This window comes from Aedes aegypti, chromosome 3, assembly GCF_002204515.2.
Source record: "Aedes aegypti strain LVP_AGWG chromosome 3, AaegL5.0 Primary Assembly, whole genome shotgun sequence".
Classification (NCBI taxonomy): domain Eukaryota; kingdom Metazoa; phylum Arthropoda; class Insecta; order Diptera; family Culicidae; genus Aedes; species Aedes aegypti.
The window spans coordinates 231,611,021-231,683,109 of NC_035109.1; the positions used below are offsets into that span (position 1 = coordinate 231,611,021).

At 38.0% G+C, this 72,089-nt stretch overlaps 1 protein-coding gene across 1 annotated transcript; it reads left to right on the plus strand.

Annotated features, from left to right (window-relative positions):
* The first annotated feature begins 15,394 nt into the window (after nucleotides 1-15,394).
* LOC5567950 (V-type proton ATPase 116 kDa subunit a) lies at nucleotides 15,395-40,531 on the plus strand. Its single transcript, XM_001657703.2, has 7 exons — nucleotides 15,395-15,650; nucleotides 15,714-16,007; nucleotides 16,073-16,279; nucleotides 17,413-17,495; nucleotides 38,615-40,059; nucleotides 40,125-40,296; nucleotides 40,355-40,531. The coding sequence occupies exons 1-7, from the start codon at nucleotides 15,534-15,536 to the stop codon at nucleotides 40,449-40,451; spliced, it is 2,415 nt and encodes an 804-aa protein (XP_001657753.1). The 5' UTR covers nucleotides 15,395-15,533; the 3' UTR covers nucleotides 40,452-40,531.
* Nucleotides 40,532-72,089: the final 31,558 nt, after the last annotated feature.

The window sequence follows — 72,089 nt, forward strand, 5'->3', positions numbered from 1 at the left end:
TCAATGCCAATTCAGTTTAAACTGATGGATTTCTATTCTACTGCATTTCTTCAAAGCAAGACTTACATTCAATTCCAATGCCATCAATGACAGACACCACCAAATCTTCTCACAACTGCGAATCCGGATCAGAAGCAGATTGATTGAATACTCTCCCGAATCAATTCCGTTCCTTAATTCTCCAAGTTGTTCATCTCCTCCAATAGATACGTAAACTTGTTCTGGAACTCGGTGCTGTTTCCCTACAACCATCCCTATTTCACCATCTTTGCACCGGGGGACTTTCTCATTCTTGTCAATCTCTCTAACCTTATCATACGTGAATTCCTTCTGAAACGTGAAACACGGATTGTGTTTGATTAGATTCGAACCGAATCCCACATGTGACGGAATCGAATCCTCTTTCTCTCCACACAATGCAGCGTTTATGTTGGTGTGCCCACTTCAGGAGGGGTGTCAACGTTTTCATACTTAGTGACGAAAAGGTAAAATCCACAGTCACACTTCTTCCAACTAGAAGCCTAGTAGATCTACGACCATCACCATCCCTACCCGAAATAGCAAACATATGCGTCCCAATGCGACAGAGATAACGAAAATGAAGACAGCTTTCAATCCAATTCTCCAGTGTCCTATGTCGCTGGACCGTCCCGCATTGTACCGAGAGACGACGAAATGAAGACGTATTTCACGGTATCGAAACTGGTCTGATTGATTAAAACCAGCATATCGACTGATTCGGGAGCAGAATAGTGCTTGTGTGGAAGAAAATTATGTCAGTTGGCTACACTCTATGGCACTGCCGTGAACGCCATTACCCCGAATAGGTCATTTACCCGAACGTTCCGTTGGAACGGAACAAAGCGATACGGAATGCCATGAAACGAAACGCAGAATCAAAACAGAATTAACAAAAAGGTTACCAGACACATGTGTACCTACAGTTCATAGTTTCGTATAAGGTACCCCGGGGCAAGTGAGAATCCGGGGTAAGTGGGGCGTTTCGTGATAGCTCAACTAGGAAAAGTTTTTCATGGGGGTATTCTTCTTGAATGTTGAAGATACAATGACAAAGAATGTATTTAGTACTAAACATATTGTTATTTTTATTACCATGTGGTTCATGTAACAGTTGTCAGTTCAGCGCCATTTTCAACTTGCATGACAAATTGGGGACTCTAATCAGTGCTGTGCACGATAGTCCTCCGGCGAGACAGGGGGTTGTTGCAGGCATTACAAGCCAGCCGTAAAAAAATCATCAGTATAGGAAGCATACAATGTAAATTAGCACCGGATCAATCAGCAAAGACCCAGGTATCGAAAACGGACTAACGATTGGACACTCGGACCATGGAACTGTAGGTCTTTCAATTTCTTGGGAAGTTCCCGCAATTATTAAGTTCAACATCGTAGCGCTGAAGGAGGTTTGCTGGAAAGGGTCGACGGTACATACATAAAGAGATGGTTATAAGATCTATCAGAGCCGTGGCAACAGACATGAGCTGGGCACAGCTTTTATCGTGATAGGCATGCAAAGGCGCGTGATTGGATGGTGGCCAATCGACAACAGAATGTGCAATAGACTGATGCAAATTTTGAAGTTTTGCTTCCCCATGCTTAAACGATGTCAATTATGATGAAAATGATCCTCTCAAAATTTGAAGAGATTCGGAAGAAATTTGATTGTGCACACGCTGTTTGAAGTTTATATGGAGATTACTATGGAAAACTCCAATCTTTTGTGTTCAGCCCTCTATATCTTCGTCATAACATTTTATGAAAAAGTGAACACATTCATCTCATGTGTAAACTTCCCAGCTACAACTTTGCTGAAGACCACATTTTGATGCGACGTAAGGATAATTTGCTATTCTTGATTCCAAAGTCTAAACCATGCTTAGATGATCATTCAATTACTTTCAGAGCAACACTGCTTTTTGGCTATAGAACATAGTAGCCTGGATTACTTTGATCTATTCTTCCCGCCAGGAGCACCACTGTTGCCTGCCGAATAGTTGGTGAAGCTTTCTGAAGGCAAATCAACTTTATGATTATGAATAACAATTTATCCAGACGTCCAATCAAAAAGTGGTCTTCGGCAAAGTTGTAGCTGGGAAGTTTTCACATGAGATGAGTGTGTTCACTTTTTCATAAAATGTTATGACGAAGAGATAGAGGGCTGAACACAAAAGATTGGCGTTTTCCATAGTAATCTCCATATAAACTTCAAATGGCGTGTGCACAGTCAAATTTCTTCCGAATCACTTCAAACTTTGGGAAGAAGCTATTTACCATAATTAAAATCGTTTTAGCATAGGGGAGCTCAAATTTCAAAATTTGCATCACTCTAATGTGCAAGTTATGGATCAAAGTTCATTTCTTCAATATCAGCATAATCAATGTGCACCCTCACCTAGCAAGTAACGATGAGCTGGAACGTGAATACGACAGCTGCCCAAGCCAATCGTTATCCGAGACCTCAACGCTCAGGTTGGCCAGGAGGAGGAATTCAGACCAATTTTCGAGAAGTTCAGCGCTCACCAGCTTACGAACGAAAACGGCCTTAGACTGATTGATTTCGCCGGCTCCAAGAACATGGCCATACGTAGTACCTACTTCCAGCACAGTATACCGTAACGGTACGCCTTGAGATCACCCCAACAGACTGAATCGCAAATCAGCCACGTTTTGATTGCTGGAAGACACTTCCCGAACATTATCGACGTCAGAACCAATCGCGGCGCGAACATTGATTCGGACCACTACCTTGTGATGGTTGAAGGGCGCCAAAGATTTTCCGTTGTGAACAACACTCGGTACCGACGCCCTCCACGGTACAATCTGGAACGACCCAAGCTACCCGAAGTCGCAACTGACTACGCGCAAAGCCTTGAAGCAGCGTTGCCGGAAGAGGGTTAGCTCACCGAAGCCCCTCTTGAGGACTGTTGGAGTAGTGTCAAAACAGCCATCGACAACGCAGCGGAAGGTGGCAACCCAGGAACGTGGAAGGAAATCGACGGAACGGTTGGTCCGACGAGGAGTGTCAGACGGTTTTGACCGAGAAGAATACAGCGCGGACGATTGTGCTGCAGTAAGGCACCCGTCAAAACGTGGAACGATACAAACAGAAGCGAAGAAAGCAAACCCATCTATTCCGGGATATAAAGCGCCGCCTAGAAGAACTGGAGTGGCTTTGTGCCGCGAACCGAAATGTGCCAGGATAAAGATGGAGGTATTTTAACGAACGAACGTGAACTGTTTAAAAGGTAGAAGCAGCACTACGATGAACACCTGAATGGAGTAGAGGAGGAAGACCAAGGCAGCAGGAGAAATGGCATCATCAGTACGGCGGATGAGGGAGACGTGCCAACTCCCACAATAGGTGAAGTCAAGGATTCTATCAAACAACTCAAGAACAACAAAGCAGCTGGAAAGGATGGAATTGGAGCGGAACTTATTAAAATGGGCCCGGACAGTTTGGCTACTTGTCAGCACCAATTGATAGCCAAGATCTGGGGTACAAAACAGCTACCGGAGGAGTGGAAGGAGGGAGTTATATACCCGATATATAAAATGGGTGACAAGTTAGAATGTGGAAACTATCGAGCGATAAACATTCGCAACGCAGTCTATAAAGCGCTTTCCCAGATCATCTTCCGCCGCCAATCGCCGCTAGCAAGCAGGTTTGTGGGATGTTATCAAGCCGGTTTTGTGGACGAGCGGTCGACAACGGACCAAATCTTTATGTTGTCGAGAATATCAAGTCCCTACGCACCATCTATTCATCGATTTCAAAGCGGCCTGTGATACCAACGACCACGAAGAGCTATGGAAACTAATGGACGATAATGGTTTTCCCGGGAAACTGATTAGACTGATCAAGAATAGCGTACAGTGTTGTGTAAAGATATCGGGTGCGTTATCGGACTCGTTTGAAACACGCAAAGGACTTCGACAAGGCTATAGTCTCTCCTGCCTCCTGTTCAATATTGCGCTAGAACGTGTTACAAAACGGACGGGCTTCTACATGCGGGGCACAATCTTAAATAAATCCAGCCAATTAATCTGTTTCGCTGAGGACGTGAACATTGTCGGAAGAACGTTCCAGGTGGTTGCTGAACAGTATACCAGGCTGAAACGAAAAGCAGACCGGGTTGGATTGGCGGTAAATACGTCGAAGACGAAATATATGCCGACTGGAGGAACCAAAAGCGATAGAGCTCGCATTTGCAGACGTGTGATAATCGACGGAGATGAATTCGAGGTGGTGGACAAAATAGTCTATCAATTAACGTCGGATAACAACTGCAGCAGAGAAATTCGAAGACGTATCATTGCCGGAAGTCGTGCTCCACAAGAGCTTGTGGTCCAGTAAACTTTACTTCCGTACTAAGTGTACGCTGATAAAACCGGTAGTCTCCTACGGGCATGAGACGTGGACAATGGTCAAGACGAACCTGCAAGCGCTAGAAGTTTTTGAACGACGTGTGTTTAGGACGATCTTTGGCGGAGTAAGTGAGAACGGCGTATGGAGGAGAAGAATGAACCACGAGCTTGCGCAACTCTACGGTGAACCCAGTATCCAGAAAGTCGCCAAAGCTGGAAGGGTACGATGGGCGGGGCATATTGTGAGAATGCCGGAAAACAATCCCGCAAAAATGATGTTCCCCTCAAATCCGGCCGGTACAAGACGAAGGGGAGCGCAACGAGCTAGGTGGTTTGACCAAGTGGAGCAGGATCTTGGAAGTGTGGGACGATCGAGGAACTGGAGGCTAGCAGCCATGGAACGAGTTAGTTGGCGTAACATTGTGGCTCAGGTCATGTCTTGAAGGTCGTAGAGCCAAGTAAAGTAAGTCGTCCTTTTTGTTACCTGTTGGAGCCTGTTTCGCAAGACGAGTGTCCACGCATCTTGACGGAGGTAGATTTCTACACGAAATTTTGGGTAAATTTAGACAGGTTTTCTACGACGGACAATGGTTTGATAAATGCAGTTTTGCAGGCAATTAGAGCAAACGCCTGCAAAATGCCTAGATAGAGTACAAAATATGAAATGGACTATAAGGATTTCTCCGGAGGTCATTCCTGGGTTATTGCTGTGGCCGCAAATGTTCATACTGGTCATGCACTCATTGTTGTGTAAGATGAGTCAAATGCTCAAGTAAACAGAAAGATTGAGCCATCGAATGCCTAGTTTAAAAAGAAAAATATAAATAACCCATTATATGGATTTCTCCGGTGGTCATTTCTAGGTTATTTCGGTGGCTACAATGAGACAGAGTGCTCATGCATTCATTATTGTGAGAGATTGGTCAAATGCTCAAAAAAAAAAAAAGATTGAGGCGTTGAATGCCTAGTTTTGGTACAAAAACTATAATGTCTCTTTATACGGGTTTCAGCAGTGGTCATTCCTGGTTTATTACGGTGGTCAATAATAACCAAAGTGGTCATTTATCTATACTTGAACAAAAAAAAAAGTCATATGTATTCAAAATCATGAAGATTGAGCGGTTGCATGCCTAGTTTTGTAGTTGAAACTTAGTGGTTCCATAATACGGGTTTTCCGGTGGCCATTCCAGAAGAAGCATAATAACTATTCATTCATCCTTTTGGCAAAGAGATCCAAACATAAAAAAAAACATTCATTGGGTTTTGAAGCATAAACCAGATAAATCAAGCGTGAGCTAGAATAAGGGCGTAAGTTGCATGATCGATTTCTCTTCATCGATCCTCTCTTCTGTGAATAAAGGTGACAAGAAATGGGTTTGTTCGCATTTTTTTTTCCCTTCAGAACGTTAGGCAGCAATGCAATCTTGCATCCTGAGGTGAAAAAATGCTGACAAATCCGCATCTTGTCACCTTTATTTACAGAAGAGAGGATCGATGAAGGGAAATCGATTATGCAACTTACGCCCTTATTCTAGCACACACTTGAAATGTGATCGGATTGTCTAGATTGGCCAACCTCCTGGACTTCGAAGCTAGACATGTGACCGTAAGGGCCGATTCCTTCACCTTCGCTTAACCGGTAAACCACGTTTACCAATATTGTTGAACTAGGTTTAAGGCGAAGGTGAAGATATCGGCCCTAAGTGACAATTTGTAACTTTTTGTTAGGGACTAATGAAGGTTAAGAAAGTATTAATTCTCAAAATTTAACTTAAATTAAAACTTTTCTCTCAAATATGAGCTATAGTTCGCTTATAATGCACAGTAACGGCTCATTCGGGGTAATTGCGTTCGGAGTAATGGTATGGAGTCATTCGCTTTATTCGTGCACTGATAATCGCATAATCGGGGATCCGTTTCGTAGCGCTTCTCTTGAGCTGAACTGCATCTTCCAGCTGAGTTTTAATTAGCAACAAATATTGTCCACGCATATTGGATCACGTTTCTCGTGACAGGCGCATGTCGAAAATTGAAATTTAAAAGCAATGATAATTGTTATTGCTTTTGAAAATAATCAATTTTAATTATTTAATGAAATTATAATGACGCATGCACGGCTGCCTGAGCCTCATCGCTCCTGACTGCCTTATATTGAATGCTGATGTTCGGTCGAAGCAAAGCCGCATGAATGCGGGAACTAACACTCCTCGACACACGCGATATGCTTCATGCACTCAGTGTGCTAGTATGTCTCACTTAGCCTATGGCGGTAGATAATGTCACTGTGCCACAGTGTATGAATAAATTAGACGTCGAGAACTGAAATGTGACCAAGCCAAAAAAAAAAGAATGCTCTGATTAATTTTTGCAAGGTTTAATCGTAATTCGATCACAATATGCAATACAATACTATCTCAGCTTCTTATCAAGCAATAAAAAAGACCCAGACAACCAAAATGTACGTATAACGAAATCACCTGGAGGCTTTGTATGTGCAAATTTTCACTTATAAGATGTCGCGAAAAGGCCTTCTACGTACAAAAGTGGAGGCAATATGCGTGCATATATTATGTGATGGATAATAACATACAATGCGAGTGTATAAATATTCTACCGAACTTACCTGTGATATTATGCGACTTAACTTATGATAACAAATGTTGATTTGACAGCTGCTACGGATTGATTCGACTTACTTTGTACAATTGTACGAGACGAAACAAAATGTACAAATGAACTTAGAAAAAAATGTTTTATGCGAGGAAACTCATCAATCTGACGAGTTTATCCACGGTGTTTTGCGAGTTTGATGTAATTAGTATGAATAAACGAGTTATAACGTGAGCCTTCATGCGATTTCTGGTTGTCTGGGGAATTTTGAAACATTATAAATTTCTTACAAGTCATTTTTAGAATTTATTTTATGGAAGAACAGAAATGGGACTCACTTGTCCAATTAATAATCAAGATATTCACTTCAAAGGCATTCTTAATCAAGAAAACGTTTTAGAAAATTCCTGGGGAGACTGTTTTTGGAATTTTTTACATCCTCATCAAGAACTTCCAGAAAGCAGCTTACCATTCTTGGTTGATGTATTTAACAATTGTTTTCAATTGGCATATTTTCCAGACAAATGGAAATATGGCAAGGTTGTACCAATTTCAAAAACCGTACAAAAATCCTGCAGAAGCTCCCAGCCTTCGTCCAATCAGTTTGCTTTCCTCCATCAGTAAACTTTTCGGGAAGGTCGTTTTGAACAGAATGGTGGTCCACATAAATTTTTGCCAATTAACAGTTCGGATTCCAAAATGGACATTCGACCACTCATCAACTTTTACGTGTAAAAATTTTGATTCGTTCCAATAAATCTGAAGGCTATTCTATTGGTCTGCTCTTCTAGGTATAGAAAAAGCATTCGACACTGTTTGGCATGAAGCCTTGATTGTAAAATAAAAAACTTGAATTTTCCAACATACATTCAAAATTATCTGCCAAATCGTGAACTTCAGGTTAATTATCAGAATTTCAAGTCTGAAAGCCTTCCTGTAAGAGGTATTATTCCACAAGGCAGTATTTTGGGGCTAATATTATACAATATTTTCATAACTGAGTTACCGGAGCTACCTCAAGGATGTCGAAAATTTAATAGATTGGTCAAATGAAAATAAGTATCTATGACACATGCCAAATAAAAAATAACTTTGGTGTGGATGTCACATTCACAATCTTCCCCTTCCTCGATGACCGTTATTTGGTGTCTTTAATGAAAATGGTCATTAAAGTTAGTGAGCTAATCTCATGCTACATCCATTGATTCATTGTGCTTTTTCGATTGTTCTGGTCAATTATGGAATATCAACTATGAATTGTACATGATTATAGTGCAAGACGAACTTGTTTTGTTCCTCAAACTAGTGTTCCATTTGTTTACAATCATCAAACAGAGCTTATCTAATTTATTGCAATTCTTCGAAATAATTACTGTAATGAAAATTCCGTACTGGTGCTTGTTACGAGGAAAACCAATCATTGCACAATATTGCACTCATCTGATGAACAATTCAATATCGAACATTCACACATAACTAAAATACAAATGAATTAATTATTATATAAACGCAACGGCACGCGTCTCGATGAAAATGGCATCAGCTGCCGCTTTGTGTTTATGTATGATCTCTTCTTAATTAGAGCGGCGTTGCGTTGCTCATTGCTCAGCCGGGAATGCACATCCCTGGTAGGCATGGGCATAGCCAGGAGGGGGCATTGTTAATGTTGACATTTTAAGTAAACAATTTTTTTTTTTCATAATTTCCATAGACTAGTGCTGTCAAAAAAAAAGGCTTGTAAAGGGGCTAGATACAAATCATACTGAGATTCTAACGTGCTACATAATTTGTATTATTTTTCTTATGTAAAATATTATCATGAGGGAGGAGGGTTGAATTATCCCGAAAATTGCCTTACTTAGTAAATGGAGGAATGCCCCTAATGTATTGACTATAAAGTGGGAAAAGGGAGATATATTCCACAAAAATAGTGCAGAGCAGAGGTGATGTATAATGATCATATTGGGGTAAAACTCTTGAATGAACTTTTAAGGTCACTCATCCCCTGATTGAAAACCTAGCTACACCCATGCTGTCACGCACGAGTGGCTCGCTAGATAGATATGATTTGTGCCACCATCCAGTTGCGTGCGATGTATGCTCTGGTGCTGCTTCTGCTATGAGAGAACGATAATAATTAAAATGAATCTCGGATTTCGCTTAAATGATGTTTCAACCTGCGCGGGTTTACCGTACATCATAGGATTTCATTTTCGAAATGGCCTATGGATTGGAGATCGCTGTGAAATCTTAATGAGTGGAAACGAGGATTAAAATAAATTAAAGCAGCAGCAACACTCATGACTGGCCCTGTTCATAAAACCGTCACGAGGCAAATCGCGTTAGATAACCAAGCATTGTACAAATGACTCTTATCTTGTTAGTACAATCTCCATGATGGACTGATACAGCGATTGCTACTCGCAGTGTATTACAACTAATGCCTGTGAGTGGCTTTTTGGCATTAAGCAAACCACCTACTTTCGATTTTTTGTAATACCGATAAGCAACTCGTATCGCGCAGTTCCTAATCATCATCAACCATGTGAATCAAATAATTTATGTTTACGCTGGATGACTGCTTATCGTATCTTAACGAGTATTGTCAATAGAAGCTATTATCAAACATTTAAAGAATTTGGCCTTTTATCATACTTTACAGTCACAACAAAATGAGTCACTAGCGACCAGCAGAATTTAACGTTCAACGACCCGTCATCGTAGTCATCGAAACTTCAAAAGCAGTTTTTCTGTTGAAAATGTGTTTACCGTGTTTCGGTTAGAGAATAGAATACAGTGAACACATTTTCATTTAAAATTTCTCATCATTTCGTAAGGACTTATGGGAGGAGGGAGTTAGTTTAGAGTTTCTTACGCGCCATACAAATTGTTTTCAATTCAAACAATCTTACTATGGTGGGACCAAAATTGTCTCACATAAATAACACTGCGGAACACTTTTTTGTCTCCAGCATCAAAATACCTCTATTTACTTAATTAAGGGTTGCTGAATCCATTGCCGCTTACAGAAATATCATAGCACGTCTAGTCTTTGAGATATTGGTGGTTGAAAATGCAAAAATTGACTATTTTAGCCAACTTGCATGCAAGTTTGCCATCTTGTAAGGCAATTTATTTGCCTAATTTGCCACAGACTTCAAACTTTATGTGTATATCAATACTTATCATCAAAAATTATAATACTTTTGATGCGGAAAAGTTATTTTTTGATGGTTTAGAAAAGTATTGTATTTTCCCATATAAGAGAAACGAAGAATTTTGTATGAAGACTACCAGCACGTTGAAAAAGTTGGTTTAATCTACATTTAGTCGTGAAATTTCAACCAAAATATATCTAAAACGAAAGTTAAAGTCCTCTTTGGCCTACTTGGTTGATGAGATCACAAAAAAGTTTGATAAAATATACTTCAAATTTTAGGTAAACATCAATAAAACTAATGTTTTATACAACCTTGGCGACCTGTAGCAAAAAAAAAAGACGTGCTGGGAAATTTCTGAGGACGGCATCAGATTCAGCAACCCCTAATCTACTAGAGACACATAATTTGATCATTGAGACACGCTAAAATGTCATTTTTGTTGCGCTTTGTAATGGACTGCCCCCGATACTTGGATCGACACTTTATTTTTTGGGTTACTCAAACAGGCATTGCGTTAAACGCATAGACTATGCCGAGGGTGCCGGGTTAGAATCCCAAAACGAATTAAAAAAAAAAGAAGCAGCCATCTGCACAGACTGTAACTTAACACTAGACAAAGGATAGGCATGCTTCAATGGTACCGTTTTGCATCGAATTGCCGGACGCTTCGAAAGCGGGACACCTTGAATGTTTTCTTATTTTATGTAAAATTAAGGTGACACGGGAGACCGTGCTATTTTCACTCTCTTTTGTCTCACTCTAACAATTTTCATCAAAACTTTGCAGAAGTAAATCTCTAGTTTTAGTGAACCGATTGAACTGAACACTTATTGGGTTGTGCACTATATATATGTACAATAATAGTGATACAGTTTTCGCATCGATATAGGTACAGCCATTCCATGAAAAACCGATCTAGTGGATCACCGAATTCCGTGAAAATTTGCTACGTTGTTCCTAATCCGAAATAAGGATATACGTGTTTTTGTTTTTTTTATTAGGGTGATCATTGTCAAAATAAAGTGAACAAAAAAATGGTGATTTTGCAAAATTTTAAAAAAAATATAACTTTTGAACCGTTGAACCGATTTTCAATCTTTTTGAACGAAATGAAAGCTAAAGATTTAAACTTTGCAGGAAAAATATAAAATTTCACAAAAAATATTTATATTACATTAAAAAAAATAAATAAATTCCGTTTTTTCGTGTTTCGGTTGAGACCCATCGCTATGAGCCGCGGCTGGACTGCTGCTGCTTGCTGCAAGGACGCTTTCTTGCTAGCCACACCAAGCAGGTAACGGAAATCGCTGTACCTTGGCCGACTAGGGATGGGAGATCATCGTTCGTCATACGAGGCGGGCGTCGTACAGGCTTTGACTTTCTCTTCTAAAGGTTTTCCTGATAGGCCACCTCATCGCCGACAGGATAGCTTTTCGACTAATTTCTAGTGGGAATTTTGCCCTTTGAAGGAAGCACCACACTAGACAACGGACTAGCATGCAACGCTCAATGGCATACACTGACAGAGAACATTCCTCATGAAAAGTTTTCCGGCCTGAAGCGGGAATTGAACCCACACTAAGGAGTTAAATGCCTGGTGACACAAACCGCACGACTACGAAGCCCACAATAATTACCGTAGCATTGGCATTCACATTGGGTACCATCGTATTCCATGGCCAGTCGTTCATTCACAGAACTCGACCATCTTCGATTTACAGTAAGTTTTTCAGATGTTTTCGGAATGGTCAAATAAGTGTTTTCCACAGATAGATCGATCATTTTATGTTCGTAAAATGGCCTATGAGTTTTTGCATCCAATTTATTTGGAAAGTTCTAGCTCAGTAATTATTGATTTCAGAGTACGTTCTATGGAGGAGTTGTAGTGAACCGTTTGAGCTTCTAGAATAAAAATACACTTAAAATTTATTCTATTTCTTTTCACGACAAATCAAGAACTCAAATTTTCAATTACACAAAACCCCATTTTAAACATTTTTATTTTCATTTTATAATTCTACTAGGAAACATATATTTGTGACAACGTTTCATAAAATAAAGTTTTTTTTTTTAAAAAATAGTTTGTCTGAAAACAACTAATTTTCAAAATATTTGTTTTTTTTTTTTTTGTAAATAAATGCATTTGGATAAAAACAAAAATTTCTAAATCATTATGAACCATAAAGTAAGGTGGGACAAAATTCGACCTTAGTTGTATAATAAAAAGCAATTGAAAAAAAATAACAAGAAGTAAAACTTCAACATATTGGCTTTAATTTTGCACAACAAGCTTGTTTCAAAATATTAACCCATTTTAAGTTGTAGCAATTTTAAAATTCATTGTCATAAACGAACTTTTATCCCACCGGTAGGGCAAGAATTCGAATCTAGTATGGAGCAGACTTTTGCTGGCCGAAACACCAAACATCGATACTTTTATGACAGGCATGCTTTATACTAATCATAAACCTATGTTTACCGAAAAATACACACTTAATTTTCCTCAAAAATTTTCCAAAACAGGGTTAAATGTAATAAACCCAAAAATAGCAGTATTTTGTGAAATGTTGGTGATTTCATTGAACGATCAGGCAAATTAAGCTAAATTTCAATAAACCTAATATGTGGGTTTTTGACAATTTGCAAATTTTTCCACGCGATCACACTCCAGTACAAAAGTATGGATTCACCCCCTTAAACATACAAAAGTATTTTGTCAATATCTCTGTGATTACATGTTCAATTGAAACTTTCTATGAGCATTCGAAAGGCAAGGAGTTATTTTTACTTCTCAGACATTTTTACAACATTATTTTTAAAATTTTGTATGCATAATTTCTGCTTAAATTTGTAACATTTTTCAAAAAAACATGGCGAGTTTACTCAGCATTGTATTGACCAAAATTTTAAATCAATGTGTCATTAGAATAGTAAGATATTTTTAACTCGTGATTGGAAAAATCGTTCATAAATATATGTTAATAGTCAAGTTATGTCTTATGTGCATAGAAATATGCCCAAACCTAACAGAGAGCCTACCAAAGATGATAATTTTGTATGGAAAATCGAACAAGTTGCAAATGTTTTGTCCAATACTGTATTTCCTATCGATTTTTTAATATGATTTAAAAAACAGGGTTTTTGTGCAGTTTAAAAAGTATGTGCGTGAGTGAGAAGTGTTGGATCCGTTGAATCTGTTGCATGCTCCTTGTGGGCGAGCTACGGAATCCGGATCCATTGTGTCCGGTTTGCGTTTCGCGGAAGAAAAAACGAAGTGTGCCGGTGAAAAACGTAAAAAAAAACGCGTCAGTAGAGTTTGATACATTGAACCTGTTGTATGCTACTGTCGAGCGAGCAACGAAATCAGTATCGTGTCCGGTTTGCGTAGTAACCGCACTATCAGTGTCGGTCATTCGTGTATATGCTCACGTATTCATTTCGAATTATATATTTATCGTTTACCAAAACGAATCCTTTCCCATATCCAAACTCCCAGTGTTTTCTTGTGGAAGTGCAGAGGACTCCTCGGTTTCTGTAAAGCAAGTAACACGTCAACATTTCCCTCCCATTCCTAAATTGACCTGCATTCGGACGCAGTCGGTGCTGGTATTGTTTATTATAATAATGAGAGCACCAGTACTTACACATTGAGGATGCTACTGATCCCGAGTAGCGTCTGTTGGTTCCCTGTGTAAGTACAGCAGTTCTTGCAATAACGGAGTAGCAACTACGGGCGGTCAATCATGCTCGTGCTCATGCTCAGTTTAAAATGTATGTGCGTGAGTGTCCAAAGTAGCCCCGGAATCAAAACCGTTTAATGGTATGCATAAGCATAGATGACCGCACAATTCGTAGTTGCTACTCCGTGATTGTCTAGAACAATCGAAGTTACTCTGAGATTTAATGAATGGGGCTTGAGATTAGCTTATCATTCTCAATGTGCATAAATCTTAAGCTCAAAATTTAAAAGTCAATAACGGCGCCGGCCTTACGGTCCTTACGGTCATCGGAGGAGGAGCAAGCAACAAGGTCGAAAGATCAAACACTGCTCCGTTTGGCGGTATTTAATTGATGTGTGAAGTACTTCATTTTTTCCATAGAGGTGATAATGACGGATACATATACAAAGGGGGGCCCAGCTAGCCGTAGCGGTAAACGTGCAGCTATTCAGCAAGATCAAGCTGAGGGTCGTGGGTTCGAATCCCACCGGTCGAGGATCTTTTCGTAATGGAAATTTTCTAGACTTCCCAGAGCATAGAGTATCTTCGTACCTGCCACACGATATACACATGCAAAAATGGTCATTGGCAAAGTAAGCTCTCAGTTAATAACTGTGGATGTGATCATAAGAACACTAAGCTGAGAAGCATGCTCTGTCCCGATGGGGACGTAACGCCAGAAAGAAGAAGACATCGAACACTGAAACCTTCAGTATAATTTGTGTAAAGAGGTCAAAGTTTGCATTTCATTTGTATTTAACGAGGTTAATTTGATTTAGGCCAAAATATGATATATTTTTCGAATAAAAAATGTAAAGTGTTGCCTCCACCTGGGAGTAAAATGATTAATTTTTAATGCCTGATGAAAATTTAGCTAGCAATTAATGCTGCTACAATTTTTAGTGAGACACATGATAGTCATGGAAACATTTTAACAAGAAAGAGAGTTTCTGAAAGCATCACTTTGAAAACACTTAGAGGAATTGTTGGAGCAACTTTTTGAAAGAATGCCTATAAGAAGTTCCTTGAGATGTTTCTGATGGAATATGAGGCGAAAACTAGACAAGAACTTTCAAAGAAGTTACAGAGAAGTTCCTTATTTTAATTCAATTATTGAAAGTATGGTTTTCAGAACAGAAAAACGTCTTTAAAAAATCTGCAAATATTCTCATAAGCTTTCAATTATTGCAAATAAAATGTTGAGAATTATCTAATAATCAACTTAAACGTTTCAGACCCATTCTCACTGTCGACAACGGTATGTCCAAAAATATTTTATTAATAAAAACTCGAAAACAGAATGAGCACCAGACAATTTATTGCGTTATCAAATCGTTTTTGATTTTTCAATAAGAGTCTTTCACCAATGTCACCGTGCTGTGATACAGAAATACCTCATTCAACTGATAAACGTCAGCTTGATAAGCCTCATTTATCATTACCAAGTGCCATTTGAAATGAAGAAAAAAAACTGACAAGAAGATAAAACAACCTCGTTCAGCTGATGACGAGTGTCTCTTACATAGCTCGCAGTTAGTTTGCTCCGGTAACTCGCTCTGGTAGGTGAACACTCGAAAGTATCTTACCTAGTTGTGGACCACCGCCCGTTAAAGTGAATTAGTTAATCAAGCGCAAAGAAACCGATCCGGCCAAAATCATGGGGGCCATGTTCCGCAGTGAGCAGATGGACCTGGTCCAGCTGCTTATCCAACCGGAGGCTGCGTACTCGTCGCTGGCAGAGCTTGGCGAACTCGGAATTGCTCAGTTTCGTGATGTTCGTAGTGCCGTCACATGACCCAGAATCGATGAAAATTTGAAAAATTCCTGTGTTTTGCAGCTAAACACCGATATAAATGTTTTCCAACGCAAGTATACCAGCGAGATCAGAAGATGCGAGGAGATGGAACGCAAGATCGGCTACATCCGCCGTGAGTTGACCAAGGACGAGGTCGCCACGCCAGATCTTTCGGACAACATCCCTCGTACGCCCAACTCTCGGGAGATTATCGACCTGGAGGCTGCCCTCGAGAAGACCGAGAACGAGATCATCGAGCTGTCCGAGAATAGCCATGCTCTGCTGCAAAACTTCATGGAACTTACTGAGCTGCGGAGCGTACTGGAGAAAACTCAGGTGGGATGATCGGGAATTTGTAGTCTTTGATTGCCCTTTGACAACTATTCGTATCCCCACATTAGGGCTTTTTCTCCGACAAGTCAGCTGCGCAAAATCTGGAGGCCACTGGAGGCGATCCCGGCAGTGAGAACAAGCCGCTGGGATTCGTTGCTGGAGTGATCCCACGTGAGCGCATTATTGGCTTCGAGCGAATGCTTTGGCGCGTATCACGTGGTAACGTTTTCTTGCGTCAAGCACCCATTGATAAGCCATTCACCGATCCGCGCACGGTAAGTACCAAGCTGTTGGCGTTTGTGGGAGATAACGTTAAGATAACCGCGGGGGAAGGCCATTCGAAATGACGAGCAGTGTATCTTGTGATGGCTTTATGCAATGGGTTGGATTGGGAAATAGGATGCGGCTGTAATTAGGTCATGTGGTGGCTGTTTCTTTTGTACATTTGTAGATGCAAAATAAGCTGTTACAATATTTGTTGTTATACTCCAATATCCATCTTTTTAATTTCTTACAGAAAAAATATACAAACTTTTTTTTCCAATCAAACTACAGATAACACACAGGCTTCGTCTTTTTGAGGAGTCCCTGTGCTATCCGCAAACAAAGTTTTTTGACATTCCTGAGGTAACTCAGGTAATTCAGATGTGAAAACATTGTATGATATTGGTCCCGTAAGGCTGCCTTACAAGAAGTCTTTCAGACCTGGAATTCTGATAATTAACCTGAAATGTACGATTTGACAGATAACTTTGAATTATTCTAACAATGTTTGTTGAAAAATTAAAGTTTTTTAATTTTACAATCAAGCTTTCATGCCAAACACTGTCGAATGCTTTTTCTTTGTCTAGAAGAGCAAGACCAGTAGAATAGCCTTCAGATCTGTTGGAACGAATTAAATTTGTTGCACGTAAAAGTTGATGAATGGTGGAATGCCCATGTCGAAATGCGAACTGTTCATAGGCAAAATTTGAATGTTCTTCGATGTGGACTATCATTCTGTTCAAAATGACCTTTTCAAAAAATGTACTGATGGAGGAAAGCAAACTGATTGAACAATAGCTTGAAGCTTCTGCAGGATTTTTGTCTGGTTTAGGAAAAATGGTACGAAATGTGCATTTTTCCATTTGTTAGGAAAATGTACTGATATAAAACATTTATTAAACATGTCATCCAAGAATTATAGGCTAGTCTCTGGCTCAATTAGTGAGTATTAATTTGGTTATCCTCTTTTAATACCGGAATTCAGATAATTTCAAAAAAGGCTTAGAGCCAGACTGCAATTGGAAAGTTTTATTTTCTACATTTTTGTTTCTTAATTAGATAAAACGTAGTTTCTCTTTGAATGTCCTATCATAAATCTTCAATTGGTAATTGGTAATGTATTCCTTTTTCTAATGTGTTTCAGGGAGATGAGATCTACAAAATTGTTTTTGTGGCTTTCTTCCAAGGAGAGCAACTGAAGAGTCGCGTCAAGAAAATATGCAGCGGGTAAGTCATCTATATACTTCATCGAACATTTTATGCAAGTGCACATCGTACTTTCGTGCAAAATTCCGTTAGCAGTGATAATCATTCTTTGACATCGCCTCGGAAAAAAAGCTCTTAAAAAGTGTCTTCTCTGATTATGATTGCAACTATGACCCTGAATCACTGTATAAGCAACTCTCTTCCAACGACGTAAAGTTGAAACTGTAAATTAGAGAATTCATATAAACCTACGTCAAATTAAAGGAATCAAGGCTTGCACGTTTTCCCCGGATAGCTTTCAATCTATTTTTAAACATCTTGCAGAGAAGAGCCGATTTCCTCATTGATGATTACAAAACTAGGGACCTTCCTTAGCCGAGTGGTTGGCGTCCGCGGCTACAAAGCAAAGCCATGCTGAAGGTGTTCGGGTTCGATTCCCAGTCGGTCCATGATCTTTTCGTAATGGAAATTTTCTTGACTTCCCTGGGCATAGAGTATCATCGTATCTGCCACACGATATACGAACGCGTAAATGGCAATTTTGGCAAAGAAAGCTCTCAGTTAATAACTGTGGAAGTGCTCATAACAACAGTACGCTGAATAGCCGGCTCTGTCCCAGTGGGGACGTTAATGCCAAGAGTAAGAAGAAGAAGAAGATTACAAAACTTAGCGTTAATTGCTATTAAAACCATTGTGTCGTAATTCGTATAGGCCTGAGTGAAAGTAAAAATACTGAAACCCTCACCGCTCAGCGAATTCTTAACGGATTCAAATGATTTTTTGTCAGTTCACTGGCCCACATATCTAGTTTTTAGAAGTGGCCCGAGGAACTCGGGAATACTCCTGTAGCCGGTGTTATTACGGTGGGTCACTGGGCTTTAGAGTAACTCCAGGCAATCACCTGTTCGTAGATAAGAGCAAATTTTTTATCAAAGTATCACGAAGTAATAAGGTTGCGTTTTAAGCCGTTTGTACCTAGAGGAAGACGGGGTAAGAGCGCTCGCCGAGGTAAGACGGATCACCTTCTGTTTAGTGTGAAAATTTAAAAGACAATTTACACCGTCTTCAGCCGATTCTACCCCATCACCCCGAATGCCATTTCCCCGATTGCCATCACCCCGAATTCCATTACCCCGAATGTACCATTACCCCGAATTCCATCACCCCGAGTGCAATTTCCCCGAATTTACAATTATCATGACATGATGATATTGATGACATTTCCCCGCGATATTGGAATTCGGGGTAATGTCATTCGGGGTGATGGGACGTTCGGGGTTTTGGAATTCGGGGTAATGGCGTTCAGGTTAATGGCATTCGGGGTAATGGGATTCGGGGTAATGGGGTAGAATCCTTCAGCCATAGGCTGCTCAGACTGAACATAACCAACATTAAACAACGGACACACGGAACGACTAGCGGACCAGTGAAGATTTTTTCGTTTGACGAAAAATTTTCTCCGACTGGGGCGGGAATCGAACCCACACTCCGTAGCACAATACGCCTAAATGACTGACGCCGCTAACCGCACGGCTACGAAGCCCACAAAAATGGATGTTTTCTTAAAACTTCACCAAGCACTTTCCATAAACACAAGATTTTTGACATTCCGAAGCATTTTCACATATTATCATTAAATTTTTCAGAATAATTATTAAAAACGAAGTTTCCGCTCGTGGATATTGAATTTGATCTAAATTTAACAGATACTCACTGGGATCGAATCCCATCCCCGAGATAGTCACTTAAGACAAAAAGGTTACAGTGACGACTTCCTTCGGAAGGGAAGGTAAAGTAAAGCCGTTGGTACCGAGATTTGGGCCCAGGACTAAAAATCTCGTTAATAAAGATAAAAAAGATGCTCACTTAAGGATTTCGGAAGTGATTTTATTGTAAAAACATAACAAAATAAGTGAAGTTAATCAATGTAGAACTTATAAAACATTATACTTTTTAGAATAACAGGGAACTAATATATGTTTTCACAAAATTGTATACAAAAGTCGTGGTGGTCACTTTTACCCCATGAGAGGGCGGTTTTGCCGCTTGCTAAAAATAATCGTGATAAGCCATCACTCTTTTAAGTTTAAAAAACGACAAGCTGGGTCGAAAAAGGATATATTGATTTTTGATTTTGACATACGAATTAAATTGCTTAGGCGGGCGGTTTTATCCCGTCTTCTTATTCTTGGTATTAACGTCCTCACTGGGACAGAGTGTGCTTTCTCAGCTTAAGCCTGATTTGCTACTGAAAGGGAATCGCTAAAGAATTTTCTCGCCGATTCCTTGCGGTAATTTTCAACAGGAGCAATTCTCGCTGAAACCAGGCCGCCATCGGCACCCCTAGCTGAACAGTATGCGAAAACGCCCATTTTTTGATAAATCTTGGGTATTTCTTCATGGAATACACTTCGAACACATAGCAAACTTAGTGGCATCGTATAGAGAAAGGATATAGCTTTCATTTAAACTTGAAAAAAATTTGGCGGCCATTTTGAATTTGTCCGCCATCTTGAATTTTGTTAGAAAAATCGATTTTTCACCATTAGCGCACCGCTAGTTTTGAATGCTGAGATCACCATCAGAAAGCTGAGGAAAAATTGCGTAAGATAGGCTACATAAACTAGGTGAGCAAAGGTATTTACCCTATGATATGAACGATTTTCTAAATCATGTTCTACTATTTTGACGTATATGGCGAGTGCAATCAATGCACTATGGTCCAGGAATCAGTTTTACGCGGAAAGATGCATTTTGAGCTTTAGAATGAAACATTAGACAAAAACGGTCTTCTACAAAGTTGTTTGTATTAGTAAGGTCCTTTGTTTGGTGTTATTTAAAATTAGGGTGGACCACATTTTCATAGAAATTGTGTAACTTTCTTATTTGTAGAAATTATACTATACATGCTTCAGCAAAGTTGTAAACCATTCAATTTCAAGCAACTTTGCCAAAAAAAAGTTTTTTTTATATCTCTTAAATTGACCGATTTAGAGCTATTTTACTACGGTGACATAGGGTGGTCCGAACAAAATTGGTTTTCTGGCTCTAGAGTTTTCAATTCAAATTTCTTATCAAAGTAGTCTATGAAACACTTTTAGAGCTTTGAAAAATGCGTAGTTTGGTGAGTGAAGAAACTCGCTATCTCTTTCCGTTTGGGAGTTATTATTGTTTTTCTCTCAAAAACATGCCTACTTCGATTGTGAATATTTCTGATTGGGGCAAACATAAAAAATATCTTTTGAAGGCATTTAAAAGACAAAACAAAATTGTAAATTATATCAAAAAATTACAGATGTGTTATTTTTGTAACTCTAATAAAATACCTTGAAAATCAAATATTTTTTATCACAAAAACTTTAATAACTTTTGAACTAAAATAGATATCAGCAATATTTTTGCTTGAAAATTGACCAACTTTGCCAAAACAAGTTTTTCTGTAGCTCAAAATTTGACCAATCTAGAGCATTTTTTCCTAATCATCAAAGGGTGGTCCAACAAAAATCAGTTTTTCAATTCTAGTGTTTTTAATATTAGTTTCTCGTCAAAGCGGTCTATGAACGACTTTTAGAACTTAACAAAACGCAAATTTTCATGCAAAAAGATTGATGATATATTTTTAGTTCAAAAGTTATTAAAGTTTTTCTGCTTAAAATCATTTGTTTTTAAGGACATTTTATTAGAGATACAAAAATAACACATTTGTAATTTTTTGACATAATATACAATTTTATTTTGTCTTTTGAATGCTGTCAAAAGATATTTTTCATGTTTGCCCCAATCAAAAATATTCACAATCAAAGTAGGCATGTTTTTGAGAGAAAAACAACAATAACTCCCAAACGGAAAGAGATAACGAGTTTCTTCACTCACCAAACTACGCATTTTTCAAAGTTCTAAAAGTGTTACATAAACTACTTTGATGAGAAATTTGAATTGAAAACACTAGAGCCAGAAAACCAATTTTGTTCGGACCACCCTATGTCACCGTAGGAAAATAGCTCTAAATCGGTCAATTTAAGAGAAATAAAAAAACTTTTTTTGGCAAAGTTGCTTGAAATTGAATGGTCTACGACTTTGCTGAAGCATGTATAGTATAATTTCTACAAATAAGAAAGTTAGTTACACAATTTCTATGAAAATGTGGTCCACCCTAATTTTCAATAACACCAAACAAAGGACCTTACTAATACAAACAACTTTGTAGAAGACCGTTTTTGTCTAATGTTTCATTCTGAAGCTCAAAATTCATCTTTCCGCGTAAAACTGATTCCTGGACCACTGTGCAATGCAAACATATTTTTTTGTACAACAAAGAAACAAGTTTTCAATCGTTGGTGTATTGTTTGAGACAGATGAAGAATAAGAGTATTAATTTGAGTGAAAAAATCTGGTGGCCATCTTGGATTTTGACGCCATCTTGGTTTTAAGTAGTAGAATGTGTTTTCACCTTGTTAGCACTCAACATGTTGAATTTCAATGCTACCGTTACACTTATTCTTCTTCTTGTTCTTCTTTTTCCTCACGTTACGTCCCTACTGGAACAGAGCCAGCCCTTCAGCTTAACTAGTTTTAAAAACAAATTATCAAATAGGATTTTTTAACGCATATTTGCTACCTGTGTGATTCTTCTGCATATCTTCGAGTTGTAAAATAGCATTATTTCTTTCATTTATTTGGTATTAAACCATTGATACAAATGAACAATCAGTTGAACAGCTGAGATAAGATAAGAAAGATAGAATCTGATTGATTTTTTTAACGGAGGCCTTATAATTCAACATGTTGAGCACTGAGATGGTAAAAATCATGCAACTGCTAAATACCAAGATGGCGTCAAAAACCAAGATTGCCGCCAGTTTTTCTAATCTCGAAATTATACACCTGCCTTTTGGCATTACATCCACATTAGAACAAAACCTGCTTCTCATTATTCAATTTCGCTATTTTTCACATGCATGTTGGGCGGTACTAAAAACGATACCTTATGACTTAGAAAATCAAGGATGTTTTTTGCTTCAAAATTTAAGACTTTCATTATAACTTAATTTACGTTAGAACTACAAATATTACCACAAGGCTTACTAATGTCCCGACACGCAATCTATAAACTGCATACAATGAACAACAATGCATAGGGTAAAAAAATGTTTGTTTTATACCTACAATAAATGTTTTTTGACGGTTTTCGTTTATTGAATTTATTTATTCTTTATTACTGAATTCAAAGATATGTCGAAGAATTATCCTGTTGTCAGAAATCGCATTAAAAAAGAAAATTCCTGTTTAATAACCTGGATTTATAACTATTTATAGCTGAGTATCAGGCTCGGTTCCAGTAGGGACGTAACGTCAGTAAAATGAATAATAATAAGAAGAAGAGTATACGTAACCTTCTTTTATTGGTAGCCTCTAGATTCGACATGCTGAGTGCTATCAAGATAAAAAAAATAATTCTACTACCTAAAATCAAGATGGCGTCAAAATCCAAGATGGCCGCCAGATTTTTTCACTAAAAATAATATTCTTATTCATTACTCGACTCGAATAAAACACCAAAGGTTGAAAACTTGTTTCATTGTTGTACAAAAAATGATGTTTGTATTGATTGCACTCGCCATATACGTCAAAATCGTATAACATGATTTAGAAAATCGTACATTTGATAGGGTAAATACCATTGCTCACCTAGTTTCTGTAGCCTAGCTTACGCAATTTTTCCTCAGCTTTCTGATGGTGATCTCAGAATTCAAAACTAGCGGTGCGCTAATGGTGAAAAATCGATTTTTCTAACAAAATTCAAGATGGCGGCCAAATTCAAAATGGCCGCCAAAATTTTTTTAAGTTTAAATGAAAGCTATATCCTTTCTCTATACGATGCCACTAAGTTTGCTATGTGTTCCAAGTGAAATATGAGACATATACCGCGAAGAAATACCCAAGTTTTATCAAAAAATGGACTTTTTTGCAAACTGTTCAGCTAGCTGGCGTACGAGGGGTCCACCAATTTGAGAAAACAGAAAGGACCACCCTTAAGTTTTATCGAAAACTAGCGATCAGTGACATAAAATTGGAATTCTAACGATGGGTGCCGATGGCGGCCTGGTTTCAGCGAGAATTGCTCACAGCGAATCGGCCATTTGAACTGACAGTTCTTTCAGCTGCATTCTGCGATCAGAAAAAGGCGCATTCTTGATCGATTCCTTGCAGAAATTTCCCATGCATCAAGATAGGCCGAGAAATTACTTGTCAGCAGCGAATCAGGCTTTAGTGTTCAATGAGCACTTCCACAGTAATCTATTGAAAGCTTTCTTTGCCAAGGTTGCCATTTTCGCATTCGTATTTCGTGTGGCAGGTACGATGATACTTTATGCCCAGGAAAGACAAGGAAATTCCCATTACGAAAAGATCCTTAACCGACCGGGAATCGAACCCAGACACCTTCAGCATGGCTTTGCTTTGTAGCCGCGGACTCTAACCACTCGGCTAAAAAAGGCCCCTTGACACCTGGGTTTGGCACCTGTTAAGCGCGGTTTCCTCCCAGCAGGTTCTCGAAGCCGGCTAAGCACGGATCTTTTTCAAATTAACTTTTAAACTAACGTTGGACGATGGACAACATCACTTATAATAAAAGGGGTACGTTCGCGTTCGCTGGACTGACGACTTTTGCAACCGAGAAAAAAAAGATAGGATCGCTGGCATGATTGTGAGTGCTGATTTTTGTTGTTGGATGAGTCTTACCTCCGAGGTCGAAATCTTTCGAGTAGCCCATTGGTCGTGTAGGCGTGAAAATGCTTGCACGTCGATTGAAACGAAGGCACGGTTGCGCATGAAGTTGCGTCTGTTGGTTGGGACTTACCCCCAAAGAAGGGGCCTTCGGGAACCCTACCGATCGTTAGGTTCAGGTTGTAGAATCGTTACGAACGGTAGTAGAGTCTGGCTTCCTTAAGAGAGCAAATTAGGGCCACCAATGGGTCGCCAGTAATGTTGTTGCCCCCCTCCAGAATCATCCAGGCCCCCCCCAGAATTTTTCATGACAATAAAAATTTAAAATTTAAAAAAAGCAACTAAACATGAAGTAAAATCTTCCGAATCAATGTAGGTACATGACTCTTGTTATTGACAAAAATCTCTTCAGTAGTTTATTCTATGTTGTACAACTATAGTGAGGGAACCTCGCTTGTCTTACATAGCATCAGCGTGGCGGTTCTGACTTCGGTGAACCGCGCGACCGCCGAAAGCTTAACCGTCCGGCTGGTGTGAAATAATGTAACAAAATCGACCATAGTGTTTTATTTCAGCAATCAATTCTCTTCTTGATTTATTTTTAAGTATTTCAGTATGAATATATGTATTGCTTAAACTATACTTGTCCAAGAAAACTTATTAAAGTTTTCCAACAGATTTGAAGCAAAAATTTTTCAAAAACCGTTTCGATATTTTTTATAACATTTAAGCATAATAAAATTTTTCAAAGAATATTGAAGGGTGGCTTCAGAACGTTTGCAAATCTCTTGAAAATTTATCAAATAATATTGAAGGACTTGTTTCAAAGCAAAATCCTCCTGGTGGACAAGCATTCCTTCTATGTCTACTTTGTTAGTAAATTGATTACGGAGAATGTTCCCGGATTTATCTCAAAAGTGGTAGTTTATTTTGTTAAAGTTCAGTTTTTCTCGCAATTCCTTAAAAAAAAACATTGATTCTGTCAAATCAAATACTGAGATAGTTCAATGAAAATTCTATTAGAAATTTCATTGAATTTCTTTAAACAGTTTTCTCGAAAAAAAAATCAATTTTGCTTTAAATCCCCGGCATATCATGAATTGGAAATAACATTGTTCATGAAATGCCTTTTACCTTCGAATCTTAAGAGGAAATTTATTGAAAACCCCCAGTAAAACTTTTGCATCCAAAATTAGCATAGTGCTCTACAGATTGAGCAGGCCTGCCCGACCTTTTTGACTTTTTTTCGACATAAATTGTTAGTGCGTTCGCAAGAATAGACCGATATGAACAAAATTAGTCGCAAATGAAAGCTTGATAGTATATCTGTTCAATCCATGCCGAAAATTTTGAATTTATATCAAACTATTCGATAGCTATGCAAGCTAAGGCAAAAATTTGGATCATTTTTTGAACTTAATTGCATCGGTAGCAAAGAGGTTTATATAAATTTAAAATTTGCAGCATGGATTAGACAAATATGCAACCAAGCTTTCATTTGAGAGACTAATTTTGTTCATATCGATCTAGTTTTGCAAACGCACCAACCATTTATGTCGAAAAAGAGCCAAAAAGGTTGGGCATGCCTGCTGTAGAGAAACATGTAGCAAACTAACTGGAAAGGGAGAAAAGATTTATTAAGATAATTATAAAGAAATTTTTATTGATCTTCCTTAAAACACTTCTTTAAACATAATTTTACCAATTATTGAAAGAATGTATATTCTTAGTTTAATTTTTTGTGCGATACGAGGGCGGAGCTTTTAGAAGCTTTCTGGACGAATTCTAGAAAACCAGAAGTAATAGTAGCATAGATTTCAAGAATAATTTCTAAAGAAAATCCAGATGCACCTTCTTGAGATTTTTTTTTATTTGTAAATTCATTAGAGAGGATTTAACTATCCTGTAATTTACCTTTGAAGAAAAGATTTTAAATTATCTTTCAATGTACCATTGGCCATCTATTGCTCCACCTGTTTCAACATTTTGTTGTTTCTCCTTCCTTTGCATGACGCTCTGAAGTATTTGGTACATAAACTCAAAAAAGCAACATTTTTAAACATCTAAAATAAGGTAAATTATAGTTTTGAAGAATTGCAGAATTCTTATACGTATGGTTCCTGATTTCCAAAAGTCCCTCAACAATTTCATTTCAAAGTAATGTGTTTCCCCTAAGATTTTAATTCATTCAAATCTTATATTATGAAATTTACCACAATACATCTTAGGTAATGTTCTTGAAAAATACCGGCAATATTTTCGGCAGTTTTACAAAATAATCTATAATAGACTCTTCAAAAAAGTTCGCTTGGAATTTCTAAGGGAGCAAGAGTTCTACATCAATATGTCCACCATAGTCTCATGAAACTTCGGAGTTCATACAATAAATTATCGAATATTTTAGTTACATTCAGTAAAAAATCTATCCGTTTAAATACCACTCATTTTTTTATAAAAGTAGTAGAAAAAATGACAAGATTTTCTTGTAGTAAATCCTACAAACAAGGACCACTTAAGCTTTTCTACATCGCACAGTGGCGGTCCTTCATACAAAGGTCGGACAAAACCTCAAATACGTCTCAAAGTGCTTGATAATGGTAATCTAATAATTATCTTGCATACCTGATATCATCCCGTTGGAAATAACCGTCAAATTGAAAATTCGATTTTCTTGTGAAATTGGTCCAAATAAAGTTTTTTCATCTAATCGTATAAAAAGGCTATTACTAGAATTTTTTGTTGTAATGCAGAAATTTGTGGATAAACCCAAACTAGAGATACAAATTTAACTTCCTTTTAGTAATTCCACTAAAGTTTCAAACGAATTATGACAAATAATATAGATTTGGATGATGAAATCGATAAATTATAATATAAAATGAAAATGGAATTTTCACCTCTAGGGGCAAAGAGGGGCAAGAAAAACTATTGCACGTTCGAAAGTATGGATGATTAGCTGCTTCATAGTGAGTGACTCTTTTTTCCGAAACACTTCACATAAAACGTACGAAGTTTTGAAAATTTAACAAAATTTTGGAGAAAGATTGTTTGAAACTTTTTTTGCTACAAATAACAACTTGATATGTTAAAATTTATATAATTATAGCCAAAACTAAGGCTTATAACTACGCTTTCAAATTGAACCTATTGAGCCTCAATCGGTTATGATTTCGTTGAGATACAGCTGTTTGAAGTTTGCTAGGTGAATCATAGTTGATGAATTTCGAGCAGTCCAACTTAGCTGACTTCCCCACACTAACGATGCTGCCAAAAATCGAAAACAGAACAAATCAATCTCATATTTTGAGAAATTGTCGCTCAATAGTATAGAAGTCTAGAAAAAATATTGACAAGTGATTTTGAGAACATGAATTTTTGAGGTTTTGTCTGGCCATGCGCCACTGTGCATCGTACATTGTCACATTGTCAACAAGTTTCAGAAAAATTCTACGGTTTATTTCTTGAATGTTACGACAAGAATTTAGTATTTTTTCCGCAATTTTTTAGCAGCAATTATTCAAAAAATACCAGCAAAGTTCTTTCAAACCATTTTTGTATGTGTTTCTCCAGAAATCTGTTATAATGTGAATCGTAGAGGAAATTTCAAATTGCGAAAAAAATATTAAGATGTTCCTGGAGTAGTTTTTGAACAAAAAATTGAGCATTCGCCAAAAAAAATAGTTATTTCTATAACTTGAAGGAATACTTTATGGATTTTCTGAAAAATTGTTTCGATAAGTTCAAGAATAAATTGCAAAATCATGATAGATCTGGTGAAAAAATTCTTCAAAAAATTCCCAAAAGAATCATTAGTGTGGTTTAAAGACAAAAATCTCTGGAAAATACTTGGATTAATCTCTCGTGAATTTTTCGGATGAAGCTTAGGGAAACAACAATATAATTCTCTTAGAAATTCCGAACCAAATTCCTCGGGAAAGTATTTTCGCAGAAGAGTTTTTGAAAAAGCAACGTTGAACGTATTCCGATGGGAACTTTATAGGAATGTTTGAATTCTTTAAATATTTCTTAGACGGGCATTTAAAAAAAAAAAATAAATATTTTGAGAGAGTTTTGAAGGAATGTGAGATGTTGCTCATTGATTTTAGAGAAATCTAAAAAATAGCACTACGGAACTTGTAAACATCAATCTTGTAAACATCAATTAAACCAATTTTGAGTACCACTTTGGCAACCTGTAACTGAAAAATTGACATGCAGGGACATTTCTGAGAACGACATCAGATTCAGCGACCCCAAATCTACTAGCGACATATAACTTGATCCTTAAGGCACGCATAAAGGTCATTTTTGTTACGCTGTGTAATTATTTATAAAAAAAATACAGATATAGATATGCAGGAAACTTCTCTGAGAAATCATGAATGAATCCTTGCTTGGTGATGTTAAAGACATGTTTGGTGAGACTCCTAGAATTTTTTGTACTATTTTTTGGAGCAATCTTCAGTAATTTCTTAGAATCCTTAACAAATTAATAATGAACAACTGGAGGATACTTTAAACTAACAACTAAAATTTATATGTAATTAGTATGTAGAGGGCCTTCCAGGAGGAATGATTAGAGTAGTTTTAATACAATCTCTGGCGGAGTTCTTTAAGGGATCTTTTAAGGTATTCGATTAAAATTCTTTGAAAAATTTTCTGGTGAGATTAAAACCCTGGGAATAATTTCCCGTGGGAATTCCAGGACGAACTCCGTGAAAAGGAGTTCTTGGAGAAAGAACTAAAAAGTACGGAAATAATTCATAAAGAAATTCCCGTATGAATTCTCAGAGGATTCTCTTCGAAGCACATGGTTTAATACCTGAAAAGTTCGTGGAAGTATCACCAAGGACATTCTTTGTGAGTTTTTTTTTGCTAGAAATCTTGAAGGATTTTTGACTGGATTACAAAAAGAATGACTATTTTTGGTAGCAATAATTGAAATCACTGATGTGCCGCAAAATGACTCAAAACAAATAAATAAAACCAATACAAATCTGTTAAAACTACGAAATTTGTGAAAATCGTGATTATTGCGACCAATATTACTTCTGTAAAACAATTATTTGCTAGGCCCCCCCTAGGCCCCCTCCAGAAAAAATTCCTAGCTACGCCAATGGTCCCACCAGGCCGCTTTGGCTATAAGGCTGATAGAAGGCTAGCGGAATCGTTGAGGATAAGAATTGAAGCAATCGCTGGTGAGATGGCTGCGTACAAAATGGCCGCTGCTTCGGCAAAGAGAACCGAACATTCAGTTCGAAGACTAATAACAAAATCAATGTGAAACAAACATGTAGAAGAAGGTACATTTTCTGTTGGGATTTTCCGTTGATGAATAGGGTAAGTGTTCCCTTAGTTGTGGGTGTTCCTATAGTTGTCATTTTCATTGATTTTATTACACTAGCCATAGAACCGGCACTGCCAATCGACGTATTTACTTGCTGATACACGGAATAGTTGAAAAGAGCGTTCAAATTGCTTCAAAACTGATGAAATATCACTAAAATTGCTAACACTTGTCTCACTTGTACCAATAGTTGCGGTAAAGTGTTCCTATAGTGGAGGATCCCATAATAAAACAACGGATACCGCAACTATAGGAACACAAATTAAAAATATACCGCAACTAAAGGAACGGTGTACCAATAGTGAAGGTATTATTTGTCACTGACATGCCGTGGGTTACTGCGATGAAATCATTTTTCCAATTAAGTCAATGGTCGTTACTTCCGATTACAACATTAACATGTACATTAATTGCGCTTTTTAAATTTAGGCGGTTAAATGAAGTTCCATAGTGCTTAGTACCTCCACTATTGGTACATCTACCCTAGATGGAGTAGAAGTTACCTCCGGCGGCATAATCAAGGGTGTTTCCATTTGATTTGAAGAAGAGATTCTGCTTGGGTAATTCCGGCTACGAAAATCGTTGCCGATCATCTGTCTGGTGCCAGCCTCAATGATTCGTTTATGCGAAGGGCAATCCCAAAAGTTAGACTTATAGTTGCCAACTATTAGTTGCCCCCGCAATTTGCGCATATAAAACTTTTTGGTATCTTCCAACACATAACAGACGTCCTTAGTGTGAGAAGAACCTCCAAAAATCATGCATTTAGCATCCATGTGGCAATGTTTGGTACCATGACTCACATTTGGCATCGACGGAACTGAGTGTGGTTCTGGAAATTTACTAAAGCTTCTTAGAAATGTTTCCATGTCACACGGACATCGACTATAAGTGTAACTATTTCTAAAGCTGTTATGTTACAGTGACCTAAATAATATTCTTGAGAAAACCGTTTCCAAGGAATGCCACATTGGGTTCTCTTTTTTATAAGGATTACTAGGACTTTGGAAAACCAAAGTAAATCATATATTCCATTTTTGATCTCTTCAGGCGCTTATACGAATACGATATACGAATGCGAAAATGTCAATACTGGCAAAGAAAGGTCTCAGTTAGCAACTGTGGAAGTGCTCATAAGAACACTAATCTGAGAAGCAGGCTCTGTCTCAGTAAGGACGTTAATACTAAGAAGAAGAAGAATAAGACTACAATTGGCGGCATCTCTGATACTCGGAAAATTTGTCTAGAGCATCGAACTGATTGCCGAATTCGATGAAATCATCAACATAAACCATTTCACCCTTGGCAGAAAGCATGCATTCTGAAGAAACGTGCTTTCTTCTATTTTGATACGTTTAGTGACAGTTTTAAATCCCACTTTTTTGGAAGATTCACGCTTCCTTTTGTTCGTAGTTGTGATCATATTCAATGAGTCGACGGAAGAAGAAGTGACCTTCTATTAGGTTTTTTTCCCAAGACGGTGTCCAAGAAGGATTACCACCTCTAGCTTTTGCTAACGGGTCTAACGAAAAATAGAAATCACGGGTCCAAACAAGGATCGAAAAGAGATCACACGCAATATCTAAACCGGCAAATTATGAAGGTCGAATGTACCACAGATTTTTTCCCGCCGGAGATCAGTATTTCTTCTATTATTTCATAATTGGAACGTTTTAAAATATTCTACCGGTGAAATTTTCTCCATACATTTTATATGGGCTGAAATACGTAGGAAAACTTAATTTGTATGGGCTGGATATAAAAAAATTGATAAAAAGTGGAAACAATAAGATTTTACCGATGGAATATTTTAAAACCTTCCGATTACACTGCGAAACACACATTTGCCTCCAGCACCAAAATACCGCTATTCACTTAATAAAGGTTTGCTGAATTCATTGCTGTTTTCAGAAATATCAGAACGCGTCTAGTTTTCGAGATATTAGATGCTGAAAATGAAAAATTTGACTACTTCAGCCAACTTGCATGCAAGTTTGCCAGCTTGTACGGCAATTTATTTGCTTTATTTGCCACAGAATTCAAAATGTATGTGTAGTATTGTTATACATCATCAAAGTTTATTATACCTTCGATGCGGAAAAGTTATTTTTTTAAGATTTGGAGATTTACTGTATTTTGCCATATATGAGAACCGAAGAATTTTGTATACAGACTGGAAGCATGTTGAAAAAAATCAGTAAAATCAAAATTTAATCATTCAATTTCAATCAAATTATATCTGAAATGAATGTTTAAGTTCTGTTTTGCATGCTTGGTGGATTAGATTACAAAAAAGTAAGATAAATTGTACTTTAAATTTCATGTAAATATTTATAAAATCAGTGTTTTATACAACTTTGTCGACCTGTACCGTGATGCATCAAATCCGGACGGGACCAATATCCGGACACTCTGATGAAATTCAATTCTTTGAATGTTCAATATACTTTCAAAATGTAAGAACATTATTTCTACGATTAATGTTAACTACTGTTGACCATTGTAACGTGAATTGACATCAAGTTAGCCTTGTAAAACAACGGTAAAGACAAAAACAAAAGTCAGTTTCATTCGGACGCGTTTCTTTACAAAATTAACGAAACCCGAAGGAATTCTACTCAATGCGCCATCGCAATTCGACAATTAATTACGCTCTTTTACGTGCTAATCTTTTGTGATACATTTTCTGCAGTGATTTGTTTGCGTTTTTTTAATAAATTCGATAGTTCTGAAGAATTTACTGAAAATACACATTAGTTCGTGCTAGAAGAAGACTGTCCGGATACTTATACGTGTGATTTTGATTCCGGACACAGTGCTTTAACATCAAGTTTTCAAGGATCAACAAGAAATATTACATTATAATTGTTCTAGAACCTGGAAAAGTGTTCAAAAGTTATATCACTGTGATTTTGAACAATATAAACTTAAAATGAGTGTAAATTATGTGTAAATACTATGACTAATAATGCACTCATCACAGTATATTTTGAAGACATCAGAAACAAAGTTTTATGATGTTTCAGTATCATCCAACAGAGAACAAATATTATGGGCCCTATTTTATAAGTCGAGTCGATCAAAAAATTTGCTTGACTCGGCACTGTCACTCGAGTTTTTTGACAGTTGTCACTCTATGTGACTGGATTACTATGGCAGTCGACGGGTGACATCTGAAATACGCATGCTTACTTTGATCGACAGTGACCTCAGACGAGTCACATGAATCTGCTCGATTTGCAAAATAGACCCCTATGTTTACAACTCTATCAATCTGTGTCTCGTGATGTGAAGGTATATTTAATATTTTTTAAGTTTAATGTGAAAACAGCTGTGATTATTTGAATGTCCGGATTTTGATTCATGTGTCCGGATTTTAACGGTATTTTTAATAAATTGATTGTAAACATTGTTAAAATTATACAAGAATTTGAATGTGCATATCGCCTTAGGCGTCCGGGTATTGATGCAGCACGGTAGCTAAAAATTGTGACGTGCTGTAACATTTCTGAAAACGGCCTCATATTCAGAAACATAATTTGATCCTTGAGACACGCATGAATGTCATTTTTGTTACGCTGTGTTGTTAATGTATATCCCGAATACTGAACTCTAGCGGAAAAAAATCCGAGCTACATTCAATTTTTATAATCTGCTGGTTTAGAGATAGTGTGGATCAAAAGGTAGCAGAGTGATACCAAGCAACAGCACCAAAATTTGGTAAATATTTTAATTCATTTTTTTTCTATTGAGCTGAAACTTTGCACAGTTTTCCAGTTCCATCTAAATCGTCATTTTCCGATATCAAATCTTCAAGTTGAGTCACGACTAACTTTTCAAAAGGGTTTATGTGAAAATGGTTCAAAAATATTCAAAAAGCTGCACAGCAAAAACGGTTCGTTCGATTGTTAGACAACTAAAGAAACAAAGTTAGACAACTAAATAAAGATTCCAAAAAAAATACACACAGTAAAAAACAATTTTTTTTTGCATTAAAAACATAATTTTTGACACAAAAACTCAAATATCTCAAAACCCTATCGGAATACCAACGTAATTTTTTGAGGGAAAACGGTCCATTATATTAGCTATCTACCATAAAAATTTGGTGATGGTAAACCAATAAACAAAAAAGTAATGACATTTCAAACATGTCACAATTTTCACATTTAGTAGAAAAAAAATTTTTTTTTTCGGTGTAAATTATTACGGGAACCGCAGTTTGTTGCTGATTTTATTGTTAAGGGCCTTGCGTGAATTAAACAAGTCGTTTTCATGTATTCATTAGTATTATGTATATTATATGTATAAATATTATGTATATGTATAAATATTATATGTTCATGTATATATGTATAAATTAAAATGAATTAACAGATCACACGAAAATATTTTTTTTTTTACCAGGATATATTTTTTTTGAGTATGATCGATGAGTTTCTAAATGTTATATATAAACTTTAAAAGTTTTGGATTTGGGTATGCGTTATGAGATCATGAAAACATTTTATTAATACTTATTTATTTATTTATTGTTATTCAATTTTTTTACAATATCGAACACTTTTGCATCATTATCAGTACAGTTCGAGTATAGTTTTGCTTTAATTTTATTTTCTGACAATGGAATGAAACAGCGAAATTTTTGGGTTCCTTGGATCGTTTTCGCGTTATTATATTGCTCGCTGAGCTCTGATGCCGTTAATTCGTACTCTTCAGTAGTAGTAAAACAAAATGATAATTTTGTTAAATCTTCTTCTTTTCTGCGATTCGTTCAATCAAATAGTTCTTTTGCAGTTTTAATTGGATGCTCACGTTCTTTGGCTAAACTTGCTCTTGTGGCCATGCGCTTTATGGTTCCTCCAATAGCATCACAAGGACCTTTGCCATGTGACGTAGCAAAGAAATGCCATTCTGCATCAATTCCGTACTTTGATTTAAATTGACATAGGCTCGAAAAATTCTTACGGTTTTTGTACTGCGATGCTGCTCCATCAGACATGAAATATATCTTTCTGATTTCTTTATCCTTATCAACGCGTAAAAAGTAAATCATTTTGGCAATGAACAAATTTACAGATACTGAGTCGTGTCTTAAATCTTCGGAAATTACAATAAAACTAAAATGTTCAATTTGCGTACTTCCATTGAAATAAATAACGAATGGATGAATTGTAGCTTGTTGTACGTTCCAGTGATGGGACTGCACTTCATCTTGCAATACAAAGCTATAGTTTTCAGAAAAATCACAAATGACTAAAAATTCACCATCTTGTAATGTATTTTTCGTATTTTTTAAAAAGCGGGATTGCTCTGTTTTAATAAAGTCGTGAGGAATTAAACTTTCTAATTTCAAGCAAAAAAAATGACACAAACTCATCTACAGGTTTTGCAATAGTTTCTAGGTCACACCTATCCGTGGTCACCCATTGCTCAAATGATAACTGATCAATATAATTTTCTTCAAACTCAGCGAATAAAGTATTTTCCAATGATGAAGAATCTGGACAATCCGAACAAGATCGTAGATAGCAATTTGATGTTGTATTTTCACACAAAAGACTACCAGTTAACATTTTAATATCCTTTGATAAATTGATTCTTTTCAAACTATGTAAGATTAGGTTAATATTTTCGTGTGTTGTGCACACACAAACATTATGTGTTCCTGAATTGGATAGAAGCTTGCATTGCCTTGGACGAAGGCTTGCAAATGAGGAAAAACCTACCTTAATATTTTCGTTAATTTCCTTGAAGCGTGTATACGCTTCTTTCAAAGTAGTCATCATTAATCGTTTTTGGATTGCTTGACGCTTTCCATCTTTTTTTACAGATACATAATCTTTTTGGCCAGGCATAGCTCTACTTACTTCATCGTCTTCAAAATATTGAATTATTTTTTCTTTTGTCGCATCTGTTAATGAAGTACTCGACCTAGCATTTTTGGTTGCAAGACAGTTATTTTTGAATTTTTTTGCCTCTTTTGCTGTATTTCTATTGGTTTTGAACAGGGATTGAATCCTGAGAAAATTGAGAGAATCTCTCACGTATCGCTCTCTGTAACTATCATAACATGCTGCACATTATGAGAGACTGTTTATCGTATACTGCTACAAGTTTGATCAGATTGGGGGGATAGTAGTGCATGATAAAACCCCTCTAAACATGCTCCAAGCCTGGGGGACACTGTTGTTATTGGAAGTTCGTGGATTGTTTATTGTGCCAGTAAAGAAAAACACCTATCCCCAACGGTAAACAAGCGAGAAAAATGGATTTTATCATCGCTCTCTCATTGGGGCTCTCGCTCGCTGCTTCCATTTATCAGACTTGTTACACCTTGCGATACAATGACGATCGTGGACCGCAACAGATGGGATGTTTTTCTTTGCTTGCTTTGATCGTGCTTCATACTCAAATGAGAGCGAATTCTGCAACGCCTGGTTTTGAACTTATCAATGGCGTCTTGAATAGACCACGAGCTTGGCAGCATCGACAAAATCAATAATTTTTCTTTCCTTGTCGTGGCTAGATTCGAGAACCTTTCCTTCATATTCATAATTACCTCATCGTAGTCTGTATTTTCCACATCCTCAGGTCCTAATTTGAAGAGGTTTCTTCGTACAGCTTCGTTGATTTCACGGTATTTTTTCTCGGGATAATTGACGTAACCCATCTTCGTCCATTTAATCGGAGTCACTTTTATTCCAGCTATCCCTTCGTTGAAGCGTTCGATGTTGACCTTCTGGATGCACTCATCTTCTGATTGATTTGTTGAAACAGATGTCGCTGATGGTACCGTGGCAAGACTATCTGCACTTGGTACTTCTGGTAACTCCTCAGTTGTTGTCGGTGCATCTAGTAATTCCTCAGTTGTTGTTTTCGAACTTCCTGCAACCTGTTCCACCAATGATGTACAGATTGCCCGTTTGTCAACGTTTAAACGGCAGGACGTACAAATGCGTAAATTTGCATTCAATGTAGACATTGGAGCATAACCAGCCGCTTTCAGTTTATCTATGGTGCTTTCGGTGAGATTTCGTAGCTCTTTCGCAGTGTTGCATTTGAACGCGTTCAGTTTGCGTTCCGGTTCAAACTTTTGAACGAGGGATCAAGTAGGCTTGAACATTGAGCAGTTCAAAAATTTGAACCCATGCGAGCTGAAAATTGAACGCGGAATGAAAACTGTCGTCATGGCAGAAACACGACTTATTTCAATGTTGCAAAGTTTTGCAAAGATGTTAGGAAACATTTAAGGTGCCATTTATTTGTAACGATTGGAATTCAATATGTTATAATGTAGTGTTTTTCGTGTTTTCAGCTTCATTGTGCATTTTGAAGTGAACGGACCGTTCTTGAGCAGGTGCAGAATCTTGCACGAGAGTTCAATGCTTACTAGGTTCTCGTGCAAAATTAGAACGCGTTCAGTTCACTTTTGGCTCGCGTTCAGTTCAAAATGCATCACTGCTCTTTCGAACACTTTTTTTCTGTAAACGGCCTGCAACAGTTGAGAAAGCGACTACTCGTGTTGCTCGTTAGATTTTAATAAACAAAATCACTTTTAAGTTTTTACTGACTAGGTTGGTGTCGTTTGCTTAACTGAAGAAAAATTTTACAATTAAATCTTTTATAACCATAGTGGTAGTATATTTTTAGCTTTTTCGTGAGTATGTTCATGGTATGTACCTATCATGTTTTTGAAGTTGTTGAAGTTACTCGCTTTCTCCCAAATATGATTAACAAAGTCTATTCTCTACCAAGGCGGGTCTATACCCAGGTGTAATCAGATTTTAACTTTGTGGAGAAAACCAGCGCCGAGAAAACCGACCTGCTTTACGAATACTAGATCACCTGGGTATAGACCCGCCTTGTTCTCTACAAGGTAAACTTTTTGCAGGTAAACTAGTCGTATACCTGTATAGAAAACTTTTTTTGTAGCTTTTGTCTTCAATATTAGATTTCTTATAGGTTTCTTTTATCAAAAGGTTTCAACACTATTGAGAGAATTTTTCTTCAGTTACGTACAATAAAAAATATGACACTATCAAGACTTTAGATCACAACACTGGATCGCGTCTAACTTTCTAATAGATGCTATAATAGTTATGAATAATTAAATAAAATATCATGAAAACAACTTGTTAACCTCATGTGGTACCCTTAACAAAAAATTCAGCAACAAACTGCGGTCCTAGAATAAATTAACAATGAAAAAAAAAAATAAATTTCACTAAGTGTCAAATTTGTGAAATATTTGAAATGTCATAACTTTTTTGTTTATTGGCTTACCATCACCAAATTTTTATGGTAGATAGCTAATATAATGGACCGTTTTCCCTCAAAAAATTACGTTGGTATTCCGATAGGGTTTTGAGATATTTGAGTTCTTGTGACAAAAACAATGTTTTTAATGCAAAAAAAAATGTTTTTTTACTGTGTGTATTTTTTTTGGAATCTTTATTTAGTTGTCTAACTTTGTTTCTTTAGTTGTCTAACAATCGAACGAACCGTTTTTGCTGTGCAGCTTTTTGAATATTTTTGAACCATTTTCACATACACCCTTTTGAAAAGTTAGTCGTGACTCAACTTGAAGATTTGATATCGGAAAATGACGATTTAGATGGAACTGAAAAACTGTGCAAAGTTTCAGATATTTTTGAAATGGTCGATCAGAATCGACTTGCATGCCTCCGTGGAATCCCTCAGCATAAATCATCACTGAAAAATACTGTTTCATTGTTTTAAGTAGTTTTAAGTTTCCAAGAGCAGAAAAAAATATGTAGTGAGCCGAATTCTATTCTTGGCACTTTTGATTCACTTCGGCAGTGGGGTTTTATGAATGCTACTGAGCTAATATTTTGCCACAATATGTGTCGTATTGAAGTGCATCTTTTTGCAAAGTTTCAAACTGTTCATGCCAAAATGAATAATGGAAGTGCCCAAGTAGCTCTGCACCCTACGTGCAGCACGAAGGTACGATGCGCACTGATTTCGTTATTACTCAAGTTGAATAATTTTAGATTAACAATGTTCAATTACCTAATCCTTTATCATCTTTCTCCCCTACCAGCTACCATGCTTCGCTGTACCCATGCCCCAACGAATACAATGAGCGTTCCGAAATGCTCCAGGGAGTGCGTACTCGCATCGAAGACCTTAATATGGTCATCAACCAAACGAAGGATCAACGCCAACGCGTTCTTATTAGCGTATCCAAGGAAGTTCCCAAGTGGGAAATCATCGTCAAAAAGGTCAAAGCCATCTACCACACGCTGAACATGTTCAACGTCGATGTATCCAAGAAGTGTCTGTTCGGCGAAGCTTGGGTGCCAACATCCAATTTGCAGGATGTAAAAAATGCACTGATTGCTGGCTCATCAGCCGTTGGAAGCACGGTTCCGTCATTCTTGAACGTGATTTCAACCCATGAGGCACCGCCAACGTTCAACCGGACCAATAAGTTTACCCAAGGATTCCAAAATTTGATTGAATCGTACGGAGTTGCTTCATACCGTGAGGCCAATCCAGCGCTGTATACCATCATCACGTTCCCATTCTTGTTTGCAATTATGTTCGGCGATTTGGGACACGGATTGATTTTACTACTTCTTGGCCTTTGGATGGTTTTGTGGGAGAAAACGTTGGCCAAGAATAAGGATGAAATTTGGCAGCTATTCTTTGGTGGTCGTTACATCATTCTGCTGATGGGCATCTTTTCGATGTATACTGGTTTCGTCTACAACGATATTTTCTCTAAGACCATGAACATTTTCGGATCATCGTGGCAGATCAATTACAACACTTCGACCGTCATGGAAAACAAAGATCTTCAACTGAATCCCGGAGAAGACTATTCTGAGACCGTTTATTGGTACGGATTGGACCCTGCTTGGATGTTGGCATCGAACAAGATTATCTTCTTGAACTCATTCAAGATGAAGCTTTCGATTATTTTTGGAGTCGTTCACATGATCTTCGGTGTCTGCATGAGCGTTGTTAATAACATGCACTTCAAAAAGAAGATCAACATTCTACTGGACTTTGTCCCACAGCTCTTGTTTTTGGTTCTGCTGTTCTTGTACATGTGCTTCATGATGTTCTATAAGTGGATTCAGTATACAGCTGTTACTGAGGAGGACCATTTGAAACCAGGTTGTGCTCCATCAGTCCTGATTATGTTCATCAATATGATGTTATTCAAGCGACAGGAACCGTTGGAAACCTGCAAGGAGTTCATGTTCGAGGGGCAACAAACCATTCAAATGGTGTTCATATTTATATCACTTCTTTGTATTCCTTGGCTTCTGCTTGCCAAACCGTTGTACATCAAGTTCACCAGAAAGAACCATGGTGTTGGGGATCACGTTGCCTCAAGCGGTCATGGAGATCATGACGATGAGCCAATGAGTGAAATTTTCATCCATCAAGCAATCCATTGCATTGAGTACATTCTTAGTACTATCTCTCACACCGCTTCGTATTTGCGTCTGTGGGCTCTTTCGCTGGCTCATGCTCGTAAGTTGCAACAACACAGATTTTGAAGTCCAATTTCACCGACCGAATTTGATTTTTGTTTCCAGAGCTTTCTGAAGTATTGTACAGCATGGTTTTCACCATTGGATTGAAATCCACGGGCTACACCGGGGCAATCATGATTTATGTGGTCTTCTGGCCGTGGGCAGTTCTGACCATTGGCATTCTTGTGGGCATGGAAGGCTTATCTGCTTTCCTCCACACACTTCGTCTTCACTGGTAAGTTTGGAAAAGGTACAATTGGTTGAATGTATTGAGCTAATTTGTAATATTTCAGGGTGGAGTTCATGAGCAAGTTCTACGAAGGCTTGGGCTATCCCTTCCAACCATTCTCCTTCAAGGCCATTTTGGATGCTGAAAACGAAGAAAAATAACATATTCTACGAGTAGGTATGTTGACTTAAGCATAAATTGCAATACTTTCAACGTATAGTAATAAAATTAGCTGCAAATACACCACATTTTTGATTCCTCCGAAATTTCTCTATTGTTTGGTATCTTATTATGGGCTCAAAACTTGTTGATTCCCTGAAATTTTTTAACTCTGAACTCCAGAATATCTTGAAACTATCGCGCAACAGGGATGGAGCTGCTTGAGTTGCTTGAGCGCTCTCCAGGTCCTGGTCCACCTGGTCAATCCGCCTAGCTTGCTGCACCCGACGCCTTCTTGTTCCGACCGGATTCGTGGCGAACACTATCTTTACAGGGATGTTGTCCGGCATTCTTGCAACATGCCCTGCCCAGCGTATCCTTCCAGCTTTGGCCATCTTCAGGATACAAGATGCGGGGCCCAGATAGCCGTAGCGGTAAACGCGCAGCTATTCAGCATGACCATGCTGAGGGTCGTGGGTTCGAATCCCACCGGTCGAGGATCTTTTCGTAAAGGAAATATTCTCGATTCCCAGGGCATACAAGTATCTTCGTACCTGCCACACGATATACACATGCAAAAATGGTCAATCAGCAAAGAAAGCTCTCAGTTAATAACTGTGGAAGTGGTCATAAGAGCACTAATCTGAGAAGCAGGCTATGTCCCAGTTGGGACGTAACGCCAGAAAGAATAAGAAGGATACTGGGTTCGCCGTAGAGCCTAGCGAGCTCGTGAGTTATTCTTCGCCGCCACAATCCGTTCTCCTGCACTCCACCGAAGATTGCTTTTTCGAAAACCCCAAGAGCTTGCAAGTACTCCTTGAGCATAATCCACGATTCATGCCCGTAGAGGACCACAGGTCTTATGCGCGTTTTGTACATTGTGCATTTGGTGCGGGGGTAAATCTTTTTTGACCGCAGTTTCTTGAAGAGCCCAAAGTAGGCACAATTTCCTCTGATGATCACTTTCGTATTACTCGAGTAACATTGTTGTCAGCCGTCAGCAAGGATCCGAGGTAGACAAACTCGTCGATCACCTCAAAGGTATCCCCGTCTATCGTGACACTGTTCCTAGGCGGGCTCTGTCGCGTTCAGTTCCTACCAGCATGTACTTTCTTTTCAACGCATTCACCACCAGTCCAAATCTTGTTGCTTCTCGTTTCAGGCGGGTGAATAAATCTCCACCGTTTCAAATTTTCTCCAAATAATATCCATGTCTCCGCGAAGCAAACAAATTGTCCGAATCTCGAAAAAATCATGCCTCGACTGTTGAGTTCACATGACACTTTCAAGCGCAATATTGAACAATTGGCACGAGGGACCATCGTTCTGACGTATTTCCCGCCGAAACTTGAACAAACTGGAGTGTTTACCCGAGATCTTCACGCAGTTTTGCACACCGTCAATCGTTTTCACGTATAAAAGGCCTTATACGTACAAGAGTGGAGGCGATATATGTGCAGATTTTATATGCGAGAGTATAAATATTCTTGCGAATCAATCTGTAATCCTTTGTGATTTCAACGATTTATATTAATGACTGGATGATTTACTTTGCTTAAAATGTTTTCGGCCCTGCAGTCTTAATAATAAGCTAAATCGTGTGTTACTCATACGTCCGACGTTTCGGTTGTTTTTTTAACCTTGTTTAAAGGGATCTTAAATTTTTAAATTCACGAAATGTTAATTTCCGATTTTCCCTTTTTCCTTCTTTTGTCTCATTCTACTTTACTTACAGGATTTTGTGTTTTTGATACTGTGAGTAATGTCATACATTTGGTTGTCTGTAATTTGGTGTAATGGCGTCCTCTATCTAATATCATGATCTATTTTTATGATAACAAATGATGATTTGACAGCTGTCGCGAATTGAATCAACTTACTTTGTACGAGTTCACGGGAGGAAATCGAAATGTACACACGAACTCTTGAAATAACATTCCACGCGAGGAAACTCATCAATCGGACGATTTCATTGACCGTTTAGCGCGGATGTATGAATAAACGAGTTATTACGCAAACTCTTTTGCGACTTCTGGTTGTCTGGGCATAGCCCTACATGGTCAATAGTGTCGTATGCCGCCTTGAAATCGATGAACAGGTGGTGCGAAGGAACCTGGTACTCACGGCATTTCTGGAGGATTTGCCGCACGGAAAAGATCTGGTCAGTTCTCGAGCGGCCGTCGACGAAACCTGTTTGATAACTTCCCACGAACTCGTTTACTATGAGTAATAGACAACGTAAGAGAATCTGGGATAGCACTTTGTAGGCGGCGTTTAGGATAGTGATTGCACGATAATTTTCACACTCCAGTTTGTCGCCCTTTTTGTAGATAGGGCATATAACGCCTTGCTTCCAGTCCTTCGGTAGCTGTTCCGTTTCCCAGATTCTGGCTTTCAGCCAATGCAGACCAGCGTCCAATCTATCTGGGCTCATCTTGATGAGTTTAGCTCCGAAACCATCCTTGCCAGCGGCCTTGTTGTTTTGGACTGCTGAATGACATCCTTAAGGTCTGAGGTCACGCTCGACCGTTAAAAATTTGAAATCACCACGTTTTACCGTTAAAAACGCACGTGTTGGCTCTCTCAGAGAGAGTATTTTCCCGGAAGATTGAGGATGACAGTGTTGCCATAAAATATTTCAAATGATATCCTTGTATATTGTTTCTCCGGTCATCATCATTATTAGGAATAAAGTCCAGTTTACAGGAAATATAATTCAGTCGTAAATATTTAGCTTGAAACTTTGAGAACTATAATATCCGTTGGTAAACTGGAAAATAAATACATATTTACTAAAATAACTAGAGACATCGACCGCTAATGGTTGTATTGTTGACGGTGTAATTGTCCAGGTCATTTTTTCGGTACAACACTCAACTAGTTTGATTTCATATCAATCAATAATTGTAGTACATCATATTTTATGAAAGATTTGTGGGATATTTAATGTAAAAAGCGCTGCAAGCAATACATCAATCAGCTGTATAATCCATAAACAAAATTATATTCAGTATACTGCATAAATTATGAAACAATAGTCAGAAATAAAACGGTTATGCTTTATAGTTCTAGCTAGAGTTTCATCATCTGTGTTGTATTCAATTATATTTGAACCAAATTATCAATACAATTATGATGATGTCAATCATGCACAATTTCTGCAAAACATATGTGACATGGAAATAATATCATACTATTAATATTTTCGCATCAAATAAGACACTCACGCATAAGAACACTTCTGAAATACTTCATAAACTTGCATGGTCACCATCATTGTGCTATTCGGTACACTTGCCCCGAAACCAAGAAATACAGTTTTCAAACACCGCAGTGATCGAACATAAAAAATAAAGCTTATAAAGTTAAAAGAAGTGTGAACATTGATGCGGATTTTATATTCAATAAATGTTAGGCATACATATCATATTTGGACAACGCCACACAGGGAAATAACACCTTCTGGCACCCACAAAACAGTCAACAATCTCACTCTCTATTCTCTTTGCATGCCAGCACAGCGCGCAGCAGCGGGAGAAGGTAAAAAAATCCCACAAGCAGCTGCATGTAGCGAGAGAAAGAGTACAAGGCAGATAAACAAACGATCATCCTGTCCATGGGGGTGCGTTTAGTAGTTGCTAATAACGCAGAGAAAATAATTTCGATCAGTCATTTCGAGTTGGATAGCTCGAATATTCAGAAATTGATTTTGTCGATCAGCTATCTGCTCGATGGCAATAATGCGACATTATGTAGGATTGAGAGAATAGGAAACGTGAGGTCTTCGAAGAATATTTTTATGATTTTGGACTTGAGACGTTTAGAAGAAATTTCAACAAACTGCGAGTGTCTTGAAAATTCAAGGTTTATATTCAAATACATTTTGGAAAATATCTGCAACATATTAGATGGTATGATAATTTTGCAAATTGTTGAACTATTTTTGAAAAATATGACTTCAAACAGAATATTTCGACCAGAAGAAATTTTTTTCTAATTATGACATTTAAATTAATTTTTACATTAATTTTGTGCGTTCAACAATAAGGTAAAAATTAATTTTTAAAATTGTCATAATTTCAAATGAATTTGTTTTGTGTAAATTTCTAAGCTTATTTCAAAATTTTATGTGAATGCTTAGAACATCTGGGGTAATATTGGCACAGTTGGCAATATTTGGGAATAATGAATAAATTGAGATTATTCATGAGTTATTTAAACATGCTAAGAACTTCTGAGAGAATAAATGAAAGTGTCAGAATAACAAAAAATTGAAAGTCATACCTATTCCTAGCTATGGAATTTTAAAAGTATGAAAAATGGTGGGATTTTCAAAATTTTCTATAATTTACAGATTCTAAAATAATGAAAAATTTAGAAGTTACAACAGAAAAAAAGGACTTCTATAACATAATTTGCATCACATAGAAACGTTTGAGAAGTGTGATTGATGGAAAAAATATTATTAAACAATTCGTGAATCTTGGAAAACCAATTCGGAAAATAGGAATATTTTTGAATTATGGAAATCTCTTACATTAAGATTAAAATATTGTAAAGCAGCAAATATACAGCAAATAAGAATGTTTAAGGCGTATAGAAACTTATCAGGTTGGATCTGAATATTCTGAAATTATTTCAATAAAAGTAGTTTTGGGAAAATATTTGTGGAGAATCTAAATGATTGATGATAATGGAAAATTTTGAGATTTATATACTATAATTGTGATTAGATCTAAAGTAGAATATTGTACCGGATCTAAATTTTTGAGGATAACATTCCGTTTTTTTTTCAGAATAACTTGTGATTACAAAGGTATTTTGAGAGGATGTTTGTGATAAATCTGAAAGTGAAAATTAATCGAAGCCAAATTTATACTTTTTAAAAGCACAACTCTACATAAACACATTCAATTGAAAATTGAAGTTTGACTTTGATTCATCTTTACTTGAATGTTTGAAGATTACGGAAAATTATTACAATATATCTAAATTATTTGTAAATACTGTGAAGTTTTGGAAAAATATATATGTCGATTGGGAATGTTTGAAGATTACAAAAAATGTTGAGGGTATTTATGAAATATAAGGATAACCATAAGAACGTCGTGAAAATATTGAAATTCATTCGTCTAAAATTGAAAAAATAGTGTTGAATCTGAATATTTGTAGATAGCGTGAAATTCTGAACATTATGTCTGATTAATTGTAAATTTCTTCATACAAAGGGGTTTGGGAGACTGTTGTGTCAAATCGGAATACAATTCAAATTCGGATAAATTTAAATCTGATTACCAAAAATTCTGAGATAATTTCTTTTTGAAAACTATTGATGTTTTGGAAGAATAATGTTGCGAATCAACAAACTATGAATGATTCGTCAGTGTGAGTGTCGGCATGTACTCTTATTCGTAAATAATATGGTTACCATAATTTTATTTTTGCAATAAGAAAACTTTCAATGGTTCGACACTATAATCTGCTACGTAGATCTGCTAAACGATCGCATTTTCAACAAACTATTAATGATTTGTGGGTGTCGGCATAAAAGTTATTTGTGATAGTCAAATCAATTGAGTTGTTTTTTTTTCACTTGTTTTTTTTTTTATATAAAGTTCAAATATGATATTTATTAGTAGTTTATATCTCTCAAATAATTGTTTATTATGGTACAATCGCTTATCAAAGTGACCCAACGATCCTCCCAATTTAAACATTCCTTATAGTAACCTTTGTGGAGATGCAGAGGTGAACACGGTCTCCAAATAGCAAAGATTAAACACTAATATTTCTTCCCCCAATACTTATCATCTGAATGCAAGGACGTGGCTGGCACCGTTATTGATTCTGTATAAATAGAGGCACTGAATTATACTCACTGAAGAAAATTCTGGCCAATCCCAGCCGACCTTCTGGTTGCGGTGCCCAAACGCGGTTTTGAGTCAAGTATAACAACAAAAAAATCTACACTTTTCAAGCTTTCCAACGGTACTGTTCGATGATTTTTCCGTCCAATAGAAAAAATGTCACGATTCGCAGAAGATTAGCTTGGTTTTGTGGTTTCCATACAATATGTATGGCATGCAAAATTGCTGGAAAAAAAACTTCAAAGTCAATTTTCTCAAAACTTGGTTATTGCTACTTACACCTCTTTGCTTCTAACCCCCTCAGTTGAATCTTTATGCGTCTTCACTGACTTCGGTTAGTAACGGAACCATAGATATGTGTAGTCAGTCTCAATTAAGCTAAACTTGCTTTGATCGTGCTTTGGAATCAATTGAGAACGAATTCCGCAATGCCTGATTCTGAATATTTGAAGATAACGGAGTTTGTTTCTTAATTTTTTATCAATACATTGAAGTTTCGTGCTGTCTTGTTGATTAGGAATATTTTAAGATAACGGGAAATTCAAAGAATATTTTTGAATATTATATTGAAGGTTTGGATGAGCATTTCGTCGAATATTAATGTTTGAAGATGATGAGAAAGTCTGATTACTTTTTTTGTAATAATTGGGGACAAGTTTTCGCAAAATAACAGCGAAATGATTAGTTGAGGCAGCTATTCGAAGATGAGAGGGTCTTTTTACATCAACATTGTAATTTTGAATAACAATTTTCTCTACACCTTATTGAAATTTTATAGCCGAAAGGCACTTCTTTTCGATCTACAAGAAATATGTGCCAGTTTTCGGATTTCATACAAGGCAAGTCAAAAATTATTATTATTATTATTATTATCTTTATTAGGGAGATTTTCAGCCCAGGGCTGGTTCATCTCCATAACAAGTCAAAAAAAAAAAAAAAAATTGTTACACTACCGTGATCATCAAAAAACAGTAAACATAAAAAGCATTTTAAAATTTTATTTGTTCGTAACCGAGCGACTAGAGATGCTAGACCAAGATTATATTTTTTATTCAATATGATTCAAAATGGTTTCATACTTAGAAATAATGATTGGTTTTGATCATTCTCGTGTGTTCTATATAAATAAATCATACCCAGATCTTCTTCTTCTTCTTGGCACTACGTCCCCACTGGGACAAAGCTTGCCTCAGCACTTCCACAGTTATTAACTGAGAGCTTTCATTGCCAAAGTGCCATTTTTCGCATTCATATATCGTGTGACAGGTACGATGATACTCAATGTCCAGGGAAGTTAAGGAAATTTCCATTACGAAAAAATCCTGGATCGACCGGGAATCGAACCCAGACACCTTCAGCATGGCTTTGCTTTGTAGCCGCGGAGTCTAACTACTCGGCTAAGGAAGGCCCCATTATATCCAGATGCATTCATAATTATTTTCAATTTAAAGGCGATACATCGGTTTATCTTATTACAAACACTTGTAAAATTCTGAGAATATTTCAGAATAATTTGTGAATACATTAAGGTTTTGGAAGAGTAATCTGTCGAATATGAATGTTTAGAGATAACGAGAAATACTCATAACTATTTCTGAATCTGTATATAATTTGTAAACACCTAAGTTTTTTTAACTTTTGTTTAAAGTCTAATTTTCACTAATTGTGAATATTCACATCTCAACAGGAAATGTTTGAAGATAACGAAATATTCTGATATATTCTGATAAATAATTTGTGAAAAAAAGAAGCTTTGAGAGAATAGTTGTATCAAATCTGATCGTTTGAAGGATTTTCTTAGATATTTTATAAATTACTTTTGAATACATATTAGTTTTAAAAGTATATGTGTGTCAAATAAAAATGCTTTAAGTTCACGGAGATTATTTCTGAATGATTTTTGAACACATTGGAGTTTTGAAAGAATGTTGAGTTGAATCTGAGTGTTTTAAGATAACGGGAAATTCTGATTAATTTTCAGTTTGCGAATTTAAACAAGTTTTTGGAAATTATTTTTGTCAAATCTGATAACGAAAATAAAATCTTAGATTTTTTCTAAATTTTGTTAAAATACTTTGAAGTTTTGGGAGAATACTGTGAATAATCAGTATGTTTGAAGATAACGATTTCTTAGGGCAATTTCAGCGGTGGTCCTTATTTTAGGTCTAAATTTATACCAAAAATGGACCAGTCAAAAATTCATACACCAATAAAAATAGACCAAACTTCACGCGCATGCACCGGTTGTTGTATTTTTTTTATCCAGCAGAATTTATTAAACCTGAAGAATTCCTAAGGAACTCTGAAGGAGTACACGGATGAACTGCAAAGGAATTCCTGTATGAATCTCGACAGAATTCGCGGCGGAGCTTGAAAAAACAACCGGCAGAGCTCCGAAGCTTTTCTCCAAGAATTTCTAACAGCAATTCCCTTGGGTATTTCATCTAGAAATTTTATCGGAGATTAACTCTAGACGCATCTCCAAAGATTTCATCAATAAATACCTCCAAGGATTCAATTATCGAATTAATTTGTGGGTTTTCTCCAAAAATTCTTTAGGGGGTTTCTCAGAGAATTTAAAACAGGAATTTCTCCAAGAAGCTTTTTGTAGATTGCACCAGGAATTTCTACGAGTATATCCTCCGGAAATTCCTCTGGCGATTTGCTATAAAAATCCTCCGATTTTTTCAAAAAATTCCTCCGGGGATTTTCTACAAGAACTCTTCCAGGGATTTTCTTCAGAAATCCCTCAGGAGTTCTCCAATAGTAATTCCTCCGGTGATTTGCTCCAGAAATTACTCCGGGGATTTCCTCAAGGAATTCCTCCGAGGATATTATCTAGAAATTTCTCCGGATATTTTCTCATAGAATTCCTCCCCCAAGAATTCTTTCGGGGATTAACTCCTGAAATTTCTCCAATAATTTCAAATAGAAATTCCTCCGGGAATTTCAAGGATTTTTCGGGATATTCCCCTAGGCCCCCATGGGAATTTTCTCCAGGAATTCCCCAGGAGATCTCTCTTTGGATCTCTGTGAAGATTGCACCAGAAATTTCTTCGGAGATTTCCTCCAGAAAGTCCTCTGAGAATTTCAAGGATTCCTCCAGGGATATCCTTCAACATTTATTCCGAGTATTTTCTACAGGGACTTCTTTCAGGCATTCATCCGGGGATTTACTGCAGGAATACCTCCGGGGATTTGTTGCAGGAATTTCTCCGGGGATTTTCCCCAGGAATTCCTTCGATATGTATTTCCTTTAGAAATTTCTCTCTGGATTTCGTCCAGAAATTCCTCTGGGATTTTTCCAAGAGCTTCTCTGAGGATTTCCTCGGAGGATTTCGTAAAAAAAATAATTAAGAAATTCCTTCGAGGATTTTCTCCAGAAACTCCTTCGAAGACATTTTCAGAGAATTTATCCGATTATTTCTTCCAGGAATATCTCTAGGGATTTGCACCAGAAATTTTTCCGGAGATTTTCTTCAAGAATTCCTCTGAGGATTTCCTCCGGGGATTTGGTCCAGGATTTTCTCTAGGGATTCCGAACAGAAATTCATTAAGAAATTCCTCTGAGAATTTTTTCCAGAAACTCTTTCGGGGATTTTTCCAGAGTATTTTTCCGGAGACAACCTTCAGGAATTTCTCGAGGGATTTGAACCAGGAATTCCTCGGGGAATTTTTTGCAGGAATTTCTCCTAGAATTTCAGCAGGAATTCCTCTAGCGATTTCAAGGATTCCTCCGGCGATATCTTTAGAAATTCCTCCGGGAATTCTTTCCAAAAAAAATCTCAAGGGATTATCAATAGCCCGAGTAACCCACATGTTATAATTTAGGCATATCAACTGATATATGACCAGACAAAATTCGCCGAGGAATTCCTGGACGACATCCCCGCAGGAATTCTTGGGAGAAATTCTCATAGGGAACAAATTCCTGGAGGATATTTTGGAGGTAATACACGGAGAAATTTTTGGAGGAATTCCTCGAGAAAAGCCCCGGACTAATTTCTAGAGAAAATCCCCGGAGGAGTTCTATCTCCGAAAGAATCATTGAAATCTCCGAATGAATTCTTTGAAAAAAAGTTCGCGGTACGTCCCAACTGGGGCAAAGCCTGCTTCTCTGATTAGTGTTCTTATGAGCACTTCCAAAGTTATTAACTGAGAGCTTTCTTTGCCGATTGACCATTTTTGCATGTGTATATCGTGTGGCAGGTACGAAGATACTCTATGCCCTGGGAATCAAGAAAATTTCCATTACGAAAAGATCCAGCGGGATTCGAACCCACGACCCTCAGCATGGTCATGCTGAATAGCTGCGCGTTTACCGCTACGGCTATCTGGGCCTCTCACGGAGTATATTATGAAGGAGTTCTTGGAGGAAAGTCACGGAATAATTTCTAGAAAAAATCCCCGGAGGAGTTCTTGGGGGATATCTTCGGAAGATACATTGAAATCCCTGAAGAAATTCATGGAAAAAAGTAGTTCTTGATATCCCCGGAGGAATCCTTGAAGTTCCCGGAGGAATTCCTGGAGGAACTCCAGATGCAATTTTTTAATCAGAGGGTCATTCGTCCCTTCAATGCACGGAATCCAAAAGTAGTTGTTTGATGTTTTAGTGATAAATGTTAAGAAATAATAAACACATCTAAATGAGGAAAGTTTACATACGGCACCGTAAAACGTAAAAAAAAGTGATTTCATTCACTATCATTCTTGCATGACCCAATCATGCCCCAATTTTTAATAATTTAGACACTGAATTGAAAACAAATATTTTATTTTGAAAAATATAATGGATTTCAGAAATTAGGAGTGAAGTGAATTTAAAATATTTTTAAGCAACTACTATTATTACAATAGAGGTTATAGCGCATGCTGTGCAAAGTGCACAGGATAATATTAATGCTGTAATTTTTCACTACTTTCAACATACAAGTTAATTGATGTATTAAACAAAAACAATTATTTATTTTGGTTAATGGTGTGCAGGGAACATATTCCTAGCATATGCATTACTAATGCTAGTAATATCAGTGTTATTGGCTTGGATATATCAAAAAATAAATTTTATCGTTTTGACCCAATCTCAATCTAGGTGTTGTGTTCCCCATCGGTAATGAAATTTTCGGTGAATGATGAGTTGTGTCTGAATGTTTGAAGTTAACATTAAATTCTGATCATTGTTTCTGAATAATTGTGAAATAGTGAACACTAAGGAGTTTTGGTAGGAGCTAAGGAGCTTGGAAAAAAATCCGACAGAGCTCCGAAGGTATTCTCGGTGGAGCTTTTCTCCAGGAATTTTAAAGGCAATTTCCAAAAGCAATTCCTTCGGATATTTCGTCTAGAAATTCTTCCGGAGATTTACTCTAGACACATCTTCAAAGATCTCATCAATAAATACCTCCAAGGATTCAATTAACAAATTCAAACAATTTTTAGGGGATTTCTTAGAAAATTAAAAACAGGAATTTCTCCGAGAAGCTCTTTTGAGATTGTACCAGGAATTTCTCCGAAGATTTTCTCCAGGAAGTCCTCTGGAGATTTCTAGGATTCCTCCAACATTTATACTCCATGAATTTCTTTCAGAAATTTCTGCAGGAATCCCCGGGAATTTCAAGGATTCCTTCAGCGATAACTCCAGAAACTCCTCCGGGCATTTTCTCCAGAAATTACTCAGGGGATTGTCAATAGCTATTTTTTCTATAAATTCCTCGGGGAATATTGTCCAGAAATTCTCAGGGGATCTTCTCTAGGAATTTTCCCGGAGATTTTCTTCACGAATTGTCCCGGGGATTTCCTCAAGAAGCACCTATGAGGTTTTTCGCCCTCAACTTCTATTGGGAATTCTTCTGGGGATTTCGTCCAGAAACTCCTCTGGCGAGCTGCTCCAGATATTTCTCCGTAGATTTTCTCCAGACATTTTTCCGGAGATTTTTTTCCAAGAATTCTTCCGGAGATTTCCCCCAAAAAGTCCTCCTGGATGTTCTTCAGGATTTTTCAAAGGAATTTACAACAGCAGTTCTTCCGAGGATTTACATCAGAAATACTTATGGGGATTTCGTCCAGCAATTTCTCCGAGAGTATCATCCAGGAATGATTGTATGACATTTGCCAGAAAACCATTTACCAGAATCAATTTGCCAGAATGATTTTTGCCAGAAAACCATTCCCTAGAATGTACCATTCGCCAGAAAGCCATTCCCCAGAATGGACCATTTGCCAGAAAACCATTCCCCAGAATCATTTTTTGTGATTCGTTTTCAATCTTGATATCAATTGATCGACATATTTGTTAAGATGCATCGAAGCCTAACCTCAAATTTTCAAGAGCACAAATCAAGAGACCCAAACAGCCATTCCAGCTGAAAATCCACACGCTGGTGGTGACCAATCGATTAAGTTTTCAGCTCAAACCGCTGGCTGGTTCTTGAGGTTTATGCTCTTGAAAATTTGAGGTTTGGCTTCGATGCATCTTCACCTCAAGCCTACCGAAATTTTCGATATTTGTCGTTTTCGTATCTTGAATATACTCATATTATTTGCACTTATAGCATGAAACATTGTGTAGTCAACTTTCACATTATTTACATCAAGAGGATTGGACTACTAGCACTGCACAGCTGCAGCGCAAAATTAATTAAAATTTAGCGTCACTTCTACAGTACTTCACTCGCATCGTAAATATTGCTGCAAATAATGTTTATATCTTTGTTATATTATAACAAGTATAAAACAACGCAACTGATCGATCCGTGTTATTTAGTCTATGTTGTTAAAATCCTTCGCATACAATTTTATGCAATTTTCACGACTTACATAGCTGGTCTGAGAACAAAAAAGCTAAAACGTTTGACACGAATTAGTTTAGTTGAATAATTTCAGAAATATGAATAGTGTATCTTTGCGGAAAAAAAATGCAAAACAACTAAAAAGAACAGCCTTTGAGTGAAAGAAGGGAAAATTATGTTTGATATATGATCAGTTTAGCGCCAATAATCATTGGAACAATATAACTCAAATGACTACCCAATGTTCTTTCGGTCATATATTTAAATACATTATTCAGTCCTTGAAAAGAACGTTAAACTGTTTTACTCTTAATAATAATTTGAACCGCATTATTTATTGTTTTCAAGTAGTTTTTCAACATTTGCGACAGGCTGCCGGAAAACTCTTCAATCTTCAGTGTTTACCCTGATTGCTAGTTTTAGCTATCTGGAACCGGAGATATTTTGAAATTCTTAACAGGACTGCTACGTGGCCATGATTAATGGAAGAAACCAAAAAAAAATATGGCGAAATAGGGAACCACTATGTCCATAACTGGTACACCTACCCTATATTGGTTTCTCATATTCTGTCGCTTGCTCTACGAAACAAGTCGGTTATGAAGATTAATGTTTTCGGAATCACTCGAGTAATCTTCAATGAGAAATTAGATGAAGGTCATGGTAAATATTCCATTATTGAATCACTTTCAATTTAGTTTTTTTTTATTAGAGGACATATATTGATTGTCCATTTCCCGATATTTGCATTTTTTTACATAAATCCTTTTTACAGACATTTTTATTGACAGCAGTCCTATATTGATTTTTTTTAGCTGTAATTATTTAAAATTGAAATGACATAACCTTGTTTTCATTACTTCCATTCCTTCTGTTAACTGCAGGCAGAAACACACAGTACAATTATAAAGACTAGCCAATACTATAAAGAAGGGTAAATCTCCTATGAAGCATATAAGTCCTTGAATTAGTTAGCCCTAAAGAACAGCCTAATCTTCAAAGAAGGGAAAATCATTAATAGAATGTTGAAAATACAGTTGCCTATAAGGGGTTGTCCATTAACAACGTGGTCAATTCTTTCGGATTTTTTACCTCCACGGCGTCTTTCGTCCATACAAAAATTTAAAAAGAATTGTTTGTATCGTGGTCATTGGCCAGGCCCCCTTCCATCCTCCCATAAATATTCACATGGTTAATGGACGACCCCTAATAGCTTGTATAAAATTGATGACTATTTTAACATAAAAAAAAACAGTTATTTCCCAGAAACTATGAAAACCTCGGAAATCTATTACACCTTCTTCTTCTTATCTTGTGTTACGTCCCAACTGGGACAGAGCCAAATCTCAGCTTTGTGTTCTTACGAGCACCTCCACAATTATTAACTGAAAACTTTTATTGCCAATTGATCATTTTTGCATGTGTATAACGTATTGCCGATATGAATATGCTCTATGCCCTGGGAAATCGAGATAATTTCCAATCCAATAAAACCTTCGCCTGGTGGAATTCGAACTCACGTCCGTCAGCTTGCTGAATAGCTGCATGTTTACCCCTACAGCTATCTATATAATAAGTTTATGATATCATTATTAGTTTAAAATATTTTATCAAACAAAAAGCTTAAAAACTTACGTCACAATAATTTTGCATATAATTATGTATCGTACGCTGAAAATCATAATGATTTGAAAGATTTTACACACCTAAATATTGCTACACAAAGCAAAGTAATGTAGTAATATTTTTTCTGGGAAATGGTCTTTCTGGGGAATGACTTTCTGGGGAATGGTCCATTCTGGCAAATGGTTTTCTGGCAAATGATCCATTCTGGCAAATTGATTCTGGCAAACGGCTTTCTGGCAAATGGTTTTCTGACAAATGTCATACAACCCCAGGAATTCCTCCGAGAATATCCTCCAGAAACCAGAAATTTCCTCCAGAAAATTCAAGGATTCCTCCAGGGATATCCCCCAACATTTATTCCTAGGATTTTCTCCAGGAACTTCTTTCAGGAATTCATCCCGGGATTTACTGCAGGAATACCTCCGGGGATTCTCCCCAGGAATTCTTTCGGTATGTATTTCCTTTATGAATTTTTCCGTGGATTTCGTCCAGAAACTCCTCCGGAGATTTTTCCAAGAGATCACTCGGGGATATCCTCTGAGGATTTCTTATAGAAATTCATAAAGAAATTCCTTCGAGGATTTTCTCCAGAAATTCCATTGGATACTTTTTCAGAGAATTTATCCGAATATTTTTACCACGAATATCTCTGGGGATTTGTACCAGAATTTTTTCCGGAGATTTCGTCCAGGAATTCTTTAGAGGATTTCCAATAGTAATTCCTCCGGGGATTTGGTTCAAGATTTTCTCTAGGGATTCCGTCCAGAAATTCATTAAGAAATTCCTCTGAGGATTTTTTTCATTAATTCATTCGCGGATTTTTTCAGAGAATTTTTCCGGAGACATCCTTCAGGAATTTTTCTAGGGATTTGAACCAGGAATTCTTTCGGGGATTTTTACACGAATTTCTCTTAGAATTTATGCAGGAATTCCTCTAGGGATTTCAAGGATTCCTCCAGCAATGCCCTTAGAAACTCCTCCAGGAATTCTTTCCAGAAATTTCTCAGGACATTTTTCAATAGCAATTACTCCGGAGATTTCGTCCAGAAATTCCTCGGCGAATTTTGTCGAGAAATTCTTCCGGGGATTTCCTCCAGGAATTGTTTCGGTGATTTTCTCAAGAAGCACCACTGAGGATTTTCTCCCGCAACTCCTCCGAGGATTTCTTCCAGGAACTCTTCTGGGGATTCCATCCATAAACTTCTCTGGCGATCTACTTCACGTATTCCTCCAGGCATTTTCTCCAGAAATTTCTCCGGAGATTTTTTCCAAGAATTTTTCCGGGAATTTCCCCCAAGAACTCCACGATTTTTTTTTTTTTTCAAAGTATTCCTCCAGGGATTTTCCCCGAGAACTCTTCCAGGGATTTTTTTAGAAATCCCGCAGGAGTTCTCCAATAGCAATTCCTCCGAAGATTTGCTCCAGAAATTCCTCCAGGGATTTCCTCAAGAGATTCCTCCGATGATGTTATCAAGAAATTCCTCCGGAGATTTTTTCATAAAATTCCTCTGGGGATTTCCCCAAAGAATTCTTCCGGGGATTTACTCCTGAAATTTCTCCGAGAATTTCAAATAGCAATTTATCCAGGAAATTCAAGGATTTCTCGGGATAGTCCCCAAGTAAGTGAAATTTCTCCAGGAATTCCCCAGGGGATTTCTAATTGTAATAAATCCGATGATTCGAACAGAAATTCTTCCGGGCTTTACTCTAGAAATTGTTCCAGGAATTTCCTCCAGAAGCACATCCGGAGATTGGTCTCGGAATTCATCCGTGGATTTCCTCTAGAAACCGCTCAGGCGCTTTGCTCCACGAATTTCTGCGGGACTTTTCTTCCGAATTACTCAGGGGATTTCTTCCAGGATTTTCTTTGGGAATTTCGCCTAGAAATTTGTTCATTGGATTTCTCCAGGAATTAATCCGGGGATTTCTCACCTGAGTTCTCCTTCATGTTTTCACAAGGATTTCCTCAGGGGCCAAAGGTTTTCTTCAACGATTTCCGAAGATTTTCTCCAAGAATTCATTCGGGAATTCTTCTGGAGCTCTACCAGAAATTCCTTTAAATTTCCCTTTAAATTTCTCCATAAATTTCTCTAGATATCGTCAAGCAATTACCCCGGAGTTCCTCCATGAATTATTCCGTTATTCCTCCAGGATTACCTATTGGAGATTAACTAGGATATTGTCCAGAATTCCTCTGTAGGTCCTTCAGCAATTCTTCCGGAGTTCCTTCAGCAATTTCTCCGAAGTTCCTCCTGAAGATTGGGAGGAAGGATATGATGGATAGAATCCAAAAGAATTGATAAAAGAACTCCGGATCTCCGGAGAAACTCTAAAGGAATTCTTGTAGGAACTCTGGACAAAATCCTAGAGAATATCCAAAGGAAATCAGGGAGGAACTACAAAGCAATTCCTGGAGGAACTCAGAAGAAGTTGCTGGAGAAACTCCGGATGTGTTTCTGGAGGAACTTCGGGGTAATTGCTTGACAAACACCAAAGAAATTCCTGGAGAAATTATTTATATATATACCCGAAAGAATTTCTGGACAAAATCCTCAGATGTTTTCCTGGAGGAAATCCCCGCAGGAATTCTTGGGAGAAATTTTCAAAGGAAGCAAATGCTCGGATGAATTTTCGGAGGAATTCCTGGAGGATAGCCTCGGAATAATTCCTTCAGAAAATCCCTGAAAGAGTTCTTGGGGGATATCTCCGGAAAAATCATTGAAATCATCGAAGGAATTCTTGGAAAAAAAAGTTTTTGATATCCCCGGAGAAATCCTTGAAAAACTTGGAGGAAATTCTCGGACCAATTCCTGGATCAAATTGCCGGAGAAATTTCACGAGCAATTTCCAGATAAATTCCTGGATGAATTATCTAAAAAAATCCCCAGAAGAATTCCTGGATGAAATCCTCGCAGGAATTCTCGAGGAAAATTCTCAAAAGGAACAAATCCCCAGAAGATTTGTTAGAGGTATTCTACGGAGCAATTTTTGAAGAAATTCCTGGATGAAAACCCAGGAATAATTTCTGCAGAAAATCCCCGGAGAAGCTTTTGAGGGAAAATCTCCGGAAGAATCATTGAAATTCCCGAAGGAATTCGTGTAAAAAAGTAGTTCTTGATATCCCCGGAAGAATCATTGAAGTTTCCGGAGGAATTGCTGGAGGAAATTCTCGAAACAATTCCACGAGGAAAACTTCTAAGGAATTACTGGAGGAAATTCTCGGAGAAAATCCACGTGCAATTTCCAGATAAACTCCTGGATGAAGTCTCTGAAAAAATCCTCGGAGGATTTTTTTTATTATGAAATCCCAAGAGGAAATCCCCGAAAGAATATCTGGACAAAATCTTCAGAGGAATTCCTGGATGAAATCCTCGCAGGAATTCTCGAGGAAAATTCTCAAAAGGAACAAATCCCCGGAAGAGTTTTTGGAGTTATTCTAGGCAGCATTTTTTGAAGGAATTCTTGGAGGATAGCCCAGGAACAATTTCTGCAGAAAATCCCCGGAGAAGATTTTGGGGGATATCTCCGGAAGAATCATCGAAATCCCCGAAGGAATTCGTGTATAAAATTAGTTCTTGATATCCTCGGAGGAATCCTTGAAGTTCACGGAGGAATTCCTGGAGGAAATTTTAGGAGCAATTTCTTGAGGAAATCTCCTAAGGAATTCCTGGAGGAAATTCCCGGAGTAATTCCACGTGCAATTTCCAGATAAATTCCTGGATGAATTCTCTGAAAAATCCTCAAAGGAGTTTTTTTTATGAAATCCCAAGAGGAAATCCCCGAAAGAATATCTGAACAAAATCCCCAGAGGAATTCCTGGATAAAATCCTCGCAGGAATTGTCGAGGAAAATTCTCAAAGGGAACAAATCCCCGGAAGTTTTTTTTTTGATGTAATTTACGGAGCAATTTTTGAAATTCCTGGAGGAAAGCCCCGGAATAATTTCTTCAGAAAATCCCCGGAGAAGTTTTTGGGGGATATCTCCGGAAGAATCATCGAAATCCCCGAAGGAATTCATGTAAAAAGTAGTTCTTGATATCCTCGGAGGAATCCTTGAAGTTCCCGGAAGAATTCCTGAAGGAAATTTTAGGAGCAATTCTTTGAAGAAATCTCCTAAGGAATTCTTGCAGGAAATTTCCGGAGAAATTCCACGTGCAATTTACAGATAAATTCTTCTCTGAAAAAATTTCCATGAGAATTCCTGGACGAAATCCTCGGAGGATTTTTTTTAGGAATCCCAAGAGGGAATCCCTGAGAGAATGTCTGGACAAAATCCCCAGAGGAAGTCCTGGATGAAATCCTCGCAGGAATTCTCGAGGGAAATTCTCAAAATTAACAAATCCTCGGAAGATTTTTTGGAGTTATTCTACGGAGCAATTTTTGAAGGAATTCCTCGAGGATAGCCCAGGAACAATTTCTGCAGAAAATCCCCGGAGAAGTTTTTGGGGGATATCTCCGGAAGAATCATCGAAATCCCCGAAGGAATTCGTGTATAGAAGTAGTTCTTGATATCCTCGGAGGAATCCTTGAAGTTCCCGGAGGAATTCATGGAGGAAATACTCGGACGAATTCCTTGAGGAAATTTTTTCTAAGGAATTTCTGGAGAAAATTCCCGGAGAAATTCCACGTGCAATTCCCAGATAAATTCTTGGATGAATTTTCTGAAAAAATCCTCAAAGGAGTTTTTTTATGAAATCCCAAGAGGAAATCCCCGTAAGAATATCTGGACAAAATCCCCAGAGGAATTCCTGGATAAAATCTTCGCAGGAATTGTCGAGGGAAAATCTCAAAGGGAACAACTCCCTGGAAGATTTTTTGGAGGTAATTTACGGAGCAATTTTTGATGGAATTCCTGGAGGATAGCCCCGGAATAATTTTTGCAGAAAATACCCGGAGAAGTTTTTGGGGGATATCTCCGGAAGAATCATCGAAATCCCCGAAGGAATTTGTGTAAAAAAGTAGTTCTTGATATCTCCGGAGGAATCCTTGAAGTACCCGGAGGAATTGCTGGAGGAAATTCTCGGACCAATTCCTTGAGGAAATCTCCTAAGGAAATCCTGGAGGAAATTCCCGGAGAAATTCCGCGTGCAATTTCCAAATAAATTCCTGGATTAAGTCTCTGAAAAAATCCCCATGAGAATTCCTGGACGAAATCCTCGGAGGATTTTTTTAAGAATCCCAAGAGGGAATCCTCGAGAAAATGTCTGGACAAAATCCCCAGAGGAATTCCTGGATGAAATCCTCGCAGGAATTCTCGAGGGAAATTCTCAAAGGGAACAAATCCCCGGAAGATTTTTTGGAGGTATTCTACGGAGCAATTTTTGGAGGATAGCCCAGGAACAATTTCTGCAGAAAATCCCCGGAGAAGTTTTTGGGGGATATCTCCGGAAGAATCATCGAAATATCCGAAGGAATTCGTGTAAAAAAGTAGTTCTTGATATCCCTGATCTTGAATTCCTGGAGGAAATTCTCGGACCAATACCTTGAGGAAATCTCCTAAGGAATTCCTGGAGGAAATGCCTGGAGAAATTCCACGTGCAATTTCCAGATAAATTCCTTGATGAATTCGTTGAAAAAAATCCTCCGAGGAGTTTTTTTTTATGAAATCCCAAGAGGATATCCTCGAAAGAATATCTGGACAAAATCTCCAGAGGAATTCCTGGATGAAATCCTCACAGGAATTGTCGAGGGAAATTCTCAAAGGGAACAAATCCCCTAGAGAGTTTTTGAGTTTTATTCTAGGAAGCATTTTTTGAACGAATTCCTGGAGGAAAGCCCCGGAATAATTTCTTCAGAAAATCCCCGGAGAAGTTTTTGGGGGATATCTCCGGAAGAATCATCGAAATCCCCGAAGGAATTCGTGTATAAAATTAGTTCTTGATATCCTCGGAGGAATCCTTGAAGTTCTCGGAGGAATCTTTGAAGTTCCCGGAGGAATTCATGGAGGAAATTCTCGGACGAATTCCTTGAGGGAATTTTTTCTAAGGAATTTCTGGAGAAAATTCCCGGAGAAATTCCACGTGCAATTCCCAGATAAATTCCTGGATGAAGTCTCTGAAAAAATCCTCAAAGGAGTTTGTTTTATGAAATCTCAAGAGGAAATCCCCGTAAGAATATCTGGACAAAATCCCTAGAGGAATTCCTGGATAAAATCCTCGCAGGAATTCTCAAGGAAATTCTCAAAGGGAACAAATCCCTGGAAGATTTTTTGGAGGTAATTAACGGAGCAATTTTTGAAGTAATTCCTGGAGGAAAGCCCCGGAATATTTTTTGCAGAAAATCCCCGGAGAAGTTTTTGGGGGATATCTCCGGAAGAATCATCAAAATCCCCGAAGGTATTTGTGTAAGAAAAGTAGTTCTTGATATCCCCGGAGGAATCCTTGAAGTACCCGGAGGAATTCCTGGAGGAAATTCTCGGACCAATTCCTTGAGGAAATCTCCTAAGGAATTCCTAGAGGAAATTCCTGGAGAAATTCCACATGCAATTTCCAGATAAATTTTTGGATGAATTCGTTGAAAAAATCCTCGGAGGAGTTTTTTTTTATGAAATCCCAAAAGGAAATCCTCGAAAGAATATCTGGACAAAATCCCCAGAGGAATTCCTGGATGAAATCCTCACAGGAATTGTCGAGGGAAATTCTCAAAGGGAACAAATCCCCGGAAGATTTTTTGGAGGTAACGTACGGAGGAATTTTTGGACGAATTTCTGAAGGAAAACCCAGGAACCATTTCTGCAGAAAATCCCCGGAGAAGTTTTTGAGGGAAAATCTCCGGAAGAATCATTGAACTTCCCGAAGGAATTCGTGTAAAATGTAGTTTTTGATATCCCGGAGGAATCCTTGAAGATTCCAGAGGAATTCCTGGAGGAAAATCTTGGACGAATTCCTTGAGGAAATCTCCTAAGGAATTCCTGGAGGAAATTCCCGGAAAAACCCACGTGCAATTTCCAGATGAATTCATGGATGAAGTTTTGGAAAAAAATCTCGGAGGAGTTTTTTTATGAAATCCCAAGAGAAAATTCCTGTAAGAATATCTGGACAAAATCCCCAAAGGAATTCCTGGATGAAATCCTCGCAGGAATTCTCGAGGGAAATTCTCAAAAGGAACAAATCCCCGGAAGATTTTTTGGAGGTATTCTACGGAGCAATTTTTTTGGGGATATCTCCGGAAGAATCATCGAAATCCCCGAAGGAGTTAGTGTAAAAAAGTAGTTCTTGATATCCCCGGAGGAATCCTTGAAGTTTCCGGAGGAATTCCTGAAGGAAATTTTAGGAGCAATTCCTTGAGGAAATCTCCTAAGGAATTCTTGCAGGAAATTCCCGGAGGAATTCCACGTGCAATTTCCAAATAAATTCCTGGATGAATTCTCTGAAAAAATTCCCCAAGAGAATTCCTGGACGAAATCCTCGGAGGAATTTTTTTATGAAATCCCAAAAGGAAATCCTCGAGAGAACATCTGGACAAAATCCCCAGAGGAATTCCTGGATGAAATCCTCGCAGGAATTCTCGAGGGAAATTTTTAAAAGGAACAAATCCCCGGAAGTTTTTTTGGAGGTAATTTACGGAGGAATTTTTGGAGGAATTCCTGGAGGAAAGCCCAGGAACCATTTCTTCAGAAAATCTCCGGAGAAGTTTTTGAGGGAAAATCTCCGGAAGAATAATAGAAATCCCCGAAGGAATTCGTGTAAAAAAGTAGTTCTTGATATCGCCGGAGGAATCCTTGAAGTACCCGGAGGAATTCCTGGAGGAAATTTCACGTGCAATTTCCAGATAAATTCCTGGATGAAGTCTCTGAAAAATCACCAGGAGAATTCCTGGACGAAATCCTCGGAGGATTTTTTTTAATGAAATTCCTAGAGGAAATCCCCGAAAGAATATCTGGACAATATCCCCAGAGAAATTCCTGGACGACATCCTCGCAGGAATACTTGGGGGAAATTCCCAAAGGGACCAAATCCAATTTTTGGAGGAATTCCCGGAGGAAAGCCCCAGAATAATTTCTTCAGAAAATCCCCGGAGAAGTTTTTGGGGGATATCTCCGGAAGAATCATCGAAATCCCCGAAGGAATTCTTGGAAAAAAGTAGTTCTTGATATCCCCGGAGACTTCCTTGAAGTTCCCGGAGGAATTCCTGGAGGAAATTCTCGAACCAATTCCTTGAGGAAATTTCCTAAAGAGTTCCTGGAGGAAATTCCCTGAGAAATTCCACGTGAAATTTCCAGATAAATTCCTGGATGAATTCTCTGAAAAAATCCCCAGGAGAATTCCTGGACGAAATCGTTGGAGGATTTTTTAATGAAATTCCCAGAGGAAATCCCCGAAAGATTATGTGGACAATATCCCCAGAGGAATTCCTGGCTGACATCGTCGCAGGAATTCTTGAGGGAAATTCTCAAAGGGACCAAATCCAAATTTTGGAGGCATTTATGGAAAAAATATCGAAATCTCTAAAATAATCTACTCATATTAGAGTTTTCAATTAGTTACAAAACAAATCAGATTATCACAAATAGTATCTCAAGAGTATAACGTAGTGAAAAACAATTTTGAAATTATCTTAAACTCTCCCGCAATTTCCATATATTACCATTTAACACCATAAGAATTTGATATTACTTCCAATTATTTCATTTGGCACATAACTAATTGCAAAAACTATATGTATTCACATAAAATTTAGAAATATTCAATGAATTTACCGAAATTTTCAAACTCTCTTCAATGGAACAAAATTATCCCAGGAAAACCAAGCACAAAAAGTAATTTAAAAATGTTGAGAAAATGTTACCTTATTTACAAACACTTCGATACAATACAAATATTATTCCAAGACTCTCATGTAAACAGAAAATATATCAGAAATAATTCTAAGAATTTCTGAAAATGTTGTAAACATTCCTTTATAACAAATAAATTCTCAAAAAAAAAAAAATTGCTTCCACAAATAATTTCAGAATTCTTCCAAAGGTCTCTTGCATAAAAATATAACATTGCGGAAAACGTTTTTGTCTCAAGCACCAAAAAACCGCTAATTACTAACTCAAATATTATCTCATATTTTTCACACATTTATAGATAAAAAAAATATTCCTCCAACTTTCCTACGTATAAAAAATATATATTAAAAAAATTAAAGTTTGCAACATTTTTCAAATATATGCATTTGATCTGCTAAGTATCAGAAAATTGTATACATAATCAATATCAGAATTTACCGATATTTTTTTTCTGAGTATTGAAAAATAATCTCATAATTCAAACAATTTTTTAATCCTTACCGACAATCTCTAAATTGATCGCATTTTTAAACAATTTTATTTCACACAGTTATTGTTCCAAAAATCTTTTTTATTGGCAAATCTTTTCAAACCTGCCCAATGCACACATATATTCTTCCAAACCAATTGCGTATTAATAAATAAATGAGCACAAATATTCCCCTAAAAATTTAATATATTTGCAAATAACTATGAAATTACCTCAGATATAAGAAGAAGAAGGAAAAATCTCAGAATCTGGAAAGAATACACTATGAAGATTATAACTACACCGTCTGATCCATTGTCACTCTCATTGACGGTAGTTTTTCAGTAGGAAACGTCATAACCTTGCTTTAGCTTTGATCACCGTTTACTTAATGGTTTTCAGTTTATTGGTGCTTTTCGGTAATTTCGGTGATTCACCGAAAAGCACCAATAAACTGAAAACCACCCCGAAACGTCATAACATTTCATACAAAAATGAAGATTTTCAAAAAGAGCTTTATTAGTTTGAATATTCTTCCAGATGATCTGCCTATTCACAACAATGTTCTCAACAAATAGAAATATTCGCCTGATCCATCACTATTGTTTCTGATTGTTTTTTTTTTTTTTTTGTTATTCAACATTTTGACATTCATAGTTCAAGCACATGTTGCCAAATAATAACCAATGTGGTAATCATCGCATTATAACATGTTAACTTTTTGATAAGTTTTGATTCGAGCACTTCATAACGTGTACTGCTAAACGCACCGCAACAGTAAACAGAGAGCCAAAGGGACAGAGTGATTCCTAACCGCATAGGGTTTCCAAAATACTATTGGTTCAATTCATGTTTACCATAATCAAATGAAAATAAAACAGATTGATACAATGCAAAATATGAATATGGTAATATTTTATAATTTATTTGAACATATTCAGTGTGTAAGCTGTGCTTTTATATAATTGTTCATAACAAGATCATACCAACAGAAATGCTGCTGAATAATAAGTGATCTTGTGCTGGTTACCCTACGCCCAAATGCGATCATTGGTGCTCTCGCATTTTTCCAGGCTCGGAGAAAATGAGAGAATGTTGTCTCTCAAGTTCGGAGAATATCCTGAAAATTTTGAAAATTTCCCTGGTTTTAAATCGAGACTACTCAAAATCAAAAGCATGTACACCACTTTTTATTAAACCAAAATGAACATAAATACAAAACGCAGGCTTACTCGAGCCGGTTTTTTGATAAATTGACTCTAAATATTTTAAAAAATCAAACAACGGTGGTTAGTCCCCAAAAATTGACAGTAAAAAGTTATGCTCTTTAGGTTAGTATTCAAATTTGGTTGAAGCCTGAATTATGAAATCTTCACAAAATATTCAAAGAAAGATTTCGAAGAGCTCCTCGGTCGGAAATTACGATATTCTGAGTAGGATTCGAGAAATTCAATTCTAATCACTGAAAATTTCAAAATCCTCTCTCGCGCGAGAAGCGTGACCTCAGACCTTAACTTCCCCCGTGGGAGATGGTTGATTTCCACTGTCCGCTGTGCTGACTGTTATATATTTTCTGTGTCCATATCAAACCATTACCTTAATTACTACTATATTATAATAACCTTGAAGTTAACATGCCTTGCTCCCCCCAACTATAATAACCTTGTTCATTCGCCATTGTAATTACAAAAAAAAGTACACGTGAATACATTATCAAGCTATCGGAAAGTATTCCGGAGTGTTTTACTGTTTCCCGGTTCCGTAAAATACCCTCGCGAGTGCTCTTGGTCACAACACTGACGTAGCCATAGCCTTCGCTGTTTTGACCCTCTGTGCCTGTGTTCTCTGCGCCATTCAGATGTTCAACAAAGTGCTGCTTCCACTTTACGATCACCTCACGTCCGTCCGTTAAAATGCTCCCATCCTTATCCCGGCACATTTCAGCGCGCGGCACGAAGCCTTTGCGGGATATATTGAGCTTCTGATAGAATTCGCGTTTCTTGAGAACGGTACAGCAACTCCATCTCTTGGCATTCCACCTTTTCCAGGCGGCGTTTTTTGTCTCGGAATAGGCGGGTTTGCTGTTTCCGCTTCAGTGTGTATCGTTCCACGTTATGCCGCGTACCATGCTGTAGTATTGCAGCCCGCGCCGCGTTCTTCTCCTCCAAAACATCCTGGTACTGCCGTCAAACCAATCGTTGCTTGTTCTCCGTTCCACATATCCTACATTGCTTTCGGCAGCGTCGTTAATAACTGCTTTAATTGTCCTCCAACAGTTTTCAAGGGGGGCCTTATCGAGCTCGCTCTCATCCGGAAACGCTGTTTCAAGATGCTGCGCGTACGCAATTGCGAAATCCAGTTGTTTCAGTCGCACTAGATTGTACCACGGCGGGCGACGGTACCGTACATTGTTGATGACGGATATATTTGGTCGCAGTTTCGCCATCACCAGGTAGTGGTCGGAGTCAATGTTAGCGCCACGATAGGTTCTGACGTCGTTTATGCCAGAGAAGTGCCGTCTATCGATCAAAACGTGGTCGATTTGCGGTTCTGTCTGCTATGGTGATCCCCAGGTGTATCGATACGGGAGGCTGTGTTGAAAATAGGTGCGACGAATAGCCATATTTTTGGAGGCGACAAAATCTATCAGTTACAGGCCGTTATCGCTCGTTAGCCGGTGGGCTCTTAACTTACCAACCTTCGGTCTGAACTCCTCCTCCTGGCCAACATGAGCGTTCAAATCTCCTATGATGATCTGGACGTCGTGGCTTGGGCAGCGGTCGTACTCGCGTTCGAGCTAAACGGAAAATGCGTCTTTGTTATTATCAGTGCTTCCGGAGCATGGGCTATACATGTTGATTATGCTGAAGTTAAAGAACTGGCCTTTGATCCTCAACTTGCACATTCTTTCGTTGATCGGCCACCACCCAATCACGCGCCTCTGCATATTGCATAAGCATGCATAAGCTGTTCCCAGCTCACGTGTGTTGCCGTAGCTCTGGTCGATGGTATGGTTACCAGGGTTGGTAACCATCGGTTTCATCACTGACCGATGACGAAAAATTGAAAAAAATATTCAGTGCGTAAAAGATCGTCATTTTCTCTGTCTCCAATGACTGACAAGGAGACCACGACGAAACAAAGCCGCAAAAAGTCCACGAGTAATATTTTTCGTCACTCTTCCCGTCACCCCTCCGCACTGAACCAACATAAGTTTCTAATCGTCAACGAACACACAATTGCAGACAAAGAGAATCTGAGCTACGAACTACTAGTCAACAAGGTGTCTTGTATTAGCAATTGGACAAGTACATCCCAAGCAGCTGTGTTAGCAATGCCGGTAGGCGCGTGCTACCGATAATCTAAAGGTTTTTTGTTCAACTCCGGAAGCGCGCTAGTTTTTTTTTTTGCGAGTTCCCTTTTGGTCGGCCTTTCATTTGGCACCGATTATTTGTCTGCCTTAGTATTCAAGCTGAACATGTTCTACGAAAACACAAACAGAGAGAAACGGCAAAGATTTTTCGTCGCGACGAGTTGCTTGGTAGCTGGTAGTTGGGCGTCGTTCGTTGCGCTGAGCTGAGGTAGTGACGAAAACTTTTTATTTTTCATCACCGTCACTGATGGTCTGTCCAATCCGGTGACTAATAACAACCCTGATGGTTACCTCTAAACGTTCGCACCATTGCTCCTGTCCAGCACACCTTCTGCAGGGCTACGATGCCGAACCCGCGGATATTCAATGCATCGGAGAGTATGTGTGTACTTCCGATGGAGTTGAGAGATTTGCAGTTCCACGTACCGAGTTTCTAATCACTAGTCCATTTCCGTCGCTGTGATCCTTACCGATTGTTTTGGTCCGTATTCTCTCAGTGACGTTCCTGTGCTGATGTGTTTTCACGGTTGGCTTACAGGGCCTGACACAAACCTCCTAGATTTCTGAAGGACCATTCCCCCTAAATGTTCGAAGGGCCATAGTGCGCAGTTTAGCTAAGAGTCCTTCTCTGGCACTCGGACAATGATCAACCGCCCCTGACATGGGGGACAGACTTTGTTGTGAACCGTTTCTAACATAAAGTACAGATGCTCCAGATTTGCAGAAGCAAACCATCTTCCCTGTCAGCATACAACCAAAGCTCCCACCGGGGTGGGTTGCCCGATCTTCCATAAGGCTGCGCGTACCCCGGCCAGTACCGTGAGGAGATAGCGATAGGAGTTGCTGAGCAGGAGGCCATCCACCTTAGAAAGGGCCCGCAGGGCACCCAGAAGGTGGCTATCAGGCTGCCGGTCGCAGAGGCCAAAAAAGCGAAGAACTTGGGCATACTCAAGGTAGGCAGGTCGGTTTGCTGGCTGGGCATACAACAGCCTCCTGAAGTTTTGTTCAAGTGTTTCTGGAAGGGCCATAAGTCATGGAATTGCAATAGTCCCGACAGAAGTAAAATGTGCAGAAAATGCGGCAGCGATGGCCACAGGGCAAGCAATTGTAAGCAAATCGCTAAATGCCTAATATGTGTCGACAGAGCAGACAACGGACACTTAACGGGCGGACCCAAAATGTCCGGACACAAGCGGAGTATCAAAGCAGCCAAAACGGAAGTAACACAGCTAAATTTAAACCACTGTGATGCAGCCCAGTAGCTGCTTTGGCAGTCAGTCTCGGAAACCAAGACTGACGTGCTGTTACTATCGGACCCATACGTATACCAGCCAACAACGGGAACTGGGTGGCGGATAGGTCTCAACAGCTAGCAGCTATAGGGACGACAGGACGATACCCAAGCCAAGAAGTAGTCTCTAGCTCAAATGAGGGTTTTGCTATAGCAAATATCAACGGCAGTTGTCCCTGACCGCATTAAATAGCAGTGAGTTCCTTCCGCAGAATCGGTTATCAACGTGACGTTTTGTAATTTTAACCTTTTAGGTACCATGAACTGGCGCGTTGATGACGGTTATACTCATAGCGATCATCGATCGATTCGATATAGTATAATACCAGGCGGGCGGAAGCCAGCGCAATGTAACACGACCCCAAGAGAAGTCGCCCGAGTTGCTGCGATCGATAATCGATGTACTCTTTCCGCACCATCCCATAAGCCTATGGCCCCCAGCGGCAGTGAACGCGGATCCGGACATGTTCAGAACCGCGATGCAACGCTGCATTGATCAAAGAATCTTCCCGGATGTATGGAAGCGACAGAAATTGGTGCTACTACCAAAGGCGGGGAAACCGCCAGGTGACCCGTCGGCGTATAGACCTATCTGTCTACTAGATACGACGGGCAAGTTATTGGAGAGGTTGATTCTCAACAGGCTAGTACCGTATACGGAGAGTGCGGACGGCCTGTTCAACAACCAGTTTGGATTCAGAAAAGGTAAATCTACTCTGGACGCCATCCAGTCGGTCGTTCAGACAGCTGAGGTGGCAATCGAGCATGAAAGGAGTGGCATCCGTTACTGCGTGGTTGTCACTCTGGATGTGAAGAATGCGTTCAACAGCGCAAGCTGGGAAGCAATAGCACACGCGATTCACCGCCTCAAGGTACCGGTGCAGTTGTGTAAGCTTTTAGAAAGCTATATTGATGGTAGGATTCTACTGCATGACACAGAGGAGGGGCAGAAAAGCGTTCGAATTACCGCGGGAGTACCTCAAGATTCAATCCTGGGTCCGCTGTTATAGAATGCGATGTACGATGACGTACTGAGGCTGCCCCTTCCGACGGGAGAAGCAGTTTGCCTAGGCTACTTCTGCTACACGTGTTGTGCTATATGTACTGGTCCCTACCCGAAAAAATACCGTTAGATAGTTCCTGTGAGATAAGGGTATGAGGCTAAGGGTAAAGTCGATGCACTGTACACCACCTGAGCAATTCTAAAATAATTGTTCAAGTACAGTGGATAAGCTGATTTGGTGCGTCATTCCCGCATCCCAGTTACCTTCTCAGGGGTAGAGTTGCTATATATCAATCATATCAGCTGATATCTGATGGTCCAAAACTATCACTATCACTTGCGAGCTATCAATATCACTTTGATTTGACAACCAACAGCAGTGATGCGACATCGCACTCTAGATCAGAATCACTGTGGAATGAGTGACCACGTGGTAATTATCCATGCTATTATTGTTTTTCAGTGACCAACAAATAGTTTCATTCTATCTGCAACACTGTCAATAATATCGTATTGATAACTTGCCATTTTAACTGCTCAATTTAAGGCTGAACTTAACCCATCAGTGATATCCATAGTCTATCACCATCAATGGACTTGTGATGGAGTAGACAGCATGATGTTGATGTGATATAGATTGATCCGAATTGTATCGCAGTCGGCCTGTACAAATCAGCAAATTTGAAGCGTTGATAGTGACAGCGAGCAACTCTGCTCAGGGATCTGTTTGCAGATTTCATCCTTGTAAAAAAACAAAAAAAAATAATGTCCAGCCATTAATCAATCGACAATTATGTAAAAATGCCATAATAATAATGTTGGAAAGCTTTGAAAATTTGTGTGAATTCGATGAGCATCCAGGGGAAACTTCAATGGGAAGTCTATGGAAATCCGGTAAATATTATTTGAGAACTCTATAGCAATATTGTGAGAATCGTGTTTGATTCCTGATGGAATTTTGTGGGAAATTTACAAGAGCCCTGTGGGAATAATGTGGAAACGCGGTATCCGGATTTTTCACCGGGATTGAATTCTTTGAAGATCCGTTTAGATGTGCAACTATTCTCCTGCGGAAAGCCACCAATTTTTTTAAAATTTATCTATTGAGTCGAATTAAATGAGCCAAAGAGAGCAAAAAAGTGTTCTACGCCTTTTATAAGCTTTCCGGGCAGACGGGAAAATTAAAATCATATTTCGACATCTGAACATCTGAAAATATGTGCACAATATCAAAATTAGTTCTTTGAAGTTAAACAACAACACATGAAGAGTGCGGCGTTAGGAAAACCTCTATGATGAATAAGCCGCAGAATTTTAGGAACTATCATCTTATTTCCCTCATCTTTCAGCTATATGCCATAGCCTAATGATAGGCATCTACGTAGATTCAGGCTTGATAGAAACTCCTCTGCAATGCAAAGATGAGGCGATTTTGCCGTTTTTCTGAGGAGTAAAAATTGAACTCAAAATTTTCAACACAGATCCTCAAGCTATTCGAGTGAGAGTGTAAGAAAATGCGAGATTTTTTTCTGGTACTCTCTCTCTCTCTTTAAGGATTACCAAGTGTGCACTTTAAGGCAGTATGGGAAGGAACCAACATTTCTAAAAATCCCCAGAAACTTAAACTTCTTTGAGTCTGATATTTTGTTCAGCAAACAATGCATGTTAGGTGAATAGTCACAAAGTAATTCTGATAGAAATTTAATTACTACTACATTACGAGGCTCATGTGTAATTTGAATGTGACTGTTATGCGGTTATAAATACCAATGTGACAAAACAACTTGGTATTTTTTTCGAATTTTCTTGAGATTTATTTTAGCGTTGATCGAAAGTATTTGTTGTTTGATGACTCTCCACGGTATTAACCCCAAATTGTCAAAAATGTTAAATGTGACAAACAGCTTTCTCCACCTGAACGGGTAACAAATACAACAAAGGTAAATAAGAGTTTTTACTTTTAAATTCAAAAGGTGTACTCCGATCGTTTATCAGCCGAACCTATAAGGTATGCATCCTTTGCTCATCTTATCCCGTCCATATAGCATAACACACTATTTATCCTGGCAATTCCTCTATTTATGTTCTTCAAAGAACATTGAATCAAGGTAATAAATCAACATCTAAGACAGCCGGATTATCTTGGTCTTGTGTCTTGTGTCAACTGCTAGCCAAGCGACGAAGACATTGTTCGATAGCACCTCAAAGATGGTACATGTCTAAAGCCACCGTTGGCATGCCTTTATGCCCAGCCTGTGTGTCCAAGACTAATCAAATTTAATCTCTCTGTCTGTCAGCTCCTTTGAATTTCGACAGCTAGGGTTAATGTTCCCTTGGTTGTGGGTGTTCCTATAGTTGCGGTAGTGCCGTTTTCACTGATATTATTACATTAGCAACAGAACCGATACTACCAATCGACGTATTGGTTCGTTGACACACGAAATAGTTAAA

Bases quoted from the DNA above. Each gene is read 5' to 3' on its own strand.
- LOC5567950 (XM_001657703.2), top strand. From the start codon at position 15,534: ATGGGGGCCATGTTCCGCAGTGAGCAGATGGACCTGGTCCAGCTGCTT. The intron at 16,280-17,412 runs GTAAGTACCAAG...AATGTGTTTCAG, and splicing joins CATTCACCGATCCGCGCACG to GGAGATGAGATCTACAAAAT. The intron at 17,496-38,614 runs GTAAGTCATCTA...CTCCCCTACCAG, and splicing joins GTCAAGAAAATATGCAGCGG to CTACCATGCTTCGCTGTACC.